This window comes from Lynx rufus, unplaced genomic scaffold, assembly GCF_022079265.1.
Source record: "Lynx rufus isolate CCGP_SWC_20201006 ecotype Redwood Valley unplaced genomic scaffold, mLynRuf1.p SCAF_3, whole genome shotgun sequence".
In the NCBI taxonomy this organism is placed as follows: domain Eukaryota; kingdom Metazoa; phylum Chordata; class Mammalia; order Carnivora; family Felidae; genus Lynx; species Lynx rufus.
In genome coordinates, this window is record NW_025814845.1 from 100,793,880 (window position 1) to 100,865,968 (window position 72,089).

The 72,089-nt window shown below is 38.1% G+C and overlaps 1 protein-coding gene across 1 annotated transcript; it reads right to left on the reverse strand.

The window, feature by feature from the left end:
- Positions 1–26,049: 26,049 nt before the first annotated feature.
- On the reverse strand, positions 26,050–32,829 carry IL21 (interleukin 21). Its single transcript, XM_047090637.1, has 5 exons — positions 32,662–32,829; positions 32,518–32,553; positions 28,040–28,195; positions 26,170–26,247; positions 26,050–26,073 (listed from the first exon to the last, which is right to left on the reverse strand). Exons 1-5 carry the CDS (start codon positions 32,827–32,829, stop codon positions 26,050–26,052), a joined length of 462 nt encoding a protein of 153 aa, XP_046946593.1.
- Positions 32,830–72,089: the final 39,260 nt, after the last annotated feature.

Sequence of the window (72,089 nt, forward strand, 5' to 3'; positions counted from 1 at the left end):
AACAATCTCCCCACCTTCTGCCTCCAAATCACTGAGAGTTGTGAGATCAGAAAGTGAAAATCACCGGGTGTAATCTTGGAGCTAACACCCTTACACAGGTGACCAAAGTCAAATACCAGTGCATGGTTAGGTCCTACCTCCACCAGGAACAAGTTGAATGATCTTGGGCAATCTCAGTTCCCACTCTGAAAAGTAGGGTAATGTTTATTGTCCAACCTCTGAGGGTTGGTGCCAGGATTCATCAAGACAATGCATAAACTATGCCTATGCAGAAACTATGCATAAACTATGCATAAACACAGTGCTTGGCACATAGTAAATATTCAATAAAGGTTAGCTTTATTTGCCATTGCTTTCAGGGGGAGGGCAGTAAATTAGACATCTTTTTATATCACAGTAGTTTTTTTTTTCACCTTAGAAAACTTTGATCTTTGCAAGGCAAAACATTTTGCTTTGTAAGTCTTTTTTTTTAGTTGATACTATAGATAACTTGAGAAACCCAAATGTCATCTAGTTTTTACTCACAACTCCTACCCTAGTGCCCTGTGTGCCACCAACTCTCCAAAGCTAATGACAGGCTAATGGGAAAATGGAAGGAATGGAGTCTATTGGACTTGGATTTCTTCTGTCAACCTTGTCATCCCCCTCACCCATCCTAGCATTCACTCCTTCATTAAACTTGTGGATTCTACGTCTTTACTTAACTTCTTAAAGATTTCTCTTTTCCTACAGGCCTCTCTCTCCACCTTGGCTGGGACCCTCACTCTTGCTTGTCTGGTGCCACTTTAGATCTTGGCTTCCCTGACCTTGGATGAGTCCCTTCACACCCTCCCCCTACTCTGCTCTTAGTTTGATCTTGCCAACATAAAACGCCTCAGTGGCTTCCCTTAGCTTTCAGAATAAACTTCAAACTTCTTAATCCCAAAGCCTTTTCTAATTTGTCCCCTAATTCCTTCTCCAACCTTCTCTCTCTCCCAGCCCCTCCTCCTAAAGGCATTGTGCTGTGTCACACTTCTGTGCCTTTCCACATGTCACATGGTCTACTTCCAATCTTCTTCCATCCTTCACCTAGCCAACTCTTACTTGTTCTTCAAACATCTACCTCTTCCAGGAAGCCTTTTTACTCCCTAAGCTCCAGTTATAGCTTTTATTTATTCAGGGAAATTTGAATACAGTGAAATGCAGAGATTTTAAATGTCTAATTCAAGGAGTTTTAATAAATTTATACACATTCATTTAATCTCTACCCAAATTAAGATATAGAAAATTCCCTTGTGCTCCCTCCCAGTCTATCTCCACCCACCCCCACCCTGCATAAGCAACATTCTAATTTCTATCACCACAAATTTTTACCTGTCCTTAAAATTTATATGAACAGAATCATATGGTATATACTGTTTTGTCCATATGTGTGTGGGTCTATTTTTGGACTGTCTAGTCTATTCCTTTCATCGATTTGTCTATCTTTACACCAATACCATACTGTCTTGGTAAGTAAGTCTTGTAATTCTTGAATTCAGATTATTCAGACCTTCAACTTTGTTCCTCAAGAAAATTTTGGCTAATCAAAGTATTTTGCATCTCCATATAAATTTTAGAATCAACTTGCCAATTTCTTCCAAAAAAATAAAATGCCTGTTGGAATTGTGAATGTGACTGTAATTGCACTGAATTTATAGAATTTTGAATTTAATTTCAGGGAAAACTGACACAGCAGTATTCAGTCTTCCAGTCCCTGAACATAATATACTTCCCCATTTATTGAGGTATTTTAAATTTCTCTCATCAATGTTTTTGTAGCTTTTAGAAGTTTTGACTGTCTTTTATGATATATGTTGCTAAGCGTTTTATAATTTTGATACTATTATGAATGAGATTAAAATTTTTCATTTCTCAGTTTTTACTGTTGATATGTATAGAATTGATTTTGTACATTGACCTTGTATATTGAGACCTTCATAAATTTACTTTATGAGCTCTAGTAGTTTTTTAGATTCCATAAGGTTTTCTATATATCATGTCATCTGTAAAGAGAAATAGTTTTGCTTTTTCTTTTCAATGTTTATACTTCCTGTGTCTTTTGTCACCTTATTACACTTTTTTGGACTTCTAAAATGGTTTTGAATAAAAGTGAGTGTAGACATCCTTTTCTTGCTCCTGATCTTAAATCCTTTCATTTAGAGTTTAAATGAAACTCTAATTTCAGTAGGTTTTTAAAAACCGCCTTTTATCAGACTAAGGAAGATTTTTTATATTTTATTTTTTAATATAATTTATTGTCAAGTTAGCTAACATACAGTGTATACAGTGTGCTCTTGGTTTTGGGGGTAGATTCCCATGATTCATCACCTACATACAACACCAAGTGCTCATCCCAACAAGTGCCCTCCTCAATTCCCATCACCCATTTTCCCCTCTCCCCCACCCCCACCCCCATCAACCTTCAGTTTGTTCTTTGTATTTAAGAGTCTCTTATGGTTTGCCTCCCTCTCTGTTTGAAACTATTTTTTCCCCTTCCCTTCCCACATGGTCTTCTGTTAAGTTTCTGAAGTTCCACATATGAGTGAAAACATATGATATCTGTCTTTCTCTGACTGACTTATTTCACTTAGCATAATACCTTCCAGTTATACCCACATTGTTGCAAATGGCAGGATTTCATTCTTTCCCATTGCCAAGTAGTATTCCATTGTTTATATAAACCATGTCTTCTTTGTCCATTCATCATTTGATGGACATTTGGACTGTTTTCATAATTTGGCTATTGTTGAAAGTGCTGCTATAAACATTGGGGTACATGTGCCCCTATGTATCAGCACTCCTGTATCCTTTGGATAAACTCCTACTAGTGCTATTGCTGGGTCATAGCGTAGTTCTATGTTTTTCGAGGAACCTCTGCACTGTTTTCCAGAGTGGTTGCACCAGTTTGCATTCCCACCAAAGGTGCATGAGGGTTCTCGTTTCTCCACATCCTTGCCAACATCTGTTGTTTCCTGAGTTGTTAATTTTAGCCACTCTGACCAGTGTGAGGTAGTATCTCAATGTGGTTTTGAATTGTATTTGCCTGGTGATGAGTGATGTTGAGTATCTTTTCATGTGTCTGTTGGCCAACTGGATATCTTCTTTGGAAAAGTATTCATGTCTTCTGCCCATTTCCTCACTGGATTGTTTTTTGGGTGTTAGTTCTTTATAGAGTTTTGGTACTAAACCTTTATCCAATGTCATTTGCAAATATCTTCTCCCATTCCGTCGGTTGCCTTTTGGTTTTGTTGATTGTTTCCTTTACAGTGCAGAAGATTTTTATCTTGATGAGGTCCCAATAGTTCATTTTTCCTTTTATTTCTTTTGCCTTTGGAGACATGTCGAGCAAGAAATTGCTGCAGCTGAGGTCCAAGAGATTGTTGACTGTTTTCTTCTCTAGGGTTTTGATGGTTTCCTGTCTCACATTTAGATCTTTCATCCATTTTGAGTTTATTTTTGTGTATGGTGTAAGAAAGTGATCCAGTTTCATTCTTCTGCATGTTGCTACCAGTTCTCCTAGCACCATTTTCTAAAGAGACTGTCTTTTTTCCACTGGATACTCTTTCCTGCTTTGTCAAAGATTAGTTGGCCATACATTTGTGGGTCCAATTCTGGGTTCTTTATTCTATTCCATAGGTCTATGTGTCTGTTTTTGTGCCAGTACTATACTGTCTTCATGATTAGTGCTTTGTAGTAGAGGCTAAAGTCCAGGATGTAATGCCTCCTGCTTTGGTTTCTTTTTCAACATTACTTTGGCTATTCGGGGTCTTTTCTGGTTCCATACAAATTTTAGGATTGTTTGTTCTAGCTTTGAGAAGAATGCCAGTGCAACTTTTATTGTGATTGTGTTGAATGTGTAGATTGCTTTGGGTAATATTGACATTTTAACAGTATTTGTTCTTCCAATCCATGAGCGTGGAATGTTTTTCCATTTCTTTGTGTCTTCTTCAATTTCTTAAGTTTTTTATAGTTTTCAGCATATAAATCTTTTACATCTTTAGTTAGGTTTATTCCTCGGTATTTTATTGTTCTCAGTGCAATTGTAAATGGGATCGATTCCTTGATTTCTTTCTGTTGCTTCATTATTAGTGTATAGGAATGCAACCGATTTCTGTACATTGATTTTATATCCTGAAACTTTGCTGAATTCATGTATCAGTTCTAGCAGCTTTTTGGTGGAGTCTTTCAGGTTTTCCATTTAGAGTATCATGTTATCTGCAAAAGGTGGAAGTTTGACTTCTTTGCCAATTTGGATGCCTTTTATTTCATTTGGTTGTCAATTGCTGAGACTAGGACTTCCAACACTATGTTAAACGACAGTGGTGAGAGTGGACATCCCTATCGTGTTCCTGATATTAGGGGGAAAGGTTCTCAGCTTTTCCCCATTGAGGATGATATTAGCCGTGGGCTTTTTAAACATGGCTTTTATGAGGTTAAGGTATGTTCCTTCAATCCCTACTTTCTTGAGGGTTTTTATTAATAAAGGATGATGTATTTTGTCAAATGCTTTTTCAGCAGGATCATATGGTTCTTATCTTTTCTTCTATTAATATGATGTATCACATTGATTGATTTGCAAATATTGAACCAGCCCTGAAGCCCAGGAATGAATCCCACTTGATCATAATGAATAATTCTTTTAATATACTGTTAAATTAGATTTGCTAGTATCTTTTTGAGAATTTTTGTACCCATGTTCATCAGGGATGTTAGCCTGTAATTCTCCTTTTTATAGGGTCGCCATCTGGCTTCATTCTTCTGCACAGAAGAATGGCTTCATAAAATGAGTCCAGAAGATTTCCTTCCGTTTCTTTTTTTTAATTTTTTTTTTATTTTTGGAACAGCTTGAGAAGGATAGGTATTAACCTCTGCTTTAAATGTTTGGTAGACATTTGGGAAGCCATTTGGCCCAGGATTCTTGTTTATTGGGAGTTTTCATAACTGATTCAATTTCTTCACTGGTTATGGGTCTGTTCAAATTTTCTATTTCTTCACATTTGAGTTTTGGAAAGTGTGTGGGTATCTAGGAATTTGTCCATTTCTTCCAGGTTGTCTAGTTTGTTGGCATATAATTTTTCATAGTAGTCTCTAATAATTGTTTGTATTTCTGTGGTGTTCCTTGTGAATTGTCCTCTTTCATTCATGATTTTATCTATTTGGGTCCCCTCTCTTTTCTTTTTGAAAAATTCTGGCTAGGTATTTATAATTTTGTTTATTCATTCAAAAAACCAGCTCCTAGATTCATTGATCTGTTATACTGTTTTTGTTTTTGTTTTTGTTTTTTGGATTCTATATTGTTTATTTCTGCTCTAAACTTTATTATTTCTCTTTTTCTGCTGACTTTGAGGTTTCTTTGCTGTTCTGCTTCTACTTCCTTTAGGTGTGCTGTTAGGTTTTGTATTGGGGATTTTTCTTGTTTCTTGAGATAGGCATGGAATGTAATGTATTTTCTTCCTAGGACTGCCTTTGCTGCATCCCAAAGCGTTTGGATTGTCGTGTTTTCATTTTCATTTACTTCCATATATTTTTTAAATTTCTTCTTTAATTTCCTGATTGATCCATTCATTCTTTAGTAAGATGTTCTTTAACCTCCATGCATTTGAAGGCTTTCCAAATTTTTTCTTATGGTTGATTTCAAGTTTCAAGTTGTGATCTGAAAATATACATGGTATGATTTCAATTCTTTTATATTTATTGAGGCCTGTTTTGTGACCCAGTATATGGTCTATCTTGGACAATGTTCCATGTGCATTCGAGAAGAATGTGTATTTTGCTTCTTTTGGATGAAAAGTTCTGAATATATCTGTCAAGTCCATCTGGTCTAGTGTATCACTCAAGGCCATTGTCTCTTTATTGATTTTTCTGCCTATAGGATCTGTCCTTTGTTGTAAATGGATTATTAAAGTTTCCTGCACTTACCATATTCTTATCAATAAGATTGCTTATGTTTGTGATTAATTGATTTATATATTTGGGTGTCCAAGTTGGGAGCATAAATATTTATAATTGTTAGCTCTTCTTGATGAATAGACCCTGTAATTATAATATAATGCACTTCTTCATCTCTTGTTACAGCCTGTAGTTTAAAAATCTAGTTTGTCTGATAGAAGTATGGCTCCTCCATCTCTCTTTTGACTTCCAGTAGCATAATAGATGGTTCTCTATCCCCTCACTTTTAATATGAAGGTGCCCTCAGGTCTAAAATGGGTCTCTTGTAGACAGCATATAGATGGATCTTGTTTTTGTTTGTTTGTTCGTTTGTTTGTTTTATCTATTCTGATACCCTATGTCTTTTGATTGGAGCATTTAGTCCATTTACATTCAGAGTTATTATTGAAAGATATGGATTTAATGTCATTGTGTTATCTGTAGGTTTCATGTGTGTGGTGATGTCTCTGGTCCTTTATAGTCTTTACAACATTCCACTCAGAGTTCCCCTTAAGATCTCTTGCAGGGCTGGTTTAGTGGTCATGAATTCCTTTAGTTTTTGTTTGTCTGAGAAAGCCTTTACCTCTCCTTCTATTCTGAATGACAGACTTGCTGGATAAAGGATTCTTGGCTGCATATTTTTCCTATTCATCACATTGAATATTTCCTGCCACTCCCTTCTGGCCTGCCAAGTTTCAGTGTACAGGTTTGCTACTACCCTTATGTGTCTACCCTTGTAGCTTAAGGCCCATTTGTCCCAGCTGCTGTCAGAATTCTCTCTTTATCTTTGTATTTTGCCAGATTCACTATGATATGCCATGGAGAGGACCTATTCCTATTAAATACGAAGGGAATTATCTGTGTCTTCTGGATTTTTATGTCTGCTTCCTTCCCCAGATTAGGGAAGTTCTCAGCTATAATTTGTTCCAGTAAACCTTCTGCCCCTTTCTCTTTGTCTTCTTCTTCTGGGACTCCTATGATACAGATATTATTACTTTTCATTGAATCACTTAGTTCTCTACTTCTTCCCTCCTGGTCTAGTATTTTTTTTTAGTGTTTATTATTTATTTTTGAGAGAGAGAGAGAGAGACAGAGTAAGAACAGGAGAGGGGTAGAGAGAGGGAGACACAGAATCTGAAGCAGGCTCCAGGCTCTGAGCTGTTAACACAGAGCCTGACCCAGGGCTCAAACTCACAAAGCGTGAGATCGTGACCTGAGCTAAAGTCAGATGCTTAACCAGCTGAGCCACCCAGGCGCCCATAGTATTTTCTTATCTTTTTCTCATCTTCATCATTTCTCATAATTTTATCTTCTCTTTCATTTATTGTCCCTCTGCTTCCTCCATCCCTGCTGTCACTCCACTAGTTTATTTTGCATGCATTTACAACATTTCTTAATTTATCATGACTGGTTTTTAGTTCCTTGATCTCTGCAGCAACAGATTCTCTGCTGTCTTCTATGCTTTTTTCAAGCCCAGCTATTAATCTTATGACTATTATTCTAAATTCTTGATCAGATATATTGATTATATCTGTTTTGAGCAATTCTCTAGCTTTCATTTTTTCCTGGAATTTCTTTTGAGGAGAATTCTTCCATTTTGTCACTTTAGCTAGTTTTCTGTCCCTATGTATTTAAAAAATTTTTTTTAATGTTTATTTACTTCTGAGAGAGACAGAGACAGAGCACGAGTGGGGGAGAGACAGAGAGGGGGAGACACAGAATCCAAAGCAGGCTCCAGGCTCTGAGCTGTCAGCACAGAGCCCAATGTGGGGCTCAAAGCCACATTGAGATCATGACCTGAGCTGAAGTCAGACACTTAACTGACTGAGCCACCCAGGTGCCCCTGTCCCTATGTGTTTTTTTTTTTTTAAACGTTTATTTATTTTTGGAACAGAGAGAGACAGAGCATGAACGGGGGAGGGGCAGAGAGAGAGGGAGACACAGAATCGGAAACAGGCTCCAGGCTCTGAGCCATCAGCCCAGAGCCTGACGCGGGGCTCGAACTCACGGACTGCGAGATCGTGACCTGGCTGAAGTCGGACGCTTAACCGACTGCGCCACCCAGGCGCCCCCCCCTATGTGTTTTAATAGCTTGTTATGTGTCCTGCACCTGTGAGCACTATTATATTAAAAAGCTGTCATACACTGTCCGGGGCCTGGCCCTTCAAGAAGTGTTTTTGGAGTGTGTTGTGTGCTCTCCATTGTTGTGACTCCGCTTGCTTTATTTCCCTATTTGTAGTTGTGGTTTGGATCTTCCACCAGGTGTGCTTTGATTTGTTCACTGAAATAAGTAACCCTTGAAAAAGTTCTTAAAGAGGGGGTTGGTGGTGGAAGAAGCCTTATCCCATACAAGGAGAGAAATGACAGCAGTGGGGAAAAAGAAAAGAAAAAAAAAATGACCAGGCAGAGAAACTATACAACTTAATCCAGAGAGAGAGAGATAGAGAGAAGCAGAGGAAAATAAAGAAGGTGATATAGAAGAGGTGTAAAAAGAATAGATTTAAAATGTCTGCTTAAACAAACAAACAACCAGAATAACCAGACTAAAGAAGGGAAGAAATAAGAGGAAGAAAAAAAAGAAAAAATCTATGTATGCTGGATGAATATACAGATATCTGATAGTGCCTTGGAACCAGTGGCTGCCCTGCTCTGGAGGAAGGGCTGTCTGGTCCGGTTAGTGTCAATATTGCTCTGTTAGCCGACAGAGGGCCTCTCAATTTTTTCTAGTTTAGTTTCCAGAGATTTTTGTTGCTGTTAAATCTTAAATAGTTACTAAATTTTATTAAATGCTTTTTCTGCATCCATTGAAGTAATAATTTACTTTTTCTCTTTTATTCTATGAATATGGTGGATCACATTGATTTTTGTTCATTAAGTAGTCCTCTCATTCTTTGCATGAATTATAGGTGGTCAAGATGTAATAAACTTTTTGTGTTTCTGGATAAAAATGTCAATTTTTAAGCATTTTTGTATCTGTGCTTATGAAGGAGATTGGTCTGTGATTTTTCTCAAAAGATTTCTCTCAGGTTTTGGTATCAAAATTAAGCTGGCCTCATAAAATGAGTTTGGAAGTATTTCCTCATTCTCTGTTTTCTGAAAGAGTTTGTATAAACTTGACATAATTTCTTGCATAAATAATAGAATTCACTAGAGAAGCCAGCTGGGTCTGGAATGTTCTTTGTGAGTTATGTTTTCATTATGAATTCTATTTCTTTAATAGATATAGAGCTCTTCAGATATTCTATTGATCCTTGTGTCCATTTTGGTAAATTTATATCTTAAGGAATTTTTCCATTTCATCTCATTTTTAAAATTTATTTATACAAAGTTTTAAAAATAATTAAAAATAATTTTAAAATAATTTTAAAATAATTTTAAAAATTAAATTTTAATTAAAAAATTAAATTTAATTTTAAAAATAATTTTAAATTTTTAAAATTTAAATAATTTTAAAATAATTTAAAAATAATTCATTTGCTATCATAATGTCTGTAGAAGCTGTAGTAATGTCTCTTCTTTTATTCATATTGGCCATCTACATTTTCTTTTTTGTTCATCAGCCTTGCTAGGGATTTGTCAATTTTATTAATCTTTTCAAGGAAGAAATTTTGGCTTTTCTTAATTTTCTTTATTTGTCTGTTTCCTATTTCATTGATTTCTACTCTTCTTTAAATTATTTTTTCCTTCTACTTACTTTAGCTTTATTTTTCTCCTCTTTTTCTAGTTCTTAAAGTGGAATATTAATTTATTTTAGACTTTTTATTTTCTAATATAAGTATATAATACTAAAAATTTCCTTCCACACACCACATTAACTACATCCCACAATTTTTATTTGTTGTGTTATTATTAATTAAAAATATTTTCTGGGGCGCCTGGGTGGCGCAGTCGGTTAAGCGTCCGACTTCAGCCAGGTCACGATCTCGCGGTCCGTGAGTTCGAGCCCCGCGTCAGGCTCTGGGCTGATGGCTCAGAGCCTGGAGCCTGTTTCCGATTCTGTGTCTCCCTCTCTCTCTGCCCCTCCCCCGTTCATGCTCTGTCTCTCTCTGTCCCAAAAATAAATAAACGTTGAAAAAAAAAATTTAAAAAAAAAAAAAATATTTTCTGATACTCGTTACGATGTCTTCTCTGATTCATAAGTTATTCAGAAGTCTGTTTCTTAATTTCCAAATATTTAGGGCTTATTTGGATATCTAAGTAGTAATGCCTTCTAATTTAATTTCATTGTGGTTAAAAATATATATATAAATATAAATATATAAATGTAAATACATAAACATAAACATATAAATAAAGATTTTGAAATTTATTGAGATTTATTTGGCTAAGCATAGGACCTATCTTGCTAACTGTTCCATGCACACTTAGAAACAATGTGTACTTTTTACTTGAACTTGTTGGTGTTCCATAATAGTAATCAGATCACGTTGGTTGATAGTGTTGTTCAAATATTCTATATATAATCAGTGTTCTATCAATTAAAAGAGGTGTCTTAAAATCTCCCATGATAATTGTGGATATGTCTGTTTGTTTCTTTAGTTTTGTCAGTATTTGTTTCATTTATTTTGAAGTTCTATATTTAGATGCTTACATATTTATAATTTTTATTTCTTCTTGATTAAGTGATCTTTTTATCATTCACTGGTAATACTTGTCTTTCTTTATTATTATTTTTTTAATGTTTATTTATTTTTGAGAGAAGGAGAGACAGAGTGCAAGCTGGGGAGGGGCAGAGAGAGAGAGAGAGAGAGAGAGAGAGAGAGAGGGAGACACAGAATCTGAAGCAGGCTCCAGGCTCTGAGTTGTCCGCACAGAGCCTGACTCGGGGCTCAAACTCATGAACTGTGAGACTATGACCTGAGCTGAAGTCGGACGCTCAACCGACTGAGCCAACCCAGCTCCCCGGTTATACTTGTTTTTAAATGAATTTTGTCTGATATTAACATAAGCCCAACAGTTTGTTATTGTTTTATCACAAAATGTTTTCCATTCCTTTATTTTGAATCTATCTGCTTTTATTTACTGTATTTCTCTTGTAAAGAAGCATATAGTTTTGTCTTATTGTTTTATGCAATCTCTGCTTTAAAAAAAATTTTTTTAACGTTTATTTATCTTTGAGAGAGAGACACAGTGCAAGCAGGGGAAGGGCAGAGAGAGAGAGGGAGACACAGAATCCTAAGTGGGCTCCAGGCTCTGAGCTGTCAGCACAGATCTCAACGCAGAGCTTAAACCCACAAACCATGAGATCATGACCTGAGTTGAAGTCGGACGCTTAGCCAACTGAGCCACCCAGGTGCCCCTCAGTCTCTGCTTTTAAATAGAGAATTTATTGAGGAGGGCACCTGTTGGGATGAGCACTGGGTGTTGTATGGAAACCATTTGACAGTAAATTTCATATTAAAAAAAAAACATAAATAAATAGAAAAAATAAATAGAGAATTTGGTCCATTTTCATTTGGTGTAATTAGTTACATATGTATTTAAGTCTATCATTTTCCTATGTGTTTCTCTTTGTACCATCTGTTTTTTTCTTGTGTTCCTTCTTCCTTGCTTTTTTAAGGTTAATTAAATATTTTTACTATCCCATTATAATTTCCCTAAGTTTTAACTATTCCTTTTTAATCCTTTTTAGCTGTCACTAAGATTACAGCATATATCCTTAACTTACCATAGTCTTTGTAGAGTTAATATTGTACCATTTTGTGTTAAATTTAAGGATTCTGAAACCATGTAACTAAATTTACTATACACCATATTGCATGCTGTTGCCATGTATTTTTTATAATTTCTACAATAAAATGTTATAATTTTTGACATTGAACAGATATTTGTCTTTGAAAGAAATAACAAGAAGGAAAAAATACTATTTTATATTTACCCACACATCTGCCATTTCCAAAGGTCTTTATTCCTTCCTCTGTATTTGAGTTACCATCTGCTGGCATTTCCTTTATTTTGAATAACTTTTAGTAGTTCTTATAGGACTTTTATAGACTTTTAGAAATGCCTTTATTTTGCCTTCATTTTTGAAGGATATTTTTACTGAATATAGAATTTTGGGTTGCTATTTTTTGAAGCGTGTTAAGAATGTGTTCTTCATAGTCTTCTTTCATTGTTCCTGATGAGAATCAGACTTTATTCTTATTGTCATTCCCTGTATATAATACCCATACACTCCCCTGCCATGCCCACCAATGCTTTCAAAAATTTCACTCTATCTTTGATTTTAGCAGTTTGACTGTGGTGTGTAGATGTGGTTTTCTTTATGTTTATACTGCTTGAGGTCCTCCAAGCTTCTTAGGTTTGTAAATTAATGTTTTTTACCCAATTTAGATAAATTTTGGCAACTATTTCTATAGATTTTTTTCTGCTTAATTATCTTTCTTCTCTCCTTCTGGGACTTCCAATTTCACATATTACACCAATCGATATTGTTTCATATGTCCCCAAGGTTCTGTTCATCCTTCAATTTTCTTTCTCCATGTTCTTCAAGTGAGATAAGTTCAAATATTTGTCAACAAGTTTTGCTCTTTAACCTGTTAATCCCATCCAGTAAATTTTTTACTTCTTATATTATACTTTTTGGTTTTACAGTTTCCATTGCTTGTATAGCTTCTATGTTTCTACTTAAATTCTAACCTATTCATTCATTATGCCCATTTTTCCTCTCAGTCTTTAAACACATTTATAATAGTTGCTTTAGGTTTTTGTCTTCTAATGCCAACATTTGGATTATCCTGGGATCTATTTCTCTTCAGTACTTTTTCTCTTGACTATGGGTCACATTTTCCTGTTTTTGCATGTCTACTAACATTTTAATGTTGATATTATGTATGATACATTGTAGAGATTCTGCAGTCTGCTGTCTTTCTGTAGAGAATGTTGATATTTATTATAACAGGCATTTAAATTACTGGCTCATCACCTGCATTTACGGAGGCTTGATTTTTACATTTCATTGAGTGTCTTTTAGTTTAGTGTGGGGTGAATCTGTTGTCTTTTAATATAGTCTTTACTGCTAAGGCATAGCCTTTTAATAGAAAGGCCAAAGTGTTTACCAAGTCTCTCTAACTTGGTGGGAATCATACGCCAACTTTACCTCCATTGAAGGCTGAAATCTCTCCTCAGCCTTCCACATATTGCTGTCACTGGGCTCCTTGAAGTCTTCTCTATGCATCCACAGTTCTGAGACCATCCAAGGATTTGAGGCAGTTTATGGGCAGATTTAGAGGCTTTTTACTTGTGGCTCCTTCCTTCTCAGTCTTCCTTCCCTCACTTTTCAGCTACTCCACCCTCATCTGACACTTCAGATCAATAGGATAAAGCCTTCTGATTGAGTTCTGGTTGTGCCACACCTCATGGATTGGAGGAGCTCTCAAGGTAAAAAGTCATATACATATAGCTCTAATTTAGTGTAGTTTCCTTTTTTCAAGAGTCAAACCTCTTCATTTTTGCCTCTTCATTTTCAGTAAATTATAAATAGTGGTTTTTCATATTTTATGCAAAGTTTATCACTGTGGTCCAGGGGAGAATTGGCGAAATAAAAACCACTCTGCCATTACCAGAACCAGAGCTTTCCCACTGTATTTTATACATTCACCTATCACAGAATGTGCCATATTGTACTGAAAGTGTGAATTTAATTATATGTCTCTCCCACCAGACTTAAATTCTTTAGGGTATGTCCTTAATGTCTATTACAACGTCTGGCACATTGTGCTCAATAAATGTTCGTTGAATAAATAAACCTAATAAAACTATAATTTTGATAACCAGAGTCTGGAAGGGCCTACATCTTTAGCAGTTTTCATGTGGAGCTTTGGTTTTCTCAGGTGAGTCACTTAGAGAGGTTCTGAGGATTACAGGAGCAAATTCTTCTCTTTTCGCTAGCCTTTTGCCACTTGTTTATTGTGGTATCAATAATAAAAACTAGTCCTTTGACAATTAGTGCCAGATTATGGATTAGCATGGTAAATAGGAAATAGTGATACATTATTGCTTATTTTATTTCATTATTTTATTTTTAAAATGCTTAGAATAAACCTCTGAATGAAACAGCAGATGTAGTGGCCATGGCCCTTCTCACTCTTGCAGAAGTGAATAGAGAAAAATAATATTCAGTCTAGCCCAAATAGATTTCCTAGCTCTATGGAACCACAGTGGATTCCAGATGAGAAAAAAAAAAAAATAAGAGTATGACCCCAGATGCTATTTGTTCTAATTTGGTGTTGATCAGTGCTTGGCAAGGGGGTGTTTCTGGACTGTCAAAAGAAATGTAAACAGTGGAAATAGTTGTGGGATTTTAGAACCTTTTGTTTGGTGTATCTATTCTACATGGTCATGGCCCTTTCTGCTGTTTCCATGGTGATGTAGCCTTTACTACAAGGTATGTATGAGTTTGGGAGTGGGGATTGACTCCACATCTGGCTCTGTAAGCAGCAAGTGGCCATCCTGCTGTCAAGAGCTAATATTCTAACCTGACTGGTAGCCTTCATAACCCAACCAGGCTTCTTTTTGGAAGGTGAGAGAGGGGATTCTACAATCTTGTTTTTCACGCATGGTTAGCCAGAGAGAGTACTGCTACAGAGAGTTTCACACCTCAGTTTCATTTAACTAGGGGTTTGGCAAAGAACAGGATACTATCTTTCTTTTATCAAAGTTATTTTTAAAGAAATGTACAGTTCTGGGATTGAGGAGTCTGTTAATTTAAAGCTCTTCCAGTCATAGTGACAGATATACAACTGAAACTAGATTAAATATAAAGTAGATTTATTGGCTCACATAATTAAGTTTAGTGGTGAACCTTCAGGCACAATCAATTTCCCTATCTCTCACTCTACTTCTCTGTGCTCAGAAAGCACTCCCCAAAGAGTAGCAAAGATGGCCACTGGCAGCCCCAGCCTCAATTCCATCAGTTTAAACCCCTGTAGGAGAAGAACACTTCCTTCTGCATAATTACAACAAAAGTCACAGAAAGGTTTCTCCATGCTCTGGCTATGTTATGTTCCCACCCCTAGAGCTCAGGGGGAGGTGAGACCAGCCCCAATTGACCCCAACGACTAAGAGTTGGTCAAGGAGGGATTCTCAAAGAAAAAGAGGGTCTCTAACCAGAGGAAGCAAAATAGATGCCAGACAGACAAAAACAAAGGGTTTTCATTTTTCATTGGTTTGGTTGTTTCCCCTCAACAAGGAGAAAGACGTTTTAGCATTACACGTAGAAGCAACAGAGGCCAGAATATCTGAGCCATTATTAGTCTAGACCTGATGAAGAGAGCAGAAATGGGAAATTAAAGAAGGTAAATAATACAGAATTGGCTAAAACATTGGGACTATATTGAAGAGAGTTGCATTTTGCAGAAAATGATGGTAAACTTTTGGAGGGAGGAGACATGATCAGAAGCAGCTAAAAAAATGGATTATTTAATTGATGTGTTTAATTAAAGTGCTGCAACCACTAGGAGTATTTTTTTTTTATTTATTAGGAAACTGTGTATTAAAATACAGTTAGTGAGTCCAAGGTTGTGGAAGAGAGTTCCCCATTTGCTCTCTTTGTCATGAGAGAAATTCCTTAAGCAGGATGTGGTAAATGGGAATTCAGCACAAGCTAATTGCTGCTATAATTATGCCAAAATAAGTCTGAGACAAGCTCCTACATTGTCAAATGTGTAAACACTTTACAAGACACTTTTCCATGCCTCATTTCCTTTTATCTTTGTGAGAATTCTATGGTGTTAGAGATGCTTGAATTTTACAACTATTTCACAGGTGAAGAAATCTGCAGTGTTTCTGGTTCATCCTCAGCGAAGGATAAAGGTTAACATTGTCCTGGTTAAGGACTCCTAAAAAGGACCCCAGCTAGATTAATGTTACTTTACCATGATCTAGTGGCCATGGATTCTGCCTATTTAAGGATGCTGAAAGGTCTCTCAGATGTTCGTGTGCAAGCAGGACAGCAGCTAATGGTCCCAGAGCAGGTTTCAAACACTCCCATTTTTGTTCACACTGAGCTCTGTAGCTCCAAAGAGAAATGGGTTTCCTGGTCCTGAAGCTCCTTTTAAAAATGATCTCAGTAGTGAAGATTTTTGTAAGTCCAGGACTGAAAGAGCTGAGAAAATCTTTTAGAATGTATACCATTTGCTTTTCTCTAGGTGTGGGGTGACAAGGTCCTGACTGACATTTTAAAATTTGGGTGTCTGGTATATATTTGCATTGTTTCAATAGGTGGCAGCATGTCCTCTCCTTTAAAAGGTATACTTTTTAAAGGGCAACCTCAGCAAAAATCTTCTGTTGGGAAAGGAAGAGGCACTAATAATATAGGCAAATAATAAATTTTCCCTTTGACCCACCAAGAAAATGGTCACAACTCAAGTCATTCAACAGGTTTTGATCCCACCATAATATCTTTAGAACACACATTGAAGCATGACATTGCTACTTTGAATTCTAATGCTATTTGGTTCTCCCCTCATCAGTGACTTAGCATACTGGAGAAACTCTGCCAGACAACACTTCCCCACCCACCATTTTGTGGATGATTTTGTTTCCATCCTGGCCACACTGTTCCCTTCTCCACTCTCTTCAGAATGACCAGCTCCAAACAATTTTCTCTTTGTAAGATCAATTTATCTATCAATATATATAAATGTTTTAATTTCATTCACAATGGCATTTCTCCTAAAAGACCCTCCAAGAAATGGTTGGTTCCAAGTCTAAACAAACAAACAAAAAACCAAACAAACAACAAACAACTAAAGGGAGGCTTACTAGAAGCTTGGAATTCATCAGCTGCCCTATATTCTAAGAATATGAATATCTTATTTTCTCAGGGAAAATATCTTCTGTTTGCAGCATGGGAATGATGGCTGCCCTTGGGTAGGGGGTGAAAATGAAGGGCAGTGGTTCCTCATGGTGTTCAGGACTTGGGGTGCACACCATTGGTATCATATTCTTGCCCTAGACAACTCACTCTTTGTGCTGCAAATACATTTCTCTCCAAAACTGGGCTCCTTTAGGTTAAGCGGGCCCTTAAAATTAAATTGTGGCCCCTAAAAGGGAACAACCTATATAAAATATATACCTAATAAATATAACATAATTCTATATAATTATATATGAACAAATACATCCCAACATTCTCAAAACTGCCTCTGTTTTAATAATAAAATTTATCCTTGCCCTAACCCTTTTTCTTACCTTAGAAAATAAACTTGTAAAAGAAAAAAAAAAAATTACTCTTACTGTAGTAGACAGAGTTGGTGCCTGCCCAGATACCCTTGGATCCTTTCCATCAGCTCTATGTATGCATCCTATCTGTGTGCTTTGATGGTAGCTCCAACTTGGGACACTCAGAGGATGGCCGTTGGGCACTGGAGCGGCCTCACCTCTGTCCTGACGTTCCACAGACAAAAAGAGTAATTGTGGAATACAAGAGCCCAGTTCCTGTGTCTCTAGGCAGAACTAACAACTCTGGTGTAATTTAGGCTGCAGGGCACCTTGCAAGATCAGGTAGGAACTGAGACTTCACTTGAATTTACCCCCAGGCCTGGATTTCCCCCTTCCCAACCCTGCCTTCCACACTCGTGTCCTAGTTTCTCTGGAGGCATTTCCTTAGTAAGCCACTTGTACCACAATCCTTGATTTAGGCTCTACTTCTGGGAAAACCTGACCACTGACCAAGGATATTTACTGTTTTGTCTTCTCTTTTCTCTTCTCTTCTCTCTCTTCTTTTGTAAGTTATATTTGGGATATTGCTTGAATTAAGATTATAGAGGAAAAACACAGCAATACAGACTTTTCTTCCCCAAATTGAAATCTTTCAACCTAATAGGAAGATTGTAACATAATCAGAGCCAATCTAAAAACATAATTTTAAAATGTGATTTTTGACTGAGGTACCACAACCTAGAGTCTTCTTTTGTGGCAAGTGCTGTTTCTCCTTCCTCCCCAACTGCCTTCCTTCCTTCCTCCCTCTTTCCCTCCCTCCCTGTTATCACTTAGCCAACTGTTTCTCTCTCCATAGCCTTCTGCAAGTTTTTTTATTTCTATAAGTGCCATGTATTGTTAATGTGACAGAATTTTTCTAAAAGACCTTTTCTATCAATTATTTTTAATAATTGAATTTTAATTTTATTGAATTATGACATACATAGAGAAAATGGTATAAATCATAAGTGTACAACTCAATAAATACCTCCCCCTGGGACAAGAAATATAACATTATTAGTACCCCAGAAGTCCCCCTTTATGTTCTCTCTCAGGTACTGTTTCATTCTCCTCTCCAAGGATTACCACCATTGACTTTCTAATACTATTAGTTTCGCTTGTTTTGGAGCTTTATATAAATGGAATCATAAAATCTGTATTTTGTGTTTAGCATCTTTTGTTAAAATTGTGTTTCTGAGATTCAGGCATGTAACTACTATCATTTTCTTACTGCTGTGTTGAATCTTTTTATAGGATTATTACATAATCTATTATTCCTCTTTTAAACAAATAATTAATCCTATTTAAAATATCTCCAAGGGGAGCCTAGGTGACCCAATCGGTTAAATGTCCAACTTCTTTTCAGGTCATGATCTTGCAGTTCGAGCCCCGCCTTGGGCTCTGTGCTGACAACTCAGAACCTGGAGCCTGCTTCAGATTCTGTGCCTCCTTCTCTCCCCTCCCTGACTCAAGCTCTGTCTCTCTCTCTCTAAAAAATAAGTAAACATTAAAAAAATGGGGTGCCAAATTTGGGGTGCCTGCATGGCTCAGTTGGTTAAGCATCTGACTTTGGCTCAGGTTATGATCTCAACCATTTGTGAGTTCGAGCCCCGTGTCAGGCTCTGTGCTGACAGCTCAAAGTCTGGAGCCTGCTTCACATTCTGTGTCTCCCTCTCTCTTTCTCTCTCTGCCCCTTCCTTACTCTCACTCTGCCTCTGTCTCTCTCTCTCTCTCTCTCTCTCTCTCTCTCTCAAAAATAAATTAAAACATTTAAAAAGTTATAAAAAAATTTTAATATCTCCAAAATTATCTTTCTGCTATAAAGAGAAAGCACATCTTTTGGGTGCTATCTTTGCTGTTAGGACCTCAGAGAGAATTAAATTGTTGCAAAGGGTAATGATCTAGAAAAAGTACATAAATGTAGTCATAATTCTGTAGTATATATCATCTCTATCTCCTGGCCATAATATGTCAACATTGCTTTGAATCATTCAGTGGTTCTCAGCCCTGACTATATACTAGAATCACCTGGAGAGTTTTAAAAATATTAATTACCAGGCCCTCTGACATTTTGATTTTATTTTAATTAAATACGAAGTAGTATTTTTTTTTATTTTTTTTAACATTTATTCATTTTTAAGAGACAGAGAGAGACAGAGCGTGAGTTGGGGAGGGCAGAGAGAGAGGGAGACACAGAATCTGAAGCAGGCTCCAGGCTCTGAGCTGTCAGGACAGAGCCCGACACGGGGCTCAAACTCACAAGCTGTGAGATCATGACCTGAGTTGAAGTTGGACACTCAACCGACTGAGCCACCCAGACACACCCCCCAGAAGTATTTTTTATAAGCTCTCCAGATGTCTATATGCACGCCAGAGCTGAGAACCACTTGCCATCTTATAGACACTTGTTAGATGATTCATTTGAACTAAAGTCCATTTCAACACTGTACCTCAAAGAGTTCTCTCTCAAAATTTTTATCATCATGTGATTTCTTCTCACCTTTATATTATTCCTCATTTAAGCTCACTGGAAGTAACAAAAAGTTCCATTGGATGTAGGTTTTCATTCTAGCTAAAACTATTCTCCTCATCTGCCCCATACATGCCCCCCAACCATCCCCCTTTCTCTGCTTGTCTTTCTCCAGAGCACTTTATCATCTCATTCAGGATGAATGAATAAAGGAAAAATTGTAAAAAGTGAGAAAAATAATATAATTTGTAAAACACATGGAAACTTTCTTGAAAATAATATTTTATTATGAATGAAGGTAGAAAAAGACATTTTTAGAGACTCCCAAGTTGTTGTATGGATATTTTAATTTTCTATTTTTATAAAAGGAGAAGTGCTATCACTTGAAAAATATAGAAGAGGTGTAGTTACATCTGATAAGAGGATGGGAGTAAATTTGCAGAAGATACAAAATACCTGGAGATCAAGGAGAAGCTATAAGGGAAAAAATTCAATAGTACACAACTTGCATAATGAAGAAAAGGCAAACTATGTGTTGGTAAAACCCTGTGGCAGAACTCCAATGCCAGCTATCCTAGAATCCATCAATTCTTTCTGCAAATTTTTCGTGATTTCTCTCTATGATCAAGGAATTGTTTTGGGTGCCAGTTATATAGCAGTGAACAAAACCAACAAAAATCTCTGCCCACATTGAGCTTACACTCTGGTGGGGGACAGAGACAATAAACACATAAATTATTAAAATATATATGTTGAGGATGGTAAGTGCTTGGAGAAAAATAAAGCAGCAGTGTTTGGGGAAGTTGCAATTTAAAAGAGGATGGTAGTCCTCTTTTTTTTTTTTAACGTTTCTTTATTTTTCAAAGAAAGGGTGAGCAAGCATGAGCAGGGGAGGGGCAGAGACAGGGAGACAGAATCTGAAGGTGAAGTAGGCTCTGCATGGTGAGCACAGAGCCAAATGCAGGGCTCCAACTCAAACTCATGACCCATGACCTGAGCTGAAATCCAGAGTTGGCCACTTAACCGACTAAGCCACCCAGGTGCCCCTGGTAGTCCTCTTTTAAAAGAGATGATAGAGAAGACCTGATAGTCAGAGAAGACCTGGTTAAGCAGGGACATGAAGGAGGGGAAAAAATGGACCATGTGGACATTGGCAGGAGAGCATTCCAAACAAAAGAAACAGAAAGTGCAACTGCCATGGGTGGGAGTGTTCCTAGAGTGCTGGAGACAGGGAAGAGTGTCAGTGTGGCTTGAGTTGAGTAAGAAGAATGAAAGTGAGGTTAGAGAAGTAGAAGGAACATAATGACCATGTAGCCCTTGTTGTAGGACTCAGGCTTTCTGAATGAGGTGGGAGCCATTGGAAGGTTTTAAGCTAAGGGGTGACATACTCTGGTGTTTTAAAAGATTATTAAGGTTGCTTGTTGCAAATAAAGTTTGGTGAGGGGCAAGAACAAAATCAGGAAAACAATTTAGGAAAATATTACAATTATCTAAGTGAAAAATGGTGGTGGAGTCAAATAAAGTGGAAGCTGGAGATGGCGACAGGTGATTGTCTTCTAGAGTTATTTTGAAAACAGAGTTGACAGGCTTTGCTGATAATTGGATTCAATGGGTAAGAGAAAGAGATGTCAAGGAAAACTTCAATGCATATCAAGGAAAGTTTTGGTGCATAATTATGTATTTTGTATTTGGTCTGACTCAATTTTTGAACATTGTTTTCTACTATATGTTATGTGCTATATACAAGGCACTGTGCAGGCAAGATGCACTTCCTTCTACCAAAGAGGCTTATGTTCTGGAAAGGGAAACAGATGTATCGGTCAATAAATGTGTATATACCACATTAAAACTAATAACCAGAGTATGCTCAAGTTCTAAAAGTGAGAAGAGATTAATACTGTCACAGAGATGGAATGAGATGGTGATGGAAATACTTCTGGAGGAAGTGATAACTAAGTTGAGTACTGACAGATGCCTGAGGGTTTTTCTGGATGTTGAGGAGAGGGTGGAGGAGTAATATTCCACTGCAAGTACAAAGACACAGAGGCATGAAACAGCATGGTGTGTCGGAACTAGAAGCAGACGTGAATCGCTGGAATGTGAAGTTCAAGGTGAGAAGAGGCTGGGAGCGGAGTGGAGCAGATGATAAAGGGTCTTACATGCCCAGCTTCAGGCCTCAGCTTTATTCTAAAGAAGAACCAGTGAAAGGCTTTAAATAAGGGAAATCATTATCAAATTTACATTTGATCAGATATAATTCTGGTGACCATGCAGAGATAGATTGGAGAGAAGAGAAGGCAAGAGACCAGAAACCCAATCAAAAGTTATTGTAACCATTGCTGAGAGCCTGCATTAAAATGATGACAGAGTGAATGGAAAAGAAAGGGTGTACTTAAGAGATACAAATAGCAAGGCCCGTGGCCAATTGGTTATAGTGAATGAGAGAGAAGGCAGAGTCAGGGAGGCTGGAGATGCATTCCCATTAATTAAGATTACGGAATACTGGAAAGTAGAGGAGGTCATGGAAGTGGGAAACAGTGACAAGATAAGTTTTGGCATGTTGAGATGAAGGGCCTGGAAGATAAAGATGGAAATCTTCAGGGAGAAATTGGATTTAGGGGTCTGGGAATTAACAGAGAGGTATGGCCTTTATCTGTAGATTTGTGGGTAAACAACATACAAGGGCATGTTTAAAACACCAAGAATCTATTGGACTATCGAAGGAAAAGTTTAAAGTGAAAAGGTGGCCAGGACAGAATCCTCAGGGATATCAACTTCTAAAGGGAGGACACAGGAAAGCAAACCAACAACTGAGATGGGGAATGTGTGGTAAGAGAGGTAAGACAAGAACCTGGAGAAGGAGGACCCTCCAAAGTCAAAGAAGAAAAGAGAGTTATTAAAGGTAGCAAAAGCCATGATAAGATCAAGTAAGATAAGGACTTAAACATATTTGTGAGTTGGGTAATTTGAAGGTCATTTTGATCAAAGAAAGGGCATTTTAATAGACAGATAGGGTGTAGGATGGGTAGAAATCAGATTATAGTGGTTTGATGTATGGATAGAAGTTGAGGGAGTAGAGACACATGTAGAGACTATTCTTTCTTTTCTTTTCTTTTCTTTTCTTTTCTTTTCTTTTCTTTCTTTATTTTGAGAGAGAGAGAGAGAGAGAGAGAGAGTGAACAGATGTGGTAGAAGTAAGGCAGTTTAAGAATTAAGAGACTAGCAGATGATGGCTTTATATATATAAGGATTTCATACTGAAAATAGTTCCAAGGCAATAAAGTCTGACACATGGCCATGGGAATGGGCCACCTGCAGGTATTTGAAACTGAGGTAGTCAATGTTCTGGCAAGTGGCAGTGTTGGCGGAATCCTCCTTGTGGGCACTGAAGTTACCCAAGATGATGGCAGAAGTTGAATTCAAGGGAAAGAGTATGCCTAACTCCTCTGTAAAGATGGAGGAGAGAACAGATGACAATCACCAATAACAAATAAAGGTACAGAAAAGCTAAATGGGATAAATGTCAAAGCAGGAAAGAGTTTTACATAAGAGTGTACATGTAATGGGCATTGGCAAGGATATCTTCAACTCCTTCAGAACCTGCCATACACTTGGGAGAGCTGCAAAAGGACGTGATATCCTTGAGGTGGAGACAGGAAGCGGAAGGTTCCATTTCAGTGAAAGTATGTAAGGAGAAAAGACTGTCTTAGCAATATACATATAAAAACAATATGCTCCCAGAAACTGAGGATCATCTTTTATTTTCTGCTAAGACTATTGAATTAAGGGTTTCCAGGGAATCACAAAAACAGTTGTACTGACTGGGAAGTATTTAATATGATCAAGTCTTAAATAAGAAGCCATGAACATAAACATTTAAAACCAAATATATAATAAATAATTATTAAGTTATAAAGTACATAGTTTGTATTAAAACTAAATTCTCAGATGCAAGTGTAAATACAACAGAGCAATAATATAGAATAATAATGCTACAATTTTATACAAGTGTCCAAAGAAGACACTTTCAGCTACAGTAGTAAAAATCATGATTAATTTTCCCTGAACTTCCATGACCTACTGCAATGTTTTTCTCCTTTTTTTTTTTTCTTTCTTCCTTCCTTTTTTGGGGGGGAGAGGGGAACATTTTCTTTGTTCCTGCAGTGAGTGTTGCTACAAATGCTATTGAATAAGGTTGTTCAACTGAACATCAGATTTAGTGAAAGTTTTACTCAGAGTATGGTTAGATGTTCCTGTAAGAGTATCCAGAACATCCAGAACTTTAGACATTCATAGACACAAAAAGCTCTAAAAAAGGTAGAATTGACTTTAGAGATTCAGTCCAACATCCTCATTCTACAGATAGGGAGATGGAAACCCCCCAAATTTAAGCAGGTGACCATGATTTCACAGCCAGCAAGATTTTAGGCCTCCTGTATCACCATCTGTAGGTGAACAGTAATGTTCGTAGGTAAGCCTCTATCTCTTTTGAGGGCTGCTTAAGTCTTGAACACAGAGCAGTGACGATGGAGCTGTTCACTTCTTCATCTTGTTTATTTCAATGCAGTGCTTTTCTTGGAGTGTTGCTAGGATCTTTACCTGAGTCTTTAAACTCAGTTTAGTGAAGGCTCTTAACCAACACCCCGTTAAATTATTTTTACTCTTAAGGTAGAATCTCTGGTCAAAGGATTAGAACAGAGATTTTAACAGTAAACACACCAAAATAAATATATTATTTTAAATATAAAATCACAGTGTCAAAGAAGTCACCAACTATAAAGCCAAAAACAAGAACAGACTTCATCCTTCCCTAGGCAACTTTGTGGCTGCTTTCTGCTTTTATCCCAATAATGTGGGCTGGCACCATTTGACACATAGGTAGGCTCTACATGCATGTTATCATCATTATTGTTTACATGATCCCTTTGTGATAACATTTTAAAATTTTAAGGTAGAATACCGTGTTTTTGATAACACATTTCATTGAGATTTGATGAAATAATTGACAGCTAATATATCTTTTAGAACTATAAATTTATCTGTACTTAAAAAAAATACTTCTAAGTAGATAATTTTTCTTCTCAGAACATACAGTATTTCCCATCCCACATCCTCTTGCACGTTCACAGCCATTTTAACAACAAGAGATTCTCAAATAGCTTATGACATTCTAGCAAAAATTTTATTTTCCTAGAGTTTTTAATTTCATATTTAAATAAACTCTGCTGGAGTTGATAAGAAATGGCAGTTAGAACAGGTTGCTTACTTTTACTATCCATGGTTGAAAGATTGGAATGTTTATGCAAAAGTCTGTTTTCTATTAGGACAGAAGTCTTGGCCTCTTGATTTGTCTCCTTATTTTGATTTGATACAAGTGATTGAATTTGCCTTATGCAAAGCATGCAAGCACAAAGTGTCTGTCACTTTCAAAAGAAGAAAGAAAAGAAAGGAAGAAAGGTGACAGACATTTGGAGTTACTAGCTCGCTCCCATGTAATCATTATAACAATTTGAGAAGAGAGCTACAAGACTTTGCTTAAAATGCATTTTGTTCCAGAATACCACCTGAATATGTCCCTCTATACGTTTTAATTGCCATTTCCACAAGCTTAAAATGTTAGCTTATAAGGGGACTTGAACTGGGGAAGGTATGTTAAAACGACTTAAAAAAAAAAGACTACAAGAGTGTATTCCATAAATACATTCATATCTATAGTATTTAAATATTTTTGATAAATCCCAATAAAGAAATAAGACCTTTTTCTGTAGCCATCTAGTAAAGCTATCTCCTGGCACATAAATAAACTATATATTTATATGTTAGATATTCTGAGATAAAAAATAAACTCTTCAGATATACATTTTTAAACACTCAGTTTCCATTTCCTTAAGAGAATAAAGACCAACATTTCATCTTGACCCTATGCTTCTATATTTCTCATCTTGAATGAAGGTATATAACTTTTAAATTAATGATCATCAGACACCTCATTCCTGTGCTAATCAAGGTCAAGGTTAATATAAGACCACTAAATTCCCAAACCATGTTTTTGGTTAAAAATTTTAAGCTTAAAAAAAAAAATTTAAGCTTCTCTCTCCATCAAGGAATGCCATATTTGGGCACTAATATAAAGTAAAAATTTTAGAAACCATAGAAATCCATAACATAGGAAATCAGACTTAATTGAGTAGACAGCTTTTTCAAGTTGACCAGATACAGAGCATGTGGATCAAACTGAAGAACTGTATAGTAACTGGGGGGAAATAATCCTGACTTGAAATACTGATCTGAGTCTTTTTCCCCATCACCAATATGTTGTACTCCTCCATTTAGAATACCAAGAAGTGAGTTTCACTACTGTGTTAGAGTATGTAATATAGTGTCCAGCTTCAAGTTAGATCCTCAGGAACCTTCATATCTCATTTGTTCTAGGAGAGATGCTGATGAATCATCTGTGGAAATAGTATACCATGAGTAACATAAATGTAAGAATAAATCTGGATAGATAAATATGAAGTAGAAAATTAAATACAATTTCAGTTGCATACCTTTTGGATGAGTGATTTCAATCTTTCTAGGAATTCTTTCGGTGATGTTTTCTCATAAGAATCACATGAGGGGCATGTCTAGAAATCAACAAAAAAGCTCAACATTTTTCCCATTTAATAAAATGTTCAGTTAAAATATATTTTTTCCAATTAGAGATATAAACCGTGTTCACTGAAAAAAATTTTGAGATGTGCATAAAATTGTTCAAGAAATAACAATGGGAAAAAATCACTTGTAATCCCCATCCTCAGAGATAACCACTGCAATCTTTTGATGCATATCCTCCCAGCAATGTTTTTTTTCTTTGCATTTATATTATTTACACTGGTTGGTAATTAGCTTTATTTACACTCAACATATACAAGCATTTCCTACCTGTTAAATATTCTTCAAAAATATATGTAATTGTTGCTCTGTATTCCAACGTACCATCAAACTGTTACTATTTTTGGGCACATAGATTGTTCTAACTTTTCACTATTGCATACAATGCAAGAACATTTCTGAATAATTTTTATATACATCTTTATTTAAAATTTCTAGAAGTACAATTACTAAATTAAAGGAATAAAAATTTTTGTCTTGCTGTATATTGTAAAAAAAGTTCCACCTGTATTCATGCAGAGCATTCGTACTATTATTGAGTACTGTTAAAATTTTTTTTGGAAAAAAGTAGGATTTCCTTAGCTTGCATTTATTTGATTATAGGAAGATTGAGCAATTTTTCTTATGTGTCTTGCCTGCTTGTATTTCTTTTTTTTTTTTTTTAATTCTGGGATTTTCTTCTTTATCCTTATTCCTTTTGAGAACAAAAACACCAGGCCATTGCTTGGTATTCAACGTCTCTAAGCCCATTTGATGTTGTAGTGGGAGCCTTTGACTGAAAGGTAGGAGATGTAAGTTCTAGTTTTCATTCTGCAACTTAGTATTTGCAGGGCTTGGACAAGTCACTTAATGAGGTCTCATTTTCCCATCTACCAAAAAAGGTGCTTAATTAGATAAAAGCTCAGTGCCCGCACTGCCATTTCATAAGTCTTTGCTATTGGATTTCAAATGATCCTTTCTTTCTGAGGAAAGTTTTAGAGGGATACTTTTTACAATGAAACCTGGCTAAGAAATCAAAGGAAATAAAAATCATTTTGATAATGTCATTAAGGTTTCATTTGAATCATATGTGAAATTCCTTAGAAGAGAGAGAACTGATTCAAAAAAATATTTTGGAGAAATTTATCTTATGTGTTATTCCACTGGTTTTGATTAATTCTTGAATTAGTGATGACAGTATCAGCATTGCTTATGAGTTGGCATAGGAAGAAATATACAAGAGGGTCTCAGGGCCTCCTAGGGACTATTAAAATTCTCCAGCCAAATAATGAGATCTGTCTATTTAAATATAGTGCTGACTCTGTGATTATATAGGACAATAATATTCTTTAAGAGAAGAAGGCAAAATATGAGATTTTTCTTGGTCTCCTGTAGGCTGTCTCTTTTCTTATAGGAAAACTAGGCCCTAGCTCCTGTTAATAAGAATACAAGTTATATGTGACCATATGATGAAAGAAAAATACTTAACTCCTAAGTCACAATTAGATTTCCTGCCAAGTGACTTCCTCACCTTGAGAGGCTATTTTAACTTCTTCCAGCTACCAGAGACTGTTAGCAAATTCTTAACAGGATTTCTGGGCACTTTTGAGTCTGTGGATTTGGAAGAGGTGACTTCACTTCTCAAAATACGCCATAAAAGACAGCGTGTAACTGGAAGGAAGGCACTGGAATCTCTGGCTACAAATGTGTGTATAAGTGCGTTATGTACCGTAAGAGATGTAGTTACTAAGTACAAATAAGAGAGATGACAAATGACAGTCTTACTGGTCTGTGTTTCTGTCTTCTGCCTGTGTTTGTGGGAGGTAGTTTCCTCTTCAGCTGTTTAGTTAATATGCTGATTATCTGTTCATTGCCTCCTGTATTTGCTGCCTTCAGTTGGACCTTCTGAAAACATGAAAAAGCTGACTGTTCGCAGTGTCTCTGAAAAAGAAATAATTTATATATATGTAAGCAAAACAAAAGTTATTCAGAAAGTAAATGACCTTCCCAGTCCTCTTTTTCTACTTCTACTACAGCATATTAGATCACATTTATTTCAGCAGATTGTGAGGAAGGAGTTCACGCCCTATGCATTTGGGCTCATTAGAAGGAGGCACCTGCAATGTAAAATTTCATCCCGTATTAGGGAAGAGACAACATTTCCCTCCCTACAGGCAAAAGGAGGGATCCTAGCTTTTCCATTTCTAATGCCATTTTGAGGTCTGGGTAGTAGACAGGATCTTCTAAATTTTCTAAATTTTCTATAAGTTACACTATGACTGGTTGCAGCTTTGGGTGAGATACACTGTAATCTGATTAGCAATCTTTTTTATTTGTTTTTTGTTTGTTTCTCTCTACAATGTTCATGGAAGCATCTAACAGTGACATGTCTCGAGCAACATCTTACCTTACACAACACCTGGCATCCTGTCTTACTGCTAGTCAGTGCTCAATAACTACGTGTGGAGTCAACAAACGAAGTAAATGAGTTAATGCCCCTACTTTGGGTGAAGGAAGTGGCTATCTACCTCTGATGGCATATTCTACATCTAACAGTCCATACACCTGTGACAGACTACACATGACTCTTCTAAAATGCTATTCACACTCTTAGGTCACTTAGGGTAGGATTCTGCCTGAACTACCTAGTCAAGGAACAGAATTTGAGACTTGTGCAACCAATGGGATGGAGGACTGTTCCTTAGAAACTAAGGATGGTGTCTCAAAAAATGAAGAAGAGGGCAGAACAAGGACCAAAACCTTGTCTCTTGGTTTAGTCAAATAACTAGAGAGTAGTAACTCAAAAACCGTAGAAATCAAACTGAAAATAAAATGGAATATATCGAAAGAACAAAACTTAAATTGACTTATTAAAAACATTTTAATGCTGATCTAAAAACTTGTATCCAAGTTTCTTTTTTCTTTCAGCCAATGTGTGTATATCATGCTATTCTATCCACACCCCACCCCACCCCAGTAGTCGCATCCCTATCTCACTAATGTGTATGGAAGACACAGCCATATGAAACCAGAAACCTTAATCTCTCTCAGTTCCTACAAGGGCAGTTCCACATATAACAAAATTATCTGAGTCTTCTCATGGACAATCAGCTGAAAATAGCATCTGGCCTGCTTTGCATTTTCCAACCCATATGCTTACCCAATATGAATGTTGATTAATAACATGCATCATTAAGACACAAGCCTGTCAGGCTTACTTTGCATACATAGCCACAAGCTGAGAACCAGCTTATCTGGTTTCCTTCTATCAGAACAGTTTGCCTCTCTCATAAGGGCAAGGTAATATCCTTTCCATATGTTTGCCAAAATGCTTATTTAATAGAAACTATTTATAAATGTTAATTATAGCACTTTTTTTTCCTTGAAAACCACATGCTCATGTTTGTTGAAGTTTTTTCTTTTCTCTTCTTTTTGACCACAACCGGCTTAACTTACTGGAAAAAAATAATATTCATATTTAAAGAGGTAAATTTTCCAGCTGAAACTGAAAACACTAACTGCTTCATCCGTGATGATCTGAGAAACCAGCATTTCTCACAGAAGCCCATTTTGCTGAGTTAACATTTACATGGGTATGTTGAAAGAAAGTTACGTTCCAAAGAAGTATAGGGGCCCTACCAAGTGAACTCCCTTGGTATTGCCAGGAATGGTCAAGATCAGTAATGAAAGAGCTTATGCCTGAGAAAGCTTTTCTGAAAGCCTCTGGATGGCGTCTGGACACTGACAGGCTGCACTGTCTCATGCCCTTCCTTGTTTACCTGTGTCAGTAGGCGGTGGTATGTTGCTCAGTGCTTTCTGCAAGCAGCAGAGCTGTCCCCAGCCATGTACAGTCCAGGACAAGTAACTGCTGCATTGGGCTTCAGACACACACCAAAGGCAGCCTCAGAGAGGAAAAGAAGTGGAGAAGCTATCCTGACAACTGCCTTACAGATGCATTGGGAAGGGGAGTGGAGATATTAACCTTGCTTCAGGCAGCCATGGATGGCCTGTCACTCCTGGTCTTTACAGAATGAACCCAAACTCATGTGTAGAACCACCATCTGGGAGCATAACAATTATTTTCCTTTGCTATGCCTTGGTGGCAGCAAACTATAAGGGCAAGGCTTTGATTCCTTCATCCTTCAACACATGATAAAATGAGGAGTTGTGTGTCCTATATTGTTGCAAAATAGAGGGAGCAGTACGGAAGTCAAAAAAGCAAGAGTAACAAACAGAGAACAGTCAACTGCTGCTTTTGCAAGGAAGCACGCTTGGCTTTGTTGTTTTGCAGCTGAATATTTGAAAATATTTGCCTCCTTATAGCTTATTTTTAGCCTACTTTTCCCCCTCACAGAAAGGCCTGACCACTCACACTAGGAAGTCTTGGGCAAGATACCTTTGTCCCAAAGGCAAACTAGGTTTATATCAGGGTTTCTCAATAGCAATACAATTGACATTTTGGGCTAGATAATTCTTTGTTGTTAGGACTGTCCTGTGCATTCTAGAATGCTTACTAGCATCTCTGACAAGTAGAAAGCACTCCCCTACACACAACTGTGACAACCCAAAATTTCTCCAGACAATGTCAGATGTTGTCAGGAGGGCAAAGTCATTACCAGTTGAGGATCACTGGTTATATAATTATAAGAAAGAGAACAATGCCTGGCAAGGCCAATAAGGGATCTGAGATAATCACAAAGTATCAACATTTACATGCAACATGTAAATAAATTTATTTTCCTTATTTTTAAATCTCTTATGGGCCCTGCTTTGATGTTAGCCCTGAAAAACTTGACATAATGCTATTGTGGCCTTGAATTATTTTCTTCCTAAGTTTGCCTGCCAGCATAGCTTAAAGATCTTTGCCATACCATTACTCACTTGTATCATAGCAAGCATTGTTTGATAAGATTGTCAGATAGATACACTGTCACTGAGATGAAATCTTCTCATTATGATGTAAGGTAAAAAGCCTCTATCTTTAACAAAGCATAGATATTTAATGAAGGAAGTACCCATTGGATCAACTCAAGTTAGAAAATGGGAAATCTTTCTTATTTCTTATTCTGCAAGTTATAGACAGGGTTAGTCCAAAAGGACTCTAACCACAGCAGTTAAACAAAATGCGTGAGATGCTGAAAATGTATGTTTTGATAATTAGGTCATCAATTAAGAAATATTCTCACTTATTAGAAAAGGCTTTCCAATAAGCTGAATGTGCTGCTTTCATTTTAGATGCTGCTTATTAGAAAAAGACCTAGTAAATGAGAGTGGTTAGGTTCAGAGCTAGAGAGTGAATTTTAGAGAAAAGCAATGGTTGTGACTCATTCACTTTCTAAACTTTTACACATAGTCATTTACGATAATTGTTTTCTTTGCAATGTATCTTCATATGTCTCCTCCTCTGTAGTGTCCTAATTACTGGTAGCACTTTTATAGTTATTCTAATTTATGCAGTTAAAGGTCTGAGACAATGAAAACATTTCCCCAGTTGCATTTTTATCCTCAGGGTACCAGATGTGAAGACTAGAACGAAGTTACTAAGGAAAAGACCAGCACGCAGCCCTCTTGAACTATGTGCTAGGTCTTTTCTTCCTCGGACCTAAGGGATTTAAATGGCTTAAGAGAATGGGATGAGTTTTTGAAAAAAGTCCTTTTGAAAGACCTCTCCAAAGGCCAAAGACAAGACTCACTGAGGCCAAGGTATATGGGAATTATATTCTAAAGGACAGCCTTGACTTCCATACTACCATTCTTCCATGCTGTTCCTGTAATTTGTTCTTTGTTCTTTCTCTCTTCCTTCCTTCCTTTCTTTTCTTTCTTTCTTGTTATTAAAAGGTGCATTCTGCTTCTTCCGGTGTGTGTCTATATTTCTTAGGTCGGTTTGCAAAGGAGGGCTCAAGAACTGTCATTCTACAAGGGCTCTTAAAATCTAATTAGTTGGTCATTATTCAGGAACTGATCGTAGAATAGATTTATTTTCTAGTTTTGTTATTCTGTCTCAATAGTGCTACTTGGAAGGACTCTTAGAGGTATTTGGAGATAAAAATATATTTTATAAGTTATGTGGTGTTTTTATGATTGGCTTGCTGGTAAATCAATGAATATTTGACCAAAATAGGAATAACTATTTTACCAACTATTAAACCCCCTAATTCATGGAAATTAAGTATATTCCTAGATAATTATGTTAATGGCTTTCTTAATTGGATTTAAAAACTTGTGTCACAAATATTATCACAAATAAATTCAACTGGTCTTACCTTTACGTCTTCTGGAGCTGGCAGAGGTTCAGGTTCCTAGAGCAAAAGAAAATTAGTTCTGGGTTATTTTTATAAGTCAAAAAGCACCTTTTATATTAATTGAAGAATAATATTTAAATTTTGTTGTGATAAGTATGGCCTTACCAAATAATTCACATAATTTTGCAGCTGATCAACAATATCTATAAGTTGACGCATTCTAATCAAGAGGAGATCCTTCTCTTGGAAGCTTGACTTATGGGCTATTGTCCCCAAGAAGATGACCATCAGGCAGATGACTATCTTCTCCATGTTGCCAGCACTGGATCTCATAAGTGCCAGGAGAGTAAGACCTTGGTCTCAGTTTTCACTGCAGTTTGACTGTGAACAGGTTGTCAGTAAAGCTACCTATTTATTCATCCTTCAGGGAGAGGTAAAGCCCTCCCATTGCAGCCTGGAAATCTTTGTAAAATGGATGAATGTGAGTAACTCTTTTTTCTTTTCCACTGGCTAGGTATACGTGTGCATGTGCTAATGCGTGGGGGGCAGGGATTGATGGAGTCAACGAAATGTGCCCCATCTGCATCTTAGACAGGAAAAAGAGAAATGGGTGAATTCCAATTTTCAGCATGAATCAAGAAGTGTGCATGGTAAACAGTAGGTACTACAAAACTTCAAAGAAGTAAACAAAAACACTTTGATCTCTCTTTCTCTGCCTCCCCTAGCATCTTACCTGTTCCCTCTAACAGTCATAAGGGCACTTCAATAATGAGTAAAGTGGCAACATGTGCTTTCTTGCAGGACTTTTTCTTATAGTAATAACTATGTCTTTTGACTGAAATCATCCAGTATTCCATCGTAAAGGTAGGAGGGGAGCTACATTTTAGGAAATTTTAAATATCAGGGGTATTTTCCAAACTAGCAAGAATATTTTAGGCTTTTAATCAGGTTAAAGAGTTGAAAGTACAATTTGCTTACAATTCTCCCTGAGAGCATCTTTAAATAACATTAATCTTGGCTCCTAACATTTTACTTAGCAATCTGGTTTTTATGTGTGTCATAAATGATTCTAAGAGACTGTAAAGAAATTCATGCCATCTCCCAATCAGGATCTCACTCTACCTTCATTTAAAAAACAACAAAAAAACTCTCTGATGTCCATCTCTTCTATACAATGCATCAATTAAATGAATTAAAGGTACTAATTCTCATTCTTGTCCAAACCAAAAACTTTTTCAACAGCAAAATCAAAAATACCCATAAATTATTATGGGGGGGTAGTGTTACTTATTTCTTTTAGATATGAGACAAGGGATGAGCAACACATTTCTAACTATGACCAGGTAGAGGTTACAAAAGACTCAAAGTCCATTAGTGGTTTTATCATCTTTCTCTCTGCTGCTGCTTCTGTTCCTACTGCTGTACTCATTTGAGAAAGTTAAATATAATATTCTAACCAGAAGTAGTTTTGTACCACAGTCAGTTAGGTCTTACAAATAAAACTCTTGACTATGGATTTTACTCATTCATTTGTTTCTTCATCTATTTCATTGCATGCTTAAACGATGCTTTATTCTAGGCTGTATGTAGACAAGGTAAATTAGAGTTTGTACTTGATTTGCTTCACTATAATTGGTTTTTTTTAATCAGAATATCTATTTAAGACTATACATGTTGAGTGCTTACAAAGTAGATAAGAATTCTTACTGTATGATCAAGAGGCCCTCCCAATAAGCATTAAATTCTGTAGGAGAGGGTTCTATGTAAACCTATGAAATGCATGTGGACTACATGTTGTCACTTGGTACCTCAACATTGCCTGCACAGTCTTTGTACATGCTTTCCTGATCTGCCTAAAGAGCCTCCTTGTAAACACTAACCACAATGGTTAAGAGCTCAATTTCTAAAGTTAAGTGCTTAATTTCAGATTCAGGCCCTAGCAATTAATAGCACATATGACCCCAGGTATGTTATTGCAAAAGGAAGATAAGTGTAGAACTAATCATTGGGTTGTGATGAGGCTTAAATAGACATTCCAGGTAAAGGGGGTGAATACAGCACATGATAAAATCCCAGAAAGTCTGTGTACTGATTGTGGATAAGGAAGAGCATGGCAGGTCAGTGGTCAGCCAAAATGCACTGGTGTGACTGTGCTGATTGTAACAAAGTGGAAAGTCTTTCATATTGCTTAGAGAGAACCATTCCTTACAGCCCCAGATTGCCTCACCAACACCCTACAAATCCCAGTCCCTCTCTGAGACCTCCCAGCCCTCTCTACTATTCATCAACCAGCATGCCAGGATCTCCAGGGTCCTGCTGCAGCATTATGACCTAAGATCTTTCTGAGGTCTTAGAGAAGATGTGATAACAGAAGCAGAGGTCAGAGTGATATGGGGCCAGAAGCCAGTAAATACAGGCAGCCTCTAGAAGCTGGGAAAGGCAAGGAACATGTTCTCTCCTGGAGCCTACGGGAGTGAAGCCTTCCAACACCCTGATTTTAGTTCCATAAAGCTCATTTTAGACACCCTGCCTTAAGTGGCATATCAGTTGTGAAGCGTTTTGAACATTATCGCTGGTGTGGTAGGCTAATCCCTAGAACCCGTGAATATGCTACCTTTATATATCCCTAAATAACAAAAGGGACTTTGCAAATGTGATTAAATTAATGATCTTGAGATGTGAGATTAGCCCACATTATCCACGTATGCCTGATATAATCACAGGGGTACTTATAAAAGGAAGGCAGGCATGTCAGGAGTCAGAGAAGATGTGATAGTAGAAGCAGAGGTCAGAGTGATATGGAGCCAGAAGCCAGTAGATACAGGCAGCCTCTAGAAGCTGGGAAAGGCAAAGAACATGTTCTCCCCTGGATCCTATGGGACTGCAGCCTGCCAACACCCTGATTTTAACCCCATAAAGCTCATTTGAGACCTCTGACCTCTAGAACTGTGAAAGAATAACTTTTGTGTTGTTTTAAGCCACTGGTTAAGGGGTAATTTGTTACAACAGCAATAGAAAAGTAATACACCTATGTATAGAGTTTTTACTCTTGGGAAAAAGGTGGGAAAGAGAGGAAGGGGTAATGAGAGAACCCGTAAAGGTTGGGATTTTGTTTTCTGGGCTTTTGAGGAGTGCACATAGAGGGGACAAGAAATGCTGGAGAAGAGGGAAGGAAGATTAGTGTTGGCCACCACGTGGTGTGGGATGATAAGGACAAAAATGTATAATGAGGACTTTCAGGAAGTCTGGTGTGTATTGTTACAAGCTCTTCCTAGCACCAAGTAGGATTTGCTTAGGAATGACAGTATGTTTCCAAGTTATGGAACCCAAGTTGCATTTCACTTGAATCTATCACTATGTTTAGATGGAATTTAGGGTGGGAGTAAGGGGACTCAGATTTAGTTGAGTTACATATCCTCTGCTTCAAGATAACCCTACTGCTACCTTTATGGCATCATTCCACTGGGGTCTTAATGGCTTTTTATTCTTTAAATTATAATCATTTTTATAACCTAGATTTTAGTCAGTCCTGCTTTAATGCACATATCAAAAATGGGAATTTATTCCACTGATTAAATATACCAGGGAACAAGTTGAGTATAACAAGAATTTTGTGTTTGCCTATGTGTGATTTCATCTTTGAATGCAGAAACTGCCTCCAGCTGACTTGAACTGTATAGGAATGCACACAAATGCTGCAAACATCCTCCAGCTGCCTTGATTCACCAGGTATATCATGAACCATACTCATCCACTTCAGGTGTTATAATTTTCTGTGCTCAAAAACCCTCTGTTGCCATTTCTTGATAGCTCTGACACTCACCTCCATGGGCAAACTTCAGGTCTTTTTCTAGGTAAGGTGTCATATTTATTGTAGTGTTTATGTATTTCTTAACTATTTAACATGTGTAAAACTGCTACCCTTTTTATTAGGTTCCTATTGTCTTTTTTAAGTGTCACTGACAAAATTTTTTGAGTATTGTGCCCCTAATTTCATTTTCCCCGTAAGCTCTGTGGTTGTTATTGTGCAATGTTGTACAGCACAATGATTTTTAGGAAAGTATGTGTCACATTATACCAGAACTGACTGTATTTTGTCTGGAAGAGGTCACATTTAAGCCTCAACAGCAACGAGTTATATCCTAGAGCGAGTCTAGGATATACGATTTATTCTTGAGGGGGAAGAAAAAAGGGAGATGATGGAGGAAAGGAGAGAATGAAAAACCAACTATTTCTTATTTTATACTTGGCCCAACTGAGCTCAGGTATTTTAAAACCCTGGTGCCATTCCTCCCGTGGTCCTTCCCCATTAGCACAAGAGAGTTTTTCTTGGCATCTATGGACATCCCCCCTCCCCACCGTCCAGGGACCACTATCAGTGTGTTTCAGAGGACCATAAACCTCCTGAAATTATTTGCAAACTTTAGCATTTATGTTTGTGGGAAGAGGAAAACCTTAAATTTCACCCACTTCTCAAAGGAAATACCAGACAGCTGCTGTTTTTGTTTTTCAGGCTCCAGAGACTTCTGTGAAGGGCAGAGTGACCCATGCTTCTTTTGTGTACATACACCACTGTGTGAGTGTGGGGCGGCTCCAGACTTTCTATGTGGGAAAAGCTGAGGCGCAGCAGTCTGGCTGGACGGCATACTTGTATAGCAAGCACACTGCTTTTACTTAGCTTCGGTGTTAATGTGGCGCCTTGCAATGAGGCGGTGGGCTCTACTACATGCATTCTTTCCAGGAATATAGCCCAGGTCATCACCACGAAAGCATGAAGCTCTAGTCACCCTCCAAGGGGATTTATGGACATATTTTAAGCATTTTATCTAATGGTCTGTGCTTAGAGACTTCCTGGTCTGGGTAGGAATGAAGCCTGGGAACTGAAGAAAGGCTTCCAGCCAGGAAGAACAGGCTGAGGGTAAGAGGAATAAAAGAAAGGAGGACTTGAAGTCTGAAAATGAATGCTGCTAGTTCATGGTTTTGCGAGGGCAAAGCTGTGCTGGATATTATTTGGCCCAACTCCCTTGTCCTGTCTTGCAGCCTTTCGTTGTGATCATATCATGTGTCAAATACTCCCTGTTTTCACTTGCTTTGTCCCCTGATGGTAGAATTAGATGTTTTCCACAGCAAGCTCTGGGAAGGGAGGCCTCCATTGTTTCGAATAATATTAAGGTATTCTAATATGTAGCTCTCCTTCAAACTAAAGGTATTTAGACAAATGGCTCATCCCTAGGCTGGTCTCTAGATAACTATGACACCCATAGGCTCAGTGAGGCTAGAGATCAGATGTCCTTCACTCCATCAACCAAGCTCCACCAGCCTCACATCAGGAGATGTGATAAGCTCCACCAGCCTCATGTAGCATCCTGTCCAATGTCTATGATCAAGGAAACACTATTCTCTTCCTCTCTAGAGTTATGGGTGGCTATAAACATCTTCTTTCTTGGCCCTGCAGCCCCTAACACATGATCATAAAAATTTTTTAAATGCAATATTGGTCTTCACTGTGTCCTCTTCTTAGGGTGTCTACTGAGCCCATGTGAATCACCTGAATAGGAACCACCCCCCCAACTTTCTCTCAAGGGGCAACAGCAAGATCTCATAGAGAGAAGTCTGCAGACTGAAGACAGGCCTCATTTTGGACAGTTACTTCTGTTTCTGGGTATAAGGATCATTTTTGGAAAATTACTACTTTTCATCTTCTAGTTACAAAAGTAATACATCTGTGTCATAAAACAAAGAATTCAAAGTACATATGTATGAAGTAAAAAGCAAAATATGAAATTATTCCCTTTCCTTCCCCAATTTTCATTCCTGGGACACTCTTGAGAGTTTACTATGTATCATTATAGACTTATTTTCTATGTACATAGAATATCAAAGGATATAGATATATAGATATTGAATAAATTAGAATTATATATGGAGATAGAAGTATATGGAAATAGAGATGCAGACATAAAAAAATGTTTTTTAATAAAAATTTAATCATACTATACATATCCTACAACTTTTTTTTTTTTTACTTAACAATACGTCAGGGACAGCAGCCCATACAGTATTGATATATGGGGCTATCTTATTTAAATAGCTGGATTAATATTTCATTGTATGGCTGTATACCATAATTGATTCATTCATAGCCCTACTGATAGATTTTTTTGTTGTTTTCAATTTTTATCTCCTACAAATAATGCTGCAATGAACATTCTTAAACATCTATATATTTTTTTTAAGCAATACTGAAGCAAATTTACTTTTTATTTTTTGTTTTGTTTTGTTTTGTTTTTAAAGTTTTTGTTTAAATGCTAGTTAGTAACATATAGTGTAATGTCAGTTTCAGGTGTAGAGTTTAGTGATTCATTACTTACATATACCCAGTGCTCATCACAAGTGCCCTCCTTAATGCCCATCACCCATTTAGCCCATCTCCCTCCTACCTACGCTCCAGCAACCCTCAGTTTGTTCTCTGTAGTTGAGAGTCTCTTATCATTTGCCTCCCTCTCTTCCCTCTCTTCCCCTATATTCATCAACTTTGTTTCTTAAATTCTCCATATGAATGAAATCATATGGTATTTGTCTTTCTCTGACGGACTTATTTCATTTAGCATAATACACTCTAGCTCCATTCATGTTGCTGCCAATGACAAGATTTCATTCTTTTGCTGGCTGAGTAATATTCGATTGTGTGTGTGTATGGTATGTGTAGATAGATAGATAGATAGATAGATAGATAGATAGATAGATATTTACACCCCACATCTTCTTTATCCGTTCATCAGTCGGGCATTTGGGCTCTCACCATAATTTGACTATTGTTGATAATGCTGCTATAAACATCAGGGTGCATGTACCTCTCAAATCAGTATTTTTGTATCCTTTGGGTAAAAAAGTACCTAGTAGTGCAATTGCTGGATCATAGAGTGGTTCTACTTTTAAGTTCTTGAGGGCCCTCCATACTGTTTTCCAGAGTGGCTGCACCAGTTTGCATTCCTACCAACAGCGTAAAAGGGCTCCCTTTTCTCCTTTTCTCTGCATCCTCGCCAACATCTGTTGTTTCTTGTGTTGTTAATTTTAGCCATTCTGACAGGTGTAAGGTGGTATCTCATCATGGTTTTGATTTGTATTTCCCTGATGAACATCTATATCCTTAAGCATATGTGAAATATATCCCTTTAGGATACATATCCCACATTTCATTTTCCAGTTGGTAAGATTATATCCTTTTAATAATTTGATAGAAACTGCCAAATTGCTCTCCAACATGCCATATCAATTTACACTCCCACCAACAACAGTTTCCTTTGCTCCTCCACTCTCAAATACTTTAAGTTATGAATATTTTAATACTTCCCAATATGCTTGGGCAGAAACATAGTATCTTGTCATTGGTTTGTCTTTCCTTGATCTATAGTTAAGTTTGGCTTATTTTCATATCTTTATTATCACCTTATTTCTTTTTTGTGAACATCCTTGTTCCTATTCTTTGCCATATATTGGGTTGTTTCTTGCTTGTAAGGCTCTTTTTCTATTAAAAATATGTTAAACATGTTGATATTATTTCCTTTATGGTAACTTTACCATATAGAAATTTAAAATTTTTATGTTATTACATCTGAGAATCTCATGTTTTACGACATGAACTCCTATTTAATATCAAAAATGTCTTACTTTCCATAATACTAAATGGTAGTAATTGCTTTAGTGTTCATCTTGCTGGTGTAATTCCAATGCCAAGGGGGTCCCTATGAACTCAGGAGTGCTTTTACATGAATTTGCACATAATTAATCATTAGACAAGCTATATACTTTTTTGAAAAATAATACCCGTATGGTTGAAGATGATTTAGCCAATCTATAGACAATGCCCCTGTATAGATGGATTCATGGATTCATTTTTATAACAAGTATTAGACATAATCTATAATTATTTTGTACATTTAAATCCAATCTTAAAGCACACTCAGGGGGACAAGGTTCTCAAGAATCCTGAAATGGCATCTGGGGCATCAAAACCAGTATTTTTCAGTGCCATTTTAGTGCTGAATGTTTGGGACAGTTTCTGTACTTTAGTTCTTTAAATATCAATTTTCCATGTACAGTGTGTACAGCTCTAATAAACAAGAGTAACTGAGGAAGGAAAACAGACTCTGAGATTTTGTCACAGAAAAGGCTCAGGGCTCAAAGTCTCAAAGGAATCACCCTTTAAATGGAGAAATAGTCACACCTGAGAGATTCTTCTGCCGCTAATAAAGGGGGAAAGGGTAGCTCCTGTTAGGAAGAGACCTTGGACCAATCAAAAAAATAGTAATATTAATAATTATTAGAACAAACACTTATATAGCTAAGTGCTTTACAGACATGACCTCATTTAGAGCAACACTGTGAGTAGTAGGTGCTCTGATTATCCCTCCTTACAGATAAGGAAATCAAGGCACAAAGACTCTAGTAAAACATTGAACAATTGGGTGAACTGCCTATAGAGCCTGACCACTTCTCTCCACAACAGGAAACTTCCTTCATTGCCAATAACACTGGGTTATAGCAGAACAGTCTGTGCAGTTCATGATACTCCATGAAAGGACTGGGCCCCAGTGATGATGCTTCAAACACATGGATTTGGGATAAGGTGGGGTAAGGAGTCCTGTTGCAAAATTATTCCTGGTGGCATCCAGAATGTAAATGTATATCTTGTCTGGGTTAATTAAATAATCAGCTTGCAATCTGGGTTGGAATAACCAGTTGCTTCTCTTTGATTTATTAATTATTTAGTCCAATGAAAGACTTGACAATAATTTTCTGATGTTTTATATTCACAAAAGAAGAAAGAAAAAAGTGAATAAACTCCTACAATCATTTGGGTCTTGAATAGCATAGACAAAATCAATCAGAAAATCAGCTATCTTGACAGTTTTATAGCCAAAAATGTAGCTAAATGATTTACATCTCTTTAATTTTCCACGTTATTCAAGCCTTCTCATGGTAATGAGAGCATTAGAACACTCATCTACTCCAGTTATCTCCCAGAATTTTAAAATAGACACCAAGGAAAAAAAAAATAAAAAAAAATAATAAATAAAAAAATAAAATAGACACCAAGGGGGAAATCAGTACAGAGGGAGACAAAAGAAACGTGCTTATAGAGAGAGTTAGCTAAAAAGGGATAGTTCAATGGTTGTGGATATCCACAGTTGAGTCATCACAGGTCATGTCAGTGTATTTAACAAAAGTCCTGTTACTTCTGCCATCTGTATGTGTATCATCAACTGGAGGCTTAAATGGCATGACAGTGATGTAGGACTCTGGTCCTTGACTTGATTTTTGCCCAGCTTTCAGAAACTGCCCAGCTTTCATTGCTGCTGTGTTTAGAGAATAACTTTTCATGGAGTTGGTGTTCAGATCAACATTTAGAATGGAGACCTTAGAAAATAAAAACATTTAAAAAATTATAAAAACGGGGTGCCCAGGTGGCTCAGTTGGTTAAGCTCAGGTCATGATCTTGCGGTTCGTGGGTTCAAGCCCTGCATTGGGTTCTGTGCTGACTGCTCAGAGCCTGGAGCCTGCTTTGGATTCTGTGTCTCCCTCTCTCTCTGCCCCTCCCCCACTCATGCTCTGTGTCTCTCTCTCTCTCTCTCTCAAAATTAATAAAAACATAAAAATTATAGAATGGAGACCTTAGAAATATAAGGATTAAGGCACTTGAAGAAGGTCAACAGTAACCATTGAGAATGATGACCCCCAGATGACCACAACCCAAATGATCCTACTACCCAGGAAAGCTGAGTGTTCACCTCCTTCTCCTTTGACTCTGATTCACTTTCTCTCTGGATCTCTCTATTCTTCCTTTCTCTTCTGTTTCTCACTCCAGATTTCTTGTTTCTTCTCCTTCCCCAGATTGGTTTGCGTCAATCCTAATTTGTTTCTTGTTCAATCCTCATACCCTGAAACCAAAATGTATTTTAATTATAACTGTTTTATTGAACAAAGCTTTCTAGTTTCTAAGTATTAAATTTAAATGACTAGAGTGCTATATTCTCTTTTAGGAGCAAGGAAAGCTCTTTTTTATGACCTTTGGTATTTGATCTTTGTCGTTTTTCCCCCCTCTCTCTCATGAGTCAATGACACTTTTACAGAAAAACAACACTTTGCCTTTTCCTGATTTATAAAAATATAAGTCACGGAAAGCTGCAAAAAGGCACTATCTGCTTAGCATCGGGGAAAAGATAATTTGGGAGTATCCTTGTTTACTTTCTGAATCTCTAAGGAGCTATTTTAGAAAGAGCTCTCACCTGTGTTAATTTTTCCCTGTCCGAAGCTCTCTGAGCTGCTGCAGTCGTGGACCTCTGTGGAAACCTCTACACTGTTAGTTCCTACTTTGCACGTAATACACCCCAAACCTGAGAAACACACATAAACACACACACACACACACACACATCATCATCATCATCATCATCCACCAGGGAGAAACAATTTTACGTGAGTATTTCTGTTTTATTTCCTTCACCTACTAAGTTTTATGTGGATATTCCAGGAAGAGAAAGCTATTTGTTTATATGTTTCCCATATAATACTTGCATATCATAATTGATGTACAATAATAGTTAATTAAATTACATTTGTTACTGGGTGGAAGTTTCCTGCGACAGGGCTCAAGGAGGGTTTTATGAAAAAGGTATTAGAATAAAAAGTCCTTGATAGCTGAAAGCTATGTGTAGAATAAACGTTCGACATGTTGTGCATTCTGAGAGCATTAAACTACATCTGGTGGGGATTGTGAGGTGACTTGGTTGAGATGGAAGGACGGTCTCACTCACATGAGAGTTTAAGGGAGATTAAGGGAGTTTGGAGACCAAACTAGAGGAAAAGGAGAAAATAGATTGAATGTATGTTTTGTCTACATATTTAGTGAACATATTAAATGTTAATATGTGCCACAAATAAGGTGACTTTCAATAAGGTAAAATTTGACAAAGCTTGGAGTAATTGATCACTAAACACCTGTAGAAGTTTTAGGAGATGCATTATCTTTACTGTGTTAACAAAGCAATATTGCTGCCCTGGCAGGGATCCTTGGAGAGGTTGCCCTGCAGGTGAAGGGGAAGGAAGGTGGGCAGCATTTTGTACCCCTCCACCCCTATTTTAATGAGAAAAAATCCTCTTTTATCTGTTTTACACATTGGGTCCTGTTAAGAGTTAGTTTAGAAACAAGGTTTACCCTTTAGGAAAAAAAAAAAGTTTTAAAGTGACTGATTGAGCCCCCTAGTTGCAGAGCCCAGGGTAGTGGAGTCACCTGCCCATGTCCAGGTGTTCTGCCTTGGGTGAGGAAACCACGGCATGGCCCACAGAGGGTTTGGAAGGCCCACTGTTGCACTGTGGCCCACAGGTTGCTAATAGATAATTACAGTTAACATTTACTGGATACATACTCTGTACCAGGCGTTATTTCAGTTTTGTACGTATTCTACATTTCAGTATCCTTAGACAACATATTCCATATATTAATATATCACAAACCAGGCTGCCTCTTACAGTGGATGACAACTTAGAGTCAATGAAGTACAACACGCCACCTAACCCTCACCTTTATGAGGTAACCATTATTTTCACTCATTTTAGAGATGAGAAAACTGAGGCACAAAGAGTTTAGGAAACTTGCCCAAGGTCACACTTGTAAGTGCTAATGTGATCTGCTAAAACACCAAGATTGCTATTGGCAAGGTGGAAAGAGGCCTAAGATGATTCCTGTTAGTACTAGGTATAGACAAGTGAATATGGGAACCAGTGACAATAAATCACTGGCATAATATGAAATTATATGCAACCTGCTAGGAAAAGGAAGCCTAAGACTTATATTTCTGTGTGTTTCTATCAATTCTGCCTTCTCTCACTAATCTTATTCACAATAAAAATCACCAACTTTTTAATAAGACAGATGTCAAGAAATGTTCTGCCTTTAAAGGATATATGTTAAGTCCATTAAAACTGATCCTTGCACATAGCAGGGACCTGTTAAATGTTAGTTCCATAACATTTTTCAGGGGTCAAAAAAACCCCACTTTCTCGTGGATCATACTTTTAAAATGTCATACTGGTGGCTGCCACATCTGATGCTAATTTATTTGCTAAATAGGCATTGGAGAATACTGTGGTTAGAGCTTTGACAATTTCAGTTGATTTCTGAACAGATTTGTCATATGTAAAACAATTTTCCTGACTACTCAGGAAATAGGAAAGGCCTTCAAGTAAAGGAGGATCATCTATAACTGTGTCCTGTACGCTCACTGGAATACCATGGAGTAAAGGTGAAGAGAATTAAAAATGAATAGCTCTGATCAGGTGCAGAATGTCCTGATTGTTAGAATGATGAATAAGAACAAGACCCACAGGGGAGCTCAGTATACTTCCGCTTTGTGTGCACGAGGTGGGGAAAATACACGGTTTCCCTGTCACCTAGTGAGAGCAAATGGGCAAATGACGTGAAGGTAGCATACGTCACCTAAGAGGTCTGTGGCTTAGGAACATGCTGAGTCAATTTGCTACTTGAGAATTTACATCACCTTGATGGTGGACTTCCCCAAAAGTGGAATTCTAAGCAACCTCATATCCCTACCTGGGGAGAGCAGAGATTTCCTTTTTCCTCTATCTCTCTGACAGTCCAAATCGTGAGGTGGATACATAGCAGACCCTGTTCCCTCCACCCACATTTTCCTTTACATAACAACAGAAAAAGGGTTTTCCTACAGCTTAGTCACTGGCAGATTAAATAGCATTCTGAAAATAAGGAGGCAAAGTGACAAAACTGCTTTCAAGGAATTTGTTTTCAACCTCTAAGTTGAGGAGTCTTGAATTCATTATTCAGCATTTACCATAAAAATGTACCAATCTGAAAGATAAAATAAGTTGCTACTTAAAACAATAAATAGGAAGCATTACATCATCAGAAAACATTTCTTGAGCCTGTGTGTATTTGGTATTTCTTTAGATGCTATCAGGTCACTGCTCTGTGAAGACACACGGCAACACTTAATGACACACGTGCTTGAGAAAATGAAAGCACGCCGGCCTTTATGTGTGAAAATGACACTAAATACGATCAGACAAATGTGCATTCGAGGTTTGTTTTTCAGTCGCACTGAGGTTTTTTTCCATGATTTCTATTCACATTTAGTGCTGCCGACCCGTGTTATGATTTTAAGATGATTAGCCAGAGTTAGAAGTATCGTCTTTGTTCACAAAAGGTTTTTTGTCTTCGAGATTTTCATAGGAATTAAAATCATGAGCAAGTGCCTAGCACCATATTATGAAGCTTCAGTAAAAATAATCTGGACTTCCATGAATTTGGGGCTAGGCTAGTAAAACACATGTTAGTGTAAGACACTGGTAGGATATGGAAGTCGTGACAATATTAGTTATATCTGAATTAATCTGGTAAGATTAGTTGGGTGAATTATTATGAAATAAAAATTTTACCAATTTAACAAGTCGGTGAGGTTCCTTCATTAGGCTTAGCATTAGAATTCATCTCGATAATATTGGGTTAAATTCCTTGGTCATTTTTTCCCCCCTTTTTAGGCAGAAAAACCTCAGATAACTGCCTCCTGCCACAGCATAAAGACTCTGTACGACTGCCTTGCTCACTGCTTTCTCTTCAGGGTCTGGCACAATGCCTGGCACAGAAAGGCACTTAATAAGTATTTGTGACTTGTCTACATTAATGACTGATTGATTGGCTGATTGAAAGACTTAATTCATTAACTGATTATTGGCATATACAAGACATGTAACTGGATGTAGTAGGAAACCAATCATCTACTCAACCTTGATTCTTGCAAGTAGAATGAGACTTAGCAAGGCACCAAAATGAGAGGGGCCACCTATGCTTAACCTAAGCATCGCAAAAAGCAGATAACTCAGGTTCTAGAAAACAGATGGTGACTTCCCTGCAGTGATAGCCACCCAAAAAAGCATGAAGGTGTAGCCTAGATAAGACAGTTTCCATTTGTGAAACAGAAGCATTTGTTAATTAACACAGAAGCGGTCACTTGAACAGAAAGCTAGGCAAATGCCTTGAGCCGTTAAAAAAAAAATTTCCTTCAGAAAAGCATTTCTTTTGATGATAACTTTAAAAAATAATTTATGTAGTTTCTTTTTCAGTAGCCGTGCTCGATCTGTATCGTGCAGCATTATTAGCATTTGTTAACAACAGAAGTGGTAAGGAAATTACTCACCACAATTGTTAGATTGGGTTATTAGAGGCAAAGAGAGAAGAGTGGCCTTCAGGAGTACTCAGTTCAAATCGCTACAGTCAGCAGAGGTGTGGGCCATAGTGGGGGAGGATGTGAGAACGGAGGAGGGAATTGGCTTGCCTCAGTTTCTGGTGAAGCATTAAAATTTGTAATGCAAGCCACTTAGCTTGCAAATGCAATTGGTTTCTTTTGTTCTAGAAGAGAAAGGTTGCTGGGGAATAAATTCAGATGAGGAATAAATACGGCTCTAAACTTTCTTTGAGTTTGTATTTCATGAAAGCCTCACTTATAGAAGTAAGGTGATGGCTCAGGAAAGTAGTATGTGTACTTTTTTTGTTTGAGACTGGAAAATTAGATTGTATCAATCTTTTCTCAAGAATGATTTGGTGCCATGGATTAGGTCTCCAGTGACAAATTTGCATGTCTCATGTGCCTTGGTCTCTGTGTGTCTGCATAATGAAGGCATCTTTGTTCATTCAAAATTCATTCATAAAAAATTCATTCAACAAGTACTTATTGAACATCAACTAGTCATACTTTGTCCTCTCTCTTTTCTGTGTGTGAAAAAATAGAATCCAACTGTTTTTCATTGCACACAACTTGCAAATGTTTTAGCAGGGATTTCCTAGCATATATAGTACTTTTGTGAAAATGAAAAACAAAAACAAAAACAAAAACAGCTCCCTCTCTGTGCAAAAGAATTATTTTCAAAAGTCCCTGTTCCTCTGAGTGGAGGAAGCCCTATGTCCTAGCTGAGAGGAGTGCATTCTGGATTTCAGCCCCTAGCTGGGCACCATTTTGCAGTACACAAAAGTCATACCTATATGTAGAAGCTAGTCTTAGGTAAAGCCTTACTGGGTTTTGTCCAATTTTTGATGATTTGGACCAAGTGTAAGGAGAGTTCCTTCAATCTATGTTAGACAAAGAATCTCTATACCAAAGACTCTGGTCTCACTTGTTCATCCGCCAAATGAGGAAGTTAGACTAGATTCCTTTTTCTTCCCCTAAAAAATATGCATTTTGGTTATATAGTTGGGGGGACAAGAGCATGGGCTTCAGAGTCAGACTACTTGAGTTTGAATTCTGGCTCTATGATTTAAGAGCAATTTGATCTTGGAGAATCTCTTTGACCCTCAGTTTCATTTGTAAAATGGAGGTATAGTGCCTAGTACCTAGTTCATAGAGTTATTATGAAAATTAAATGTGATATAGCATGCGAACACTTGGTACAATATCTGGAGTAAGTATTCAATAATCATTAGCCATTACGATGATGATGATGATGATGATGGTGATGATGATGTCGACGATGACAGTGTGATTCCACATCTCAAGAAAACGAAGGGCAGCCAATCCCATCTTTTGCCTAACAGAGTTCTAGCATCAGTAATCTCACTAACACTTGTTTATCCACATTTTCCACTCAGCCAATTATAACACTTTCTGGGTCACTAAGGTAAATAAGGACTTTCATTTTGTAAGCCTTGATAAGGCTACTGCCCTCTATCATCTAATACTACTGTAATATCCCTATAGACACTTGCTATCTTTCTAGGAGAGAGTCAAGTAGCAGGCAGTTTTGCCTGAATCAAATAATTTGTGTTTGATTCCCAAAAGCAGCCTCTAGAGATTCTTAAGAATAATCCATCAAGCAGAGGAATTCCTGAAACACCAAAGAAGGACAGTGTATCAGCCATTACTGTATAACCAACAGCCCTAAAACATAGTGGCTAAAAGCAACCACCATTTATTATTTCTCATGAGTCTGTGGGATGACTTAATAGATCTGCTGATCTGGGATAGACTTAACTCATCTTGGCTGGGTTCACTCAAGTGTCTGTAGTCAATAGCATATTGAGCTTGGCCTGGACACTAAGTTCTCCTTACATGGCTCCCGTATCCCTCCAGCCTAGGCATATTTTGATGATGGTGGCAGGGGTCCAAAAGAGAAAGGAAATAAGTCTTTTTTTTTAAGTCTCTGCTTCTGTCAAGTTTACTACTATCTCATTAGCCAAAGCAAGTCACATGGCCAAGTTCAGAATCAGCATGGAAGGATACCACCAAAGCATATGGATAGAGGGGGGCATGAAAACTGGGGCCACAAGTACAATCTACCACACACAGTAAATACTAGTTTTAAAGATTTCTAGCTTATACATTTATCTAGTAGTCAGCTTCGTTTTAATATTCAGTCACACACACACACACACACATATTCATATACTTTTTCTTGCTTTATTCACAAGAAATGTCTTGAAAAGCAGTACAAAATCCAGAAAAAGAAAATCCAGACAAAGAACAGAAAGCTTTAACATTTGAATGTTAAAGATTGAGCAAAATCTTAAGTTCTCTTCATGAACTTCCTCTAATTTGTTCTTTTAGAAATCAGTTAGCAAAATCCTTCTAAGGCAAATAAAAAATAAAAAGGTAGGGTGAATTTATCCCTGCTAGGGTAAAACTGAAACATTGGATTATGCAGTATAGAAGACTGTCTTAGGCTAGACTAGCCTTGAAAAGGGGAGCCTAGCTCGACTAGCCTGTGGAAAGAGGAAGCCTAATCTAGCTTCTCTTTTTCATAACAATTAGGTGTTTTAGCTCCATAGAAGCCATTCAGAAAGAGCAGACAAGCACCCATCAAATAGCTGGTTCCAACTGGCTTGCAAAATCCTAGTTACTATAACCTGAACGTCCTCCAAAGTATAGAAGCTGCCTGTTAGAATTCTCATTTGGATCTTTGCTTTAGGATGTGCAAAAATACTCTCAAAAATTGGCACATATACCTCCTAATTTAGTTTATACCTCCAAATTCTGTCATAGCAACACAAATGGCTCAGACCCTTAAATAAACCTCCACATATTTAAAGACACCATGTGGTCTGCTGTCCTCCAACTTACTAACCAAACCAGTTTAATATTCCCTCATAGGACCTAGTTTCCAACAATATCATCATTTTGTTCCCTGTTTTTCTCTAGACCTTGCAGCTCTTTGCCACATCTTCTCTTAAGTGTGGTGACTGGGCTGCCCAGGGTATGATAAATGGGGACAGTTCCCAGGCCCTACACCTTGTGTGTCCCCACCCCACCCCAACTGCACCGCATGCACATTATAATGACAGGTGGCTAGGAAATGACTCAGGAGGTGGAGTGTGGAGGAACAAGAGGAGATTTCCAGCACAAGTGTAGAAAAACACTTGAAAGTTTCATATATAAGTGTACTCCATCAATAAACTCATCCTTCCTCATCACAGCAGATAGTAGCAGAGTCCTTCCTTTTTACCACAGACTCTTTAGGATGCAGGTAACTAATTAAGATTCCTATCTCCTTCCAAGTTCATCTTTATTTTTTTTAATCTTTATTTTTGAGAGAGACAGAGACAGACAGAGTGCGAGTGGGGGAAGAAGAGAGAGAGAGGGAGACACAGAATCCCAAGCAGGCTCCAGGCTCTGAGCTATCAGCACAGAGCCCGAAAGGGGAGCTCAAACTCCCCAACCGTGACATCATGACCTGAGCCGAAGTTGGACGCTTAACCAATTGAGCCACCCAGGCGCCCCCCGAGTTTATCTTTAATATTTACTGTAATAAAAGGTCATCTAAACTAAAAACCAGCCCCAAATGATGTGATTTACCCTCACCTGTCTGCACCAACCATTGTTAGTAACCACCATTGTGGGTTATCACTGATAAGTGACCCCAGGTACCCAAAATCTATAACTCTAAAAATGGTAAACAAAAAAAACACCACTCCAAACTCTAGCTTTTATAAGTCATTCTTCTAACCATGCAGCCTGATAAGTGTTTCTCTTCTGATCAGTCCTCTTATGCTCACTATATTCATTTTGAACTACTACAATCCCTGGTCTTTTCCCCCTTGTGCCTTTCCTTGTTTTTTTCCTTAACTACTCAAATCCTACCATTTTCTCACAAAAGTAGCAGAAATGGATTGGCTGAGTGCATAAAGAAGAGAGTTATCTCTACAGGACCTGCTTTACATACTTGCCTCTTCCTTGTGGGGCATTATGTGAGACAAGTCCTACAGGATCCATTCTGGGAACTGTGGCCTAACTTGTAAAGGCATATCCCCAGCACAGACCTCGAGCATCTCTCCCAAGGGAAGCAGCTGAATAGAACAAGCCTCTCTCATTCAGGTTTTCCACCTAGTCATTGAGTCCCAGCAGGCTAACTTCAGTGGCCACCACTCAGAGGCAAATGGGGAGATAACATAAAATGCCCTTAAAGTTCTCTTTGTTAGTAATCTAGCACACAAGTAGGCATTTCTCCCACTGATTTTCCGAATCTAGAGTTTAGGATCGTTCATTCAGTCAACAAAGATTTGAATACATATTTGGTACCAGGCAAATAGACCAAGAATGCCAGCCCTCATGGAGATTATATTCAGATGGGTGGAAACAGATAATGAACAGAGATAATAGCACAAAATGTAAGGTATATCAGGCACAGATAATTGCTTAAGAGAGAAACAGTAGAGGAAGATAGGGAATGTGGGGGGCGGTAAGAGGTACTGTTTTTCATAGTGTACACAAAGAAAGTCTTAGGAATGAAAAAGTGAGGAAGTAAGCCATGTGAATATCTGCCAGAAGAACATCCCAGGCGGAAGGAATAGCCAGTGGAGATGTAAAGTAAGCAGTTAGATGTACAGATTTTGGAGTTTGAGAGAGAGTTCAGGCTTGGAAATATAAATTTGGAGTGATTAGCATGCATGCAGTGTTTAAGCAGAGGATCTGGTTGAGATCACCAAAGGAGTTAGTGTAGATGAAGAAAAGAGGAGGTGTGAGAATTAAGTCTCAAAGTTTAAACTTTGGAATGATGAGGACCAATCAGCAAAGGAAACTGAAGAAGAATGCCCACTGATGAAGGAGAAAAACTCAGAGTGGAAGCCAAATGAAGAAAGAGGAAGTGATCTACCCAACAAAATGCTGATAGATGAAGTAAGCTGTAGGCTGCAAACTGACCTGGATATAGCTGTGGGAGAAGTCATTGGTGAACTTAAAAAGGACTATTTCAGTGAGTTGGTAAGGACAAAAACTGGGTTTAAGAGAGAATGGGAAGTGGGGCATCTGGATGACTTAGTCAGTTAAGCATCCGACTCTTGATATTGGCTCAGGTCATGATCTCACTGCCTTTAGATCGAGCCCCACGTTGGGCTCCACACTGACAGCACAGAACATGCTTGTGATTCTCTCTCTCCCTTTCTCTCTGCCCCTCCTCTGTGCACACACACTCTGTCAACATAAAAAAATAAACTTAAAAAAATAAAATTTCTTTTGAAAAAAAGAGAATGGGAGGCAAGAAAATAGAGTCAGTGGGAAGAGATCATTATTTCAAAGAGTTTTGCTGTAAAGGGGAGCAGGGAAATGAAATTGTAGGAAGAGAGGGGTGAACGGTCAAAACTATTTTTACGATGGTAATAATAGTAGTCTGTTTTTATGCTAATGGAAATGATCTACTAGAAATGAGAAAATTGATGATAATGGAGGTGGGGGAAAACTTGCTGCAGTGATGTCCTTGAGTGATTGAGTGAAGGTGGGATCTAGTGCCCAAGTGGAGGGCTTACCCTTAGGAACACAAACTGTTTGTCCAGTGTAACAGGAGAGAAAGTTGAGTATATGGACACAGGTATAGCTAGGTAGGTAGATAGAGTGGTGAGAGTATGAAGAAGACCTCTTCTTCTTTTTTTCTTAATTTTTGTGTTTTTAAAAATTTATTTTGAGAGAGAGAGGGAAAGCACAAGCAGGGGAGGGGCAGAGAGAAGGAGAGACAGAATCCCAAGCAGGCTCCTTAGCATCAGTGCAGAGCCTGATGTGGGACTCAAACTCACAAACTACAAGATCATGACCTGAGCCAAGATCAAGAGTTGGACACTTAACCGACTGTGCCACTCAGGCACCCTGAAGAAGTTCTCTTCTGATTGTCTCTATTTCCTCAGAAAAAAAAATGGCAGCAAGGTCATTAGCTGAGAATGCAGATGGGGAAGGAGGAAATGGAAGAGAGGATAAGATATGAAATAATCATATGAGAGTGAGAGAGAGTGAATGACTGGGGGAATTTTGTGAGATTATCGGGTAGCTCTGTGGCCCATTTGCGGTTGATGGTTATGCATTTTTAGTGAGACCAGTTCGCATATAGGCATGTTTCTCTCCAGCCAAGCTCAGCTGTATGCATGTGAGCACATAATAGGTGTAGAGGTGGATTTAACCATGGTTGTACTTTTGCTACATGAAGACAGGGGAGTGAGAAAGGGGATAATAATGATGATGGATAGGAGGCAAGTGATGACATGAAGATGGAGTAGGGGACAATCCAAAGTTAGTAGGGTCAATAAGTTGCAGGTGGTGACATGGAGGATAGTTGGGGTCAGGGCACTAAAGAAAATCAGCTGGAAAGACAGGAGGTGGTGGTCAGAAGTGGGATGCTTGGAATTGAGGTTATAAAGGGATTAACGTGATCGATAATGACAAGGTCTAGTAGGATATGACCATGGAAGTGAGTGGCAGAGAAATTATCTGACGATCTTAGGCAAGATCTTTGAAAGACATGAGGTCAAGGAACTGACAGGCCAGAATATCAGAAGCATTATCTATGTGAACATTTAAATCACCAAGAATTGTCAGGAGCAATGTTGAAGGAGGTGACAGTTAGCTAAGGATTAAAATTTCAAGGAATGAGGGAAAGGGACCTGGGATATGTTTTTGAGAGGAGCAGGGGCGGATAACACACAGAAACAAGGAAACTAGTGGTATGGGCCTTATGGCATGCAATTCGATGCAGGTGTTTTGTTTTTAGGGTGGAGGAAGCAAGAGTAATCTGGAATTAGCAATAAGGAGCAAGTCACTTGCCATCTTGTTTTCTTTCCTCTTCATCTCTTGCATCTCCTATAATATATCCTTCCAGTTAGGTATTTTAGAGGCATATTGCTTCTTGACTTTCTTTACTCAAATGTTTTTTCTTATTGTGGTCATTTAATGCCCTAGGGATCTAATGCTTGGCACTGACTGAACATTAGAATCACCTGATGAGATTTTTGAACATTCCAATGTGTATACACAGGCCGTTTGAGCTATACTGATTTAATTTTTCTGGGGTGGGGCCCAGGCATCTATAGTGTTTAAAGTTCTCTAGGTGATTCTAATGGACAGACAAGTTAAGAACCACTGCCCTAGGGAAAAATGTGAAAAGGTGTGTAGGCATATACATTTTTGTAGAGAATGGTCCATGGTTTTCATCATATCCTTGAAAATATTCCTGACTCAAGAAGATTAACACTAAGCCCCTTACTTTTCTAATGAGAAAACGTAAACTTCATTGATTTTTTAAAAATCTTTTACATTAAAGATGGAGATGGGACTTGAGAAAAGAGAGAAATCTGGGAAGAAACATACCAATCTATGTAAAATGATGGTGTCTGTTCCAAAACATCAGCAGGAATTTGGAACATCCATGAAGTGGAATCCATGAGGCTAGCCCACTACACTGTACATCCAAGATCATCTCTGCCCTTCCTTCCTGCCCTCTAAAAATGCGAAATGTACCTAGGTAACTGACGCTGGGGCTCTCTCACAGATGGTTTCTGCGTAGGAGTGTTGCACACGCCAGGCTCACTTAGCACCTGCGTTTTATGATGTGAAAACTGCACATCCATCATATGAGCATCACCTCAAATTGTATAATTTTTTCTCACAAAGTGGAAAAAAGAAGTTTCAGAATATGCATTCAACTTCTTCTGGCCTGCTAAAGGAACAAGATGGGTCAAGAATGAGGTCACAATGTTGGGGAGCTCTGGAGGCAGAAGCCCTCTCTGAGGCTGTGATGTACTTTGCTTGCTGTGTCCACACTCTTATTTGTCCCTTCACTGCTGCAGCAGGGCCAGCCATCAGTGCACTCAATTTTGTGAATTTACTCACATATTAATATGCTTGCCAATATTAACTTGATGGTTCTGGTTCCTTCACCACAGGCCTTAAATCTTTGACAAGGAAGACAGGAATGTCTTGGAATCCTGTACTTTAATTATAATCATAATGTTTTCTTAGCCATCATTTATCTATTCATTTGGGATTCTGAGATGCCCAAACCAAGCTATGACATTTCTAAGCAGTTATCAAAAGGATGATAGGGAACTATTTATAACTTGTTAGAAAAGAAAGATGCTGGTGAAAGTAGTGGCCAGAAGAAATTCCTAAATATATGTTCCCTGGCCATGAAATTGCCCATCTCTAGCCTAGTGAGCATTAACGCCTGCTTGTCCCCACACATATTGGGGGGGAAAGATTGGCAGATAGAACATGTCCATGGATGCACTGGGTAAAAGTGCAAGTGGCTTCTCCTTCTTCCCTCTTTTCTCTCCCTTTCTTCCTACGATTGGCCCTTTTCTCTTTCTGCTTGTAGTCCTCTATACGAACCTCACATGCACAATTGACTCCTACCCCCACATGTCATCCACTGACTCATGCTCTCATAGTCACCCACACAGTTGCTCACTGTGTGCTCCTTTCATGTCCGTTTCTGTCCAGATGCCTTGGTTTTTTAGCTTTTGCCTGATTCTCATCAGGAGAATCCTACAGGTCTGTAGGCCTTTGGAGTCCAAAGCAGCTAAACCAGCCACAGGTTGACCTGTGATTCTCCCCACTCCTCCAGTATTTAGATCAACTTTTGGAGGAGTCAGTGATAACACGCATAAATCTAGAGAAATAAGCACAATGTCTCTAGAGTAAAGGCTGCAAATTAGAGGACTCTGATCAGTGTTCTCTTTAGTCTACAAAGGATCTTAAAAATATTGTTAGGGCCATGTTATCTTCAGCAAAAATATTGAGTGAACATTTTAAGTTAGAAGATATTATAACTTTTATGTAACAGAGTCTACATTCCAGCCAGGCAATCATTGGTTACAGTTGATTCACTCCATGCCCCTTAGACAGGGTTTAAGTTTTCCAGTTTCCCCCCACCACCCTTCATCCATCCCAACCTCCTGCCTCTTCACTCATTTATGGTACTTGTCCAGCTCATGGAGGCATTTGTGCTGGGCATCTTCTCTACAAATACCACAAATGGAATCCAACCCAGGAAAACAAGATCCCAAACCCAAAAAGATAAACCACCCTGGTGGTTGTGAAAACTGAAAAAGACGACCTACCCCTGGCTCTTTGGGCATCTGCTTTGGGAACAAAAGAGCATCTGCTTTAGAAACAAACACTCCCAGGTCTAAGTCCAAGCTCAACTACTTGCTAATAGTTTAACTTTGGATGATTCACTTAGCTGCTACAAACTTAAGTTTTCTTTTTTATCAAATTGAGGTGTTGGTTGAAACATTACTGTGAAATAATTTATGTGATAAAATACCTAACACATTAAATGCTAGCTGCTATTAGTATCTACTTACCCTCTCCATTCTGGCCCATACACATTCTTGAGTACTAATGAGTACACATGAACAGTACGTATGAACATGTCAGCAGGGGAGAAAGGGTGATGCCAACAATATTGGCCAGTGATGATGAAGCCAAACAAGAGTATTCCTGAGATTTCTGGGATGCCCACAGAGAGTTAGATGGGCAGAAGCTCTTATCATAGTACCTACAAGCAGGACCCTAAAATTCATCAAATGTTTTGTATCTCTACTCTGCTGATAGATCAGGAGAGAGAGGCCAGGGATCTGAACTACAACAATGATAGAAGAGAAGGAAAGAAAGGGACATATTTAAGAAAACTGTAAGAATTAAAATTGATTGATATGTAAGGATTACATTGATTTTGTACTCTGTCAACTTTACTAGTTGTAATTACATTTCCCAGAATTTCCTTCTCTGTACAATTCTGGGTCAAGGGTGGTCACACAAGGCATTTGGCCATGGTTTGGAAGGTGGAAGTGAAACAGCAGCAATCACATTGTCACTGATCTGCTGACTCACCTGAGCAGCACCTGGCCCATACCTTGTCTAGCTATTGTCCATATCTTCCTACCACCTCTCCAAGTACTGGGCTGGGCACACAAACAGCTGTCAGACTTATGGTAACAGCTTTTCCTGCTGGTCTTCAGGATTAGATGCAGTGAGAGAGACATGAGTTCCAATGTTTCCTTGTGAATTCTAGTATATTCTTGGATTCTAGTTTTTCCTCACTCTTTTCCATGTATGTCCAGCTCTCCTTCCTGACTGCCAGCCCTCCTGACCAAGAGTGACCCCAGGCCCACCATCAGATGGTTCACTGGGATTCACAGAGGCAGTTGCCACAAAGAGCCAACAACCTTCCATGGACTTCAACATCAACCTTCATAGTTGCATTCCAGCAGCTCATTAGTGATTTTTCTCTGATCCTTTCTTGTCTTTATTTCCTATAATTGCATGATATATAATTCCTACAATGAATTCCTTAGTCCTTAATTTCCACAGTGGTTCTGTTTCTTCAATGGAACTTGACCAAAGTGGGGAATAAGGGAAGAAAATGATGGAAGATTTCCAGGTCACTAGCTTGGAAGATAAACTAGATGAATGTATGTGAAGAATATCCAAAAGACAGCTAATGACATACATCTAAAGCTCTTGGAAAGACTCCCCTAATGGCTCTCAAAAGAATGGAAGAAGCATTAGATTAATCTAGAGAACCCAGGTCTCTAGGGAAGCTCTCATTCCCAATTCAGGACTCACTTGCATCAAGGCTTCCATTTCTAAATCAGATTTATCCACTTCACTACTCTGGCTGTGCATACTCTAAATTTTCTTTTTTTACATTTATTTATTTTTGAGAGACACACACAGAGAGGGAGAGAGAGAGAGAGAGAGAGAGAGAGAGAGAGAGAGAGAACACAAGTTAGGGGCTGGGAGGGCAGAGAGAGAATGAGACACAGAATCCAAAGCAGGCTCCAGGCTTTGAGCTGTCAGCACAGAGCCCAATGCAGGGCTCGAACTCACAAACTGAGAGATCATGACCTGAGCCATAGTCAGATGCCCAACCAACTGAGCCACCCAGGCACCCCTGGTTGTGCATATTCTAGAGATGAATCTGTCTTTGGGCATATCAGATACTATCCTTAGAGAAGTAATGGCCATACTATTCATCATAGATCTATCAATATATTTCTTTATAATCCACTTTTATTGGCTTGGTGTTTTTATTTTTCTTTCTATATACCAAGCATACACAGCCCTAACAATTCTGATACATTGAGAAGATTTGCATATCAGGATAACTTTGTGACCTTAAGGAGAATAAATTTGATTATGCATTTTGGGAGAAGAGGCTGCATTGGAAGGAAATTCTCACCATCCTGATATTGCTCTTCTTGAAAGTAGAGAAAATTATGAAGAAGAAATATACAGTTTATTTTCAGGATCCATTTTCAAGGCATATCATGATGGTCTCCGTAATTTTCTCCTACTGCTCATTAATTATGCTGTCTACCACATTTATACTCTTCTATGGTGGGAAAGAGAGGGAGGTTTGAGATATGTGAAAGAAAGAGCAACTCTGCACTTGGTCTAATCTCTAATTTAGAACTGGATTTGAGGCATAACTCACAATCACTGTGTGTTTAAAGGTATTTTTTTCTGACTGGATGGGAATGACCTTATAGTTTATGAGCATTTTCTAAATATGCAAGATAACATAACTTTGTTCCTAGAATATTAGAAAGTTGTTTAATCAGCTGGTTGTTATCTGAGAATCAAAATTGTTTTTTTATATCTAGGGGAAAGCTATAAAGTAGGTGGAGTAGTAGTTCACCTCCACTACTACAGTCTTGCCCAAGCCTACATCATCTCGGTCTGGAGCATTACAAGAGACTCCTATGTGCTATACCTGCTTCTACCCTCCCCTCACAACACTCAGCATCCAGGGGGATTCTTTTAAATATGTCAGATGATGTCATTCCTATGTTCAAACTCCCCAGTGGTTGGGTTTTCCCTTAGGATAAATGGTACATCTTTGCAATGGCCCAAAAGACCCCACATGATCTGCTGCCCCTTAGATCTCTGACTCTCACTCTGTTCCAAATACACTGGCCTCCTGGCTATCTCTTCAGTATGCAGGAATACAGCCTCCCAAGGGCCTTTGCATTCGTTGTTCCCTTTGTTTGGAACATTTGGCCAACTTCCTCACTTCTTCAAGATTTTGTACAAATCTTACCTTCTCCATGAAGTTACCCTGACAGCTTTATTACATAGCAAACTGCCACCTGCCACCTCACTTCTGACCCTCCTTATTTTTCTGTTGTAATGATCACTTTCTAATATCCTATATAATTTACTAATATTATATGTTTATTATTTATTCTCTGTATTCTCCTACTAGAATGTAAGCTCCATCCAATGGGCAGGTCTTTGGCTTTTTGTGCCTTGATACAAACAAAATACCAAGAACTGTGGCACATAGTAGGGGCCCAAAAAGTAGTTGGAGAGTTGAGTTGAATGCTTACACTAGATAGATACTATTATATATATTCATAATCAGAAACAAATATGCAGAAAAATATGAAAAAACTTGGTTGTAAGAAGGTGTTGGTCACATATGACATGAAATAAATCAGAGTTAATGTGCTTACAGCTTTTGGGTCCAGATGTGATGCATGTTATTCAATTCCACACCAATATCACAGCCACCTGTTGTCCTAACAATCATAGAAACTATCTCAAAATATGAGAAGAGGCAAACAAAGCATTTTTTTTTTTTAATTTTTTTTTTCCAACGTTTATTTATTTTTGGGACAGAGAGAGACAGAGCATGAACGGGGGAGGGGCAGAGAGAGAGGGAGACACAGAATCGGAAACAGGCTCCAGGCTCTGAGCCATCAGCCCAGAGCCTGATGCGGGGCTCGAACTCACGGACCGCGAGATCGTGACCTGGCTGAAGTCGGACGCTTAACCGACTGCGCCACCCAGGCGCCCCAAACAAAGCATGTTTTATAAGGAATACTCAAATACTCACATGTGAAATCACTTACCCCTTGTGTAACATTTAAGGACATGGAATTTCCAATAATTGAGATATTTTAGACTTTAATATCTGTTGCATTCTTTCTGTGCCTTAACTCCTATTATCCTTCCACAAGCCATCAGGTAGATATTATCATTTTGCAAATGAGGAAACTGAGATACAGAAATGCTATGTGACATCCTCAAGTGTCATACAGATAGTAAATGAATTCATCTGTACCAGGCTACCTTCTGAGACTGGTTTCTGTGGCGAGCATACATATGAACAAAAAATTGCAAGGAATTTTTGTTTTCTTTTTTCAAAAAAAATTTAATGTTTATTTATTTTTGAGAGAGAGAGTGGGGGGGGGCGGGGGCAGAGAGAAGGAGGGAGACACAGAATCCAAAGCAGGCTCCAGGCTCCAAGCTGTCAGCACAGAGTCCAACACGGGGCTCAAACTCATGAACTGTGAGATCATGACCTGAGCCAAAGTTGGTCACTTAACCGACTGAGCCACCCAGGAGCCCCAGAAATTTTTGTTTTCTTATTTGCAGTTGTGACATGGACACTCTCACTCTGTCTCCCACACTCTTTCCCTCTAAAAGAGGATTCTTTGCTTTCAGGAATGGTTCCTGAGCTCTGCTTTGTTGTAGGAATACAAATACTGAGAGGATAGGAAAGCTGAAAAGACAAAGGTTAATAGAGATTCCCCATAATAAAATTCTGATCAATGAAGAGAGTGAAAAAAGACTACTCAGCTTGAGTTTATGGTACACCGTTTTGAAAAGATCTTGAAGACAAATTTGGAACTAATTTGGTATCAAGGCAATATAGAGGATAAGATGGGGAAATGAGATTTTAAAGAAATTTAGCTAATATTCTGAAAGTAGTCCCCCCCTCCAGCACATTCAGGAGAGACTGTTGTAAAGGATTAAATAGTGTGTATCTACTTTTCAGTTGCCAGACAGCTGTTTCTTTGAATAAAAGTCTACATGGGATTGGATCACAAATTAGCTTGTTTGTATGGATTATGTTTTGAAAAGAAAGAAAATGGATAATTAGCTCTATCATCACTGAAGTTTGAAATCATAAAATACTCTGATGCCTCCTTTAGCTATCTGTTGTTACACAGTAAATCATCTCAAAATTTAGCAGCTAAAAACAATAATAAGTACTTACTATGTCTCACAGGTTCATCCCCATGTGGATCTCCCTGTAGGACTTTTGAGTGACCTCACAACATGGTGGCTGGCCTCCCATAGAGTGGGCAAACCAAAAGAGCAGGTGGAAGCTGCATTGTCTTTTATGACCTAGGCTTGGAAGTCACATGCCATCACTTGTACCATGTCCTACTGGTCACACAGGTCAGCTCTAATATGAGAGGGACTCACCAAAGCATGAGTACCAGGAGGCAAGGAACACTGGGGAGGGAGCTCATGTTGAAGACTGGTAACCATACCTCCCTTTTTTTCTTTCTCGCTAAATTCAAATAGTCCCTGAATACTAACTGTTCTTCCTCCCTGCCTTTTCCCATTTCCACTATCTCCACTCTTCAACTCCTACACCTTATCTTGATTGTGCCCTGACTAATGTGATGGCCTCCTAATTGGTTTTCTTACCTCCAGTCCACTCCATATTTCTTTTTACCATATCTATCATTTTTCTTTAACAGAGCTTGTTCTGTAATTATAGGTAGTTTTATACATGTTTATCCATTTATTTCCCAACTAGGTGTATACCAACAGGCTTTGAAAGTAGTTACTGTTGCATACATTGGCATATCTCCACAGCTCTTAAACTGTGCCTCAGAGAGGTAGGATAAGGGGGAAAGCAGTGGAGCCTACTGGTTAACCAGAGTCAGACAGATGCTGAAGTTAAATCCCAGCTCTGCCACTTCCAAGCTATGTGATCTCAGGCACGTTATTCAACCTCTCTGAGCCTCTGTTTTCTCACTTCTAAAAAGCAAGTTAATCATAATTATTAATTAATAATCATAATAATTGATACAAGTATTAATTATTAATAGTATAATAAAATAACTATTATAATAGTTAATAATACCTGCCTTTCAGATCGTGAGGATTAGATAAATGATGTGTGCAAAGGGCTTAGCATTATGTCTTGCACATACTAAATGCTTAATAAATTGTAGCCATTAATATGTCACATAGTTGCCATTTAATGGTTTCTTAATAAATTAATATTGGGGAAGGAAGTATTTGGACAGAAGGCTCTGACTCTGGCAATTCTCCTTCTTCCACTTTCAGGGCCTTTCTGTGGAGTTCTGAACTCTCTGCAGTAGTGGAACTAGTCTATATCTGCACTGTTCAGTGGGGTGTCTATTGAGCACTTGACATGTGGCTAATGTGAGGAAGTGTGTTTTCAGTTGTATTTAAATTTAAATAGCCACATGTGGATAAGCAGCAACCACAGTATGCAGGACAGTTCAATAATCTGTATTTCTCTAGTTCTCTAGTCTACCTAGTTCTATAGGAACACTTGAAACCAGGATTATCATGATCCAAAACCTTTTTGTCAACCATTCTGTCATACTGCCTCATTCTTTTTATAGTGTGTTCCTCACACTGCTTGCTTGGTTTTGAGTGTCCATCTGTAATCTTATTTTAATTGTACAATTACGTGTGTTTATTGGAGGAAATTTTTAAAATTTAGAGAAGCTAGGGTCGCCTGGGTGACTCAGTTCATTGAGCATCTAATTTTGGTTCAGGTCATGATCTCATGGTTCGTGGGTTCAAGCCCCTCATCAGGCTCTGTGCAGACATCTCAGAGCCTGGAGCCTGCTTCAGATTCTGTGTCTCCTTGTCTCTCTGCCCCTCCTCTGCTCGTGCTGTGTCTCTCTCTGTCTCTTAAAAATAAATAAACGTTAAAAAAATTTAATATAAAGAAGCTAAATAAATAAATAAATACACAAACAGGTATTAGTTGTAGCCCTGTTGACCCATTGCTAAGAGTAATCACAGAACATAATTTACTACCCAGCGTGTCTCCCCTAGGGGGAGAGGGACAGCTCAGTGTGAATTTCTTTACAGGGTCAGTTCTTGCTATCTTCTCACACACACACACACAATGGAATGTCAGAGTCTGAAAGAATGTACTGATTGCAAATGATTTTAGGCTGATTTCCTCAGCTGTCAGAGGAGAGAATTAAAGGCCCACAAGTTTGAATAAATTTCAGTGATAGTTCTCAAGAAGGTAAAATCACTCCTCACAGAGAAAAGGCAGCAAAGTATTCAGAAACTCCTCCATGCACATACATGCTATGTTTCATTTTATGATATTCCTAAATCCTTTTGTTCATAAATTCAGTGACTATCTATAGGCAGCCACTACTGCCATCTGTTGGTAGTGGCCAGAACTGATGCATTTCAGCATAGGTGCATAAAATGGTTCTTATCTAAGTCTGTAAGTTGAATCTTGTCATCACAGGAACCTCTGTATTCATGAAAAAAAAAAAACCCAGTATGTGGAATCAGATAGACTTGGGTTCATATCATTGCTGTGCCTCATGTGAGAAGTGTGACCACTGTCATTTTGGGTTTTCCATTTGTTAGATGGGGATAATACCTAGTTTATAGGAATGTTGTAAGAATTATGTAATGAATGAATATTAGTTTGGGTAGATGCTAGTCAAAATTTCAGTGGCTGAACACTGTTGTTAACTTCATAGCGTCTTGCTCATAACACAGTTCAAAATGGGTGCTCTGAATCATCGGGCAGCTCTCCTGAATCACAGGACCAAGCGTCTTTCATCTTATGACTCCACCATCTTCAACTCTGGCCTCCAAGGTCATCCTGGAGCCCAACATCCACCATCAGAGTAAGAGGAGAGGGTATGGAGGTATGTGAGGAGGTTTTTATGGGCCAGACCTGGAGCTACATACATTACTTCAACCCCCCCCGCCCCCCACCCACCCCCCGTTCATCAGAACTGTCTCACAATTGCATCTCACTGCTGGGAAGACTGAGAAACATGGCCCAGCAGTCTCTGTCACAGTCGCAATTTTAAGTAATGAAAACATAAGCCTCACTCTAATGCAGCTGTGAATTTTTCTTTATGTATTATGTAATACTATTTATATTTTTCTCAGTTATTAGTATAACACAGGTACAAAACTAAAAGGCAATGTAGTGTGATGAAATGAGCAGTGGTCTTGGAGATGTGGCTTCTAAATCTGTGTGATCTTGGACATGTCACTCAGCCAATCTGAACTCCAGTCTTTATTTGGAGACTGACAGTGGTAGAGCCAACTGTGTATCTGTGTAGTCTGTTCCTACCCTATATCCCTAGCTCTAAAGGTTTACAGCTTTTTGCATGGAAATAGTACAAAGCAAAACAAAACACGCTGGGACTCTCAGAGTAGATAAGTGATAGAATACAAGTCTTGGATGGGCTTAGATGGGAAGGTTTCTAGAAGAGAATCAGCTTTAAGCCCATTCTTGGAAGAGGGGATAGTCCTGAATAGAGGGAATGAGGTATGGAATGCCATGCAAGGAGTGCATAAAGAAGATCATAAACAAGAATTTAGGGGAGGGGGGCATGGCAAGGAGAATAGCCAAGCTGAAAAGGAATGAGTAACAGTGGGGTTGGGGGCAAATTTAAGAAGTAGTTTGAAGGGTGCCTGGGTGGCTCAGTCGGTTAAGCATCCAACTCTTAGTTTTGACTCAGATAATGATCTTATGGTTCATGAGATTGAGCTCCATGCCCATCTCTGCACTGACAGCGCAAAATCTGCTTGGGATCCTTTCTGACCACCCCCTGCTTGTCACACTCTCTTTTGGAATAAATAAATAAGCATTTAAAAAAAAAATAAGAAGTAGTTTGATATATAGAAGGAAAGAAAACATTAATGATAAGCTGCTAGGTTTAGGAGGTCATATTTAATCTAAAAAGATCCCAGAAGAAAGCCAATTATGGTTTTTATATGGGCAAGTGACATAATGATAATTTGTTAGTCATTATGAAAAGAAATGTGATTAGATCATAGCATTTGACATGACAGTACCTTCTATTAAACTGCGGAATGTCTAAAGGCTAAATGCTCCATAAACATTCTTCCGAATATGTTGGTTATCTGAATTCTATACCCATTTCAAGGAAAAAAGAGTTTTACGTGGTAATGGAGAAAAGATGAGGATGTGGGAAAAATCAAATAGTTTACATTGAAAGACAGCCCTCATTTCTCTGCTTTATTTTGTTTTATTTTTGTTTAAATCAAGGATAAAAATGTAGGTAAGACATGAGTCAGAGCAAACTCAGAAAGTACCTAGAAGCCTTCAGCATTTGAAGCCTGCTGGCTAGTTTCATGTGGGTGAAGTTTGGTTTTCAGAAAGACAAACTGAAAATAGAACCTGTTTGTTTAGATTTTGTCATTTTCTAGGGGACACACAAGAATGTTCAATGAACTATGAGGGGGAAGAATTTCTTCCTGGGAACTGCCCCAGAGAGCCTTGTTTGGAGAGAATACAGCCCTACAACAACCCCTGAGTACACTGCAGTTCCCCTCTGGATCAAGTCTGAGGAGACACAGTCTTGGCCAAGGCAAGCGTGAGCAGGAGTTCAATCCAGTCCTCCACACAGGTTCCCAGTAAAGGCCTCTGTCACACTCTCAGAAAACATGAGAGGATTGAAACGTTCCCCAGGAAAGCTGTTAACAACATCCTTGACTCTTCTTCAGCTCTAATAAGCTCTTGGGAAGCACTATTTTTGTTTTTATTTTTAAGAAAAAGGTTACCTTTTCGATGAGTAACTATGTGTTATTTATTACACACCAACATTTTTTTCACAAATGAAATATTCTACTATTAATAACCACATGACTGTGGCAAGACACAAGTCTTCTCTGGGCTTCAGGCTTTGGTTTTCTTCTGTATAAAATATAGAGACTAGATTATATAATCTCTGAGGCCTCTTCCTGATCTGAAATGATAAGTTCTAATTCAAACAACTTCCTCTTTCTGGTGAAGTAACATGAAGCCTGAGGTTACTTTATCACATTGTTCTAAATCTCTAGTGCTCTTAAAACGTGTAGGAAAAAGACAAACAGCCCACTGAGCGTGTACTGCAGGAAGAATCCTGTATTCAGCGCAACAGTATGTTGGTTGGGAGCACTGAGCTCAGAGCTACTTCTCTCCCACCCCCACGACCAGGGGGAGTTCACATCTTTAGACTTCTTAGAAACACCAGTGTTTTTATTGTGGCTGTTCAATAGATTCTCTGGCTGCACTTTCCAGTTTGGCAATAGTTTATTTGCCATCTATTCTTATTCTTTATTCCACTTCCATGTTTTTGGGTTCTACTTCTTTCTCAAGAGATAATTCCCTCTAAAGAAAGATCATATCCTAAACAAAGCAATTTTATATACAGTGTCCAGGACAGAATATGAGATGATAATGTGACAGGTCATGATGATGAGAGCCAGAAAAATAAAGGATTTCAGAGCCAGACTTCTATGGTAGCCATTAGCCATGTGTGGCTTTTTAAATTAAAATTAGCTAGAATTAAAAATTAATTTCCTCTGCCATACTAGCCCCATTTAAAGTGCTCAACAGGCACATGTGGCTAGTGACTACCATTTTGGACAGTACAGATATATCACTTTTTCATCACTGCAGAAAATGTTTAATTGGATAGTGCTGCCTTAGACTAGTCACAGAATCATATTCTTAAGGGATGTCAGGGAACTTGGAAACCACCTAAGACATTCTTCTATCCAGCATGGTTCAGATCTTTCCAGTACCAGAGAATTTATCACCTTACAAAGCAGTCTACTTCATTTTTTGAAAACTTTATAGTAGACAGTTCTTCCTTAAGCTGGGTCAAAATCCATATGCCTTTAACTTCTGCTCTCTCCCAACACAGGATAAATGAATGATTCTTCCACCTGGAACTTTATGGGAGCATAGGTACCTCTATTGTATCTACTTAGACTTCTCTTTCCCAGTTAAACTATGCCACAGGTGAGGCAGCTGAAGCTTGGAGCAGTCCTGCCTCATGATCCATGGTGAAGCTAGGACTGAATGCAGGTTTCCAGTTGGTGTGTTCCAGTCCAATCTTACTGCTTCCAAGTCTAGCAACTATGTCATTAAAGAATCTATGAGTTTATGAGTATGTGAGTTTATGGAGTTGAAGTTCTTGGTCTTTTATCTTTCTTTCCATTTTGTTGTCGTTGTTCCATTTTTTTATTTTCTTTTTTCACTGCATGCTTCCTAAGAGATTCGAGGTTATTTCTTCCCCAGTAGAACAAAGAGTACATGAACTCTGTGTGAATATTTCAGAACATAAATCAATGGCCGCCCCCCAAAATAACCTCAGCTGTCAAGCACAGAAATCACACCAAATGGCTTGCTTTCATTTGCTAGTTTCAAACAGTATGAGGATAGAAGAGGAAGCTAGAAGCACTAAAGATAAATGACCTACTTCCAAATGGTGTCTAGAAGAGAGAATGCCCTTGATGACTATTCAGTAAGAAAAGACATCTACCTCTCCAAGGGCTCTGTGTAGACTTTGCCAGTGAGCTATTGTAAATGCCAGTTACAGCTTCAGATCTTTCCAACAAGCACTCAAGGAGGTGTGGGGTCTGTGCTAGGGCACCAAAAATAATTGAAACACTGCCCTCCACTCACTGGCAGGGAGGCTGGGTGGAGTCAATAAACAGTCAATTACCACTCCAGACAACTCCATCGAGCACGTCCATAGGTGTGTTTCAAAGAAACCAGCAGATCAGTCTTGAAGCCCAAATGGTCACAGCAGTTGCTATCACAGCAGAAAAACTTCTGAGAGTCAGTAAATAGTGGGACCCACAGACCAAGCTTCCTAGGAAAGAAGACTCTGCCCAAACCAGTCTGGGCCCAAAAGAAGATCTGACACTACCGTATAAACAGCTATCTTCTCTAACAACAAAAAAACTGCTCCCTGATTCACTTCATTAAATTTGGCAAATGATCAGAAATAATAATGTCACTAGCCTCCACCACCAGCCATGCCCCTTAACATTCAGATCCATAGTTAACTATAGATATAGATGATATAGATATAGATATAGATGATATAGATATAGATATAGATGATATAGATATAGATAGATATATGAATGTATATGAATATACGTGTGTGTATATACATACATACATATGTATACAAACAACACATATAGATAGGATAGATAGAAGTTTATGTAGAATTATTTCATGTATGTATGTATACATATAGCTATATGTGTGTGATTATATGTTATATTTTTTACATTTGAATGTTCTTATATTTGTATATAGAGGTATATTTATAGCATGCATTATTTCTGGTTGTGTACACTTATAAATACATATAATATTTTTATAAAGCACAATTATGTATCTCACACACATACACTAAAGATGTTTCTGGAAGAATACACAAGAAATTTTTCATGGTGGTAACCTTGGGAAAGCAGGGATAAAGATCTTGGGCTGCAGTAAGGAAGCATGCGTTGTATTTCATTATACAGCCTTTATGTATTTTAATTTTTTTCTATTAATTACTTTTAGAAAAACAAAAACATTTTTATTAATATTTGGTTATACTAAGGACACCATCATCTATCTTCACTCTGTTTTCCAACATGAACTCCAAAGTGCAAATAGAGTTAAAAGACCTTGTCCCAGGCTGGGCTCCTCCAGGTACTCTGCCTTGGATGACTTAAGTTGCTATGGTTTTTCCCACATGTGCTGACCTGACATAACCAGGCCCAAATTAAGATTATATGAGATGATATATGTGACATTGTGACAGTGCTTTGCAAACTGTAAGCTTCAACAGGCACGTCCGTAACACTGGCTTATGGAAGAGTGCCCAGAACAACCCACCTTGACTGACATTATCTGGGTCCTGGTATGTGTGTGTGGCAGGCAGGGATGGTTTATGATGTAATGACAGGGAAGGGAGGGGGGCAGGAAGAAAAGAAATGAGAAGGAGGAGTAACAGAGGCTAAGATAGGAGAGGGTAGATGGGAGGCCTTCAGGAGTCCTGATGTAATCCAGGTGTCCTTGCAGAAGGGTGTTGTACTCTGTCATAAGGCCTGAGCAGCCCTAATTTGCCACTGTTCCCAGCTGATACATGAATATCTTCGTTGGGACAATGATGTATCATTCTTGATAGTGTCATGAGAATATGGTGAATTCACGTTTCTTTGTCCAAAGGCTAAGCCTCTTCCCACTGTCCTGTGCCAGAGTCCTTTATTAACTCTCTTAAATCCTCGTCTTTAATTATTAGTTCAACCAACATGTATTGAGTTTCTCCTCTATGCCAGGCACTGTGCTCAGTCCTAGGGATGTGGAATGAATATAATATTGTCCTGGCCATCAAGATAGTCACTGTTAATAGTGGGTAAGGATACGGAAATAACAGTTGCAATCCAGCATGCTGTTACAGCAACGAGATGTTCAGAACACTATGATGGTGACTATGCATATGGAGGAGGAAGAGACACTGAGGGATAGGAAGAAGTTTGCCAGACAGACAGATTTTGAACAGGCTTGAAAATGCATGAGAGATTCAGAGGAAAGAGGAATTGGATTTGGCTGCGATATAGAGTGAGGGCAAAGTGACAGGTAAATCTGGGAAGACTAAGCTAGGTCAGCTGTAGATGGCATTTTGTATAGCGCTAAGGAGTTTGCACTCTGTCCAGTCAGCTTGAGTTCATTTGATTTTATATCTTTTGTGAAGGAAAACTTACATAACTATATAGTTATTTACCTTTAACAAAGTAGTACTTTATTCATAATAAGAATCTTCAACCTACTTATTTCATTGCAAAGTGCAATTTGTCATTTATACTCTACTTCTCTCAAAGAATTGATTGTACACTCAATATTATTGGGCTTAAAGCACAGAAGAAAATTTAACCTGTTTGTGAATCAGAATCCCTGGTTTAGTGACTTGATACAAGCTATGATTTTCCTCCCATAAAAATGTAGATACTAAATTTTGCATATAATTTCATGGACCTCAAAAATTCCTAAGTTCAAGATAGACAATTAAATGGCAGTTTTGTTTTAACAGGTTCTTAAACAAGGAAATCATATACAGAATCTTAGGTACTTACCTAAAACCTCATTTTGGATTTAATAATGAATTCAGAATCTTATTTCAGTGATAAAATTTGAGGTCACCTTCCAAATACATGTTGAGTTATTTTGAAATCTGAATAGACATCCAAATAGAATGTTGAATTATTTTGAAGTTTTCTTGATTAAATGAACTATAACTCACATTTTATTAATACAGAGAGGGTCATTAAGTTATTTTAGGATGCCCAAACATGAAATAAGAAATAATTCTATAAAATAAGATGAAAAACAACAATTCCATCAGATATCAAATTTCTAAAAGCCTTCTTTTTCTGCTGCCACATAAATGCTACAATGAGTCTAGCTATAAATGAAGATCTCTCGATTATTAAGGTTTGCTAACATTCAGAATACAATATGACTCCTTTATCGATTTATTAACCTAAGAGACCCTTGAAACTGCAGCTCCTTTTGCACATCGAACAAGGATAATATCTTTTGGAAATGTATTACTGGACTTTCCTATTTGGAACCTGAAGAAAAGGCCAGGGGAAAGGGGAGGAGGTGGAGATGGAAGGAAGGCTGTGTGTTTGAACTTTTTGTGGCAGGAGTGCAAAGAAAAAGATTCACTATTTATCTTCCGCCCCCCCCCCGATGAAAACCAAAATAGGAATTTTTTTCTGAATTTGTTGGAAAATAAAACACTGTTTCTAAATTCCTTATTGTCCTATTAACATGGGGAGAAGCTGATCCAGTGACTTGATCGTGAGGTTTGGAGTAAGGAGGGAGGATTAGAAATCTGGAAGAGAAATATGGAAGGAAGCTGTGAACGGGTACAGGTGAGGAAAGAGGCAGGTGAGGAAAGACGGAATGCTGGCTTCCTCCTCTTGGCTGAAGTCCCAGCAGGGACAGATCTGCTAGATAAGCTGAACAGCTCTACTCCTGTATGGGAGAGCACTGACTTGCAGTGCATGCTGGGCTACTACACATTTAGGCAGAGTATGAGCTAGCCCTCTTGAGCTACCCTTGGCACTCAGACAATGCAGTGAGTTCTGAAGTTTCTGCTGGCAGGAGGAGGGCTGCAGAAGGAAGCAGATGGTGTTGGCTGTCCAACTTGGCAGAAATCTCGAGGCAAAGCAAAATAGCTTTGAAGCCAGGTTGCAGCCAGCCTTCAGGAACCAAGTCACCAGAGAGAAACCTTGGCCTCAGACCAACCTGAAAGAGCAGCCTCAGACTTCAGGAGCAGCCACCAGCAAGATGCCCAGGGGCAGAAGCAGGGGAGCCAGAGTTCAGAGGACACCAGCCAGTGCATGGCCAGGCAGGCCACAGAGAGCACAGTGAAGCCCCTCATGTACCCACTTGCTACCCCAAAGGGGAAGAAGCATTCTGAAAGTCTGAGCATTCACTGAAGGATGGAATTGCCCAAAACAAAACATTAACCAGCTGTGATTGATGGTCTCACATCATACATAAATAGATTGAAATTTAGATCAAAAGGATACTCTTCAAATGTTGGTGCGTTGAAATGTCCATTCTATCCAGCAGGATGGAGGCTCGTAAGGAGAATGAAATCAGCCATAGAGAAATGAAGGAGCTGCATTTCCTTTGCACACGTAAGTGTGCTGGGAGTGAATTTGGAATCCCGCTACATCTTTTTCCTGCCACACAGTTCTATCGCAAATTCAGCATTGTATCATTATTACCTTCTTTGAAAAAATGAGAAAAAATTCAAATTCCAGTTAGCAGGGTTTATAATTTTAAATGCACTAGGCAAACATCATTATATGTGTTTAACAAATCATTGACTCTGCCGTTACACAGACCATATATTTTGTATGTGCGCATGTGTGTGTGACACATACATGTGTATATCTTAATATTGTCTATTTCCTTTTTTTTGTTACATTTCCTGTGTGCTGAGCTGGGGTATTTATTCTTCTGAATGATGCAATGGGTTAACAAGATAATAGGAAGGAAATCTTTTAAGGTACAAGGACCTTGACACTACAGTTTGTTTCGGTTTGATTAAACAGATGGAATTCCACGCAAGTGGAAAGTTGTGAAGGCGGACACACCTATAGCATACACACCAACAGTGAACAGAAGTGGTGGGAAGTCACTGAAATGAAAGGCGGCAGAATGGTTTCTAGCATCTCACCTTTTACCAACAATACTCTGCTGCTCTGAGCCTTCTTCGTGTTCAAAATCCAGATTTTGTTAACCATAAGAAAAATTGATGTTTTTACTTGTGAAATGCTAAATCCTAACCATCAGACAATGGAGTGGGTGACTGCCTGGAAAACGACTCATACATTCCTTGAACATTTCTCTCACAGAGTAATTCTTTTATGAATTAG

Excerpts from the sequence above, each read along its gene's own strand:
- IL21 (XM_047090637.1), bottom strand. The coding sequence starts at position 32,829 with ATGAGATCCAGTGCTGGCAACATGGAGAAGATAGTCATCTGCCTGATG. Across the intron at positions 28,196-32,517 it reads CAGCTCCAGAAGACGTAAAG|AGACACTGCGAACAGTCAGC; the intron begins GTAAGACCAGTT and ends TTTCTTTTTCAG. Across the intron at positions 26,248-28,039 it reads GAAGACAGAAACACAGACCA|ACATGCCCCTCATGTGATTC; the intron begins GTAAGACTGTCA and ends GTTGATTTCTAG.